At 41.2% G+C, this 70836-nt stretch overlaps 5 protein-coding genes and 1 long non-coding RNA gene across 16 annotated transcripts in view; 3 read left to right on the top strand and 3 right to left on the bottom strand.

The window, feature by feature from the left end:
• The window catches only part of LOC133560677 (ras-related protein Rab-39B), a 14679-nt gene extending 11100 nt beyond the window's left edge, over nucleotides 1-3579 (top strand). For all 3 annotated transcript variants that reach the window (XM_061913463.1, XM_061913464.1, XM_061913462.1), the window contains exon 4: nucleotides 2477-3579. In XM_061913463.1, coding sequence (XP_061769447.1) covers nucleotides 2477-2722 — 246 coding nt within the window. In that variant the 3' untranslated portion in view covers nucleotides 2723-3579. The remainder of the gene's footprint in view (nucleotides 1-2476) is intronic.
• Nucleotides 3580-3687: 108 nt separating this feature from the next.
• vbp1 (von Hippel-Lindau binding protein 1) lies at nucleotides 3688-15888 on the bottom strand. Of its 2 annotated transcripts, none has more exons than XM_061913461.1 (6): nucleotides 15730-15888; nucleotides 8448-8572; nucleotides 8309-8375; nucleotides 4415-4513; nucleotides 4199-4337; nucleotides 3688-4127 (listed from the first exon to the last, which is right to left on the bottom strand). In XM_061913461.1, the coding sequence occupies exons 1-6, from the start codon at nucleotides 15811-15813 to the stop codon at nucleotides 4051-4053; spliced, it is 591 nt and encodes a 196-aa protein (XP_061769445.1). In that variant the 5' UTR covers nucleotides 15814-15888; the 3' UTR covers nucleotides 3688-4050. The 2 variants fall into 2 exon arrangements, with proteins under 2 accessions (XP_061769445.1, XP_061769444.1); XM_061913460.1 differs by lacking the exon at nucleotides 15730-15888 and adding an exon at nucleotides 15621-15643.
• An 8003-nt stretch (nucleotides 15889-23891) lies between these two features.
• Nucleotides 23892-28223, bottom strand: LOC133560671 (zinc finger protein RFP-like). Its single transcript, XM_061913454.1, has 8 exons — nucleotides 28039-28223; nucleotides 27061-27660; nucleotides 25659-25754; nucleotides 25358-25591; nucleotides 25140-25287; nucleotides 25047-25073; nucleotides 24800-24975; nucleotides 23892-24722 (listed from the first exon to the last, which is right to left on the bottom strand). The coding sequence occupies exons 2-8, from the start codon at nucleotides 27655-27657 to the stop codon at nucleotides 24342-24344; spliced, it is 1659 nt and encodes a 552-aa protein (XP_061769438.1). The 5' UTR covers nucleotides 27658-27660; nucleotides 28039-28223; the 3' UTR covers nucleotides 23892-24341.
• Nucleotides 28224-31636: 3413 nt separating this feature from the next.
• si:dkeyp-74b6.2 (cerebellin-1) lies at nucleotides 31637-41347 on the top strand. Of its 2 annotated transcripts, XR_009808503.1 has the most exons (5): nucleotides 31637-31790; nucleotides 32306-32748; nucleotides 32822-32941; nucleotides 34769-40040; nucleotides 40864-41347. XR_009808503.1 is itself a non-coding variant. In XM_061913455.1 (4 exons), the coding sequence occupies exons 2-4, from the start codon at nucleotides 32470-32472 to the stop codon at nucleotides 34964-34966; spliced, it is 597 nt and encodes a 198-aa protein (XP_061769439.1). In that variant the 5' UTR covers nucleotides 31637-31790; nucleotides 32306-32469; the 3' UTR covers nucleotides 34967-40072. The 2 variants fall into 2 exon arrangements, 1 of the variants encoding a protein (XP_061769439.1); XM_061913455.1 differs by lacking the exon at nucleotides 40864-41347 and having other exon boundaries at nucleotides 34769-40072.
• Nucleotides 41348-43329: 1982 nt separating this feature from the next.
• On the top strand, nucleotides 43330-70201 carry khnyn (KH and NYN domain containing). Of its 7 annotated transcripts, none has more exons than XM_061913453.1 (10): nucleotides 43330-43589; nucleotides 46158-46293; nucleotides 47862-48015; nucleotides 61950-62084; nucleotides 62158-63500; nucleotides 63585-63715; nucleotides 63884-63980; nucleotides 64057-64164; nucleotides 65010-65176; nucleotides 69349-69554. In XM_061913453.1, the coding sequence occupies exons 2-10, from the start codon at nucleotides 46223-46225 to the stop codon at nucleotides 69405-69407; spliced, it is 2265 nt and encodes a 754-aa protein (XP_061769437.1). In that variant the 5' UTR covers nucleotides 43330-43589; nucleotides 46158-46222; the 3' UTR covers nucleotides 69408-69554. The 7 variants fall into 7 exon arrangements, with proteins under 7 accessions (XP_061769437.1, XP_061769431.1, XP_061769436.1 ...); XM_061913447.1 differs by having other exon boundaries at nucleotides 43333-43589; nucleotides 65075-65176; nucleotides 69349-70201; XM_061913452.1 differs by lacking the exon at nucleotides 46158-46293 and having other exon boundaries at nucleotides 43334-43589; nucleotides 65075-65176; nucleotides 69349-70201.
• On the bottom strand, nucleotides 58472-59214 carry LOC133560670 (uncharacterized). The gene is made up of 2 exons (XR_009808502.1): nucleotides 58715-59214; nucleotides 58472-58625 (listed from the first exon to the last, which is right to left on the bottom strand). It is a non-coding gene; the product is annotated as an uncharacterized LOC133560670 (long non-coding RNA).
• Nucleotides 70202-70836: the final 635 nt, after the last annotated feature.

The raw sequence follows: 70836 nt of genomic DNA, 5'->3' as shown, positions 1-70836 counted from the left end.
GAAAGCTCAAGAAAACATCTATACGTTTGATGACTTTGTAGATCTTTGCAAAACAGCATCAAGATAGATTGGTTTTCCTTTGTTTTCTCAAAATCAGCTAGAAGTGAGTTACCAGGTTTTGCCTTTGGACGGGAGAATTGATGTGCCTCCACTTCGACTGTGTCTTCTTCCCATGATCCTTATTGTGATTGTTAGCGATTCCATAGCAGGTCCACTGACATATATACGTATATATATATGTATATACAGTGTATATATATATATTTGCCGTATATACATATATATGTTGTATATTTATAACATATATATAAATAATATATATGTATAGGTTCATATGCGCTACTTTATATTAAAAATGGCAACAGCGGAGGATGCATGTACATGTGCAAGCCAGTCTGCCCCACAACAAGAGGCGAGGTGAAAAAGGAGCTTGTTGACTATAACGGTGGACTCATGCAAAGCTCTTTGAGGAAATCTCTAGCACATATGGATATCTGCGGACGTCACTAATGGGAAAAATGTCACAAATTGGGCAAACTCCAAATGGCTCGCTAAGGCAAGATTGTCTTATAAATATTTCTGACATGCCTTCATAGTTAGATTTATAAAGTTTTAGGACTTATGCAGAACACAAATACACAAGAAAAGTACCAATAGGTAAGAAAAATTGTTTTTGTACAATATTTCCCCTTTAAAAGAACCTATCATGACATCCAATCAGGGTTTTATGCTGCCGATTCTAATACCGATCATCCATGAGTGTGATTGGCTGATACCAATACCAACCCCATGTATTCATTGTAACTTTTTAAATGTATTTATGATGAGTGCTATTAACAGTTTACCAATATCAACACAATATTTAAAGTAGTTCCTTATTCTTTTATTACATGCAATTGTTTGAGCAAAACAAAGTATCGTTCATATACTGATACTACTATTGGTATCGACACCACCAAATTATGCACCCTATGTTGATGCACCCTCATAAGTGTTGTGTACAGACTGTGACAATGTTGAGATAACAGTTGTTATATTATCCTGTCTCGAGATTCTTATAAATTTGCGTATACATTTCCTGTTCATATAACCCCTTACTTTCTGGTTCCATCTACATTCTTAAACTTTACTAAGCACCAATTTATTATGTTGTTTCTAGCTAGCTTAGCTATTAGCATGCCTGCCCCTGCTTGCTTTCAATAACAAGTTTTGCCTCATCCTCCAAGGATAATAATACTTTATTACTAAAGATACAAAGATATGCAGTTTATTTTCCGGAAAACACGTGAATATTATTAACTGAGGGGAGTGGCTCCACACTGTGTATCGAGACACATAACTGCTAGCCGCTTATAACTAAGAGGACTAAAAATAAATAGTGTCAACCAGAGGGGATCAACATTTGTGATTGGCATTAAGGTCCATAATTGCCGATGGCATCACGAAACTTGGCCGACACATCTGCACATCCCTAATTTAAAGTCTTTATAAGCCCTGTACAGCACACCAGCTTTCATACACACACATACACTTCCCATGCTCTTAAAACACTTCTTATTCCAAAAAAACAAAGCAATTTTAACATTCAATCTTAAATGGGTGCTATAAAATCCGAAATGCAGTAGACCGAAGTACGTGAATCACAATGTGACAAGGGAACATTGTATATGTTTTAAGTGAATAAAGGTCAAGTGAATTATATTTATATAGCGCTTTTCTCTAGTGACTCAAAGCGCTTAGAATGAGTGAAACCCAATATATAAGTTAAATTTTTTTTAAACCAGTGTTGGAGTCACTGGGAGCAAGTGGATAAAGTGTCTTGCCCAAGGACACAACGGCAGAGACTAGGACGGCAGAAGAGCGAGATTGAACCTGGAACCCTCAAGTTGCTGACCGTGGGGCGGAAACCCAGCTCATTAGCAATAAAGCTATGGATATTAAAACAGCATTTTCCCAGTAGGGCTGACTAAATAGCACTCTTTTGGTGTTTAGTTAAATGCAGCCGATATTTAGATAAGGCTGTTGTTTCTTCAATGGAAAAACGATAAACAAGTAAAAAAAAAAAAAAGTAACTATGATTTAGAATGCATGAGAAAGCGGAAAGTGAAACATAGCTCTCTGACCAGGGTCATTTTATCAAGAAACGTATATTGTAAGAATAAGATACAGCAGCAACATAACCAGTTGTTGTAAGCAGTAAGGAGAAAAAAAACTGTTCAGTCAGCACTGGTGATGACTTCAATGTAAAGAACAATAGAGTGTACTGCCCTTGACTTTCACACCAAATGTAGATACTACCATCTTGTGGAGTTATTCCAATTTACATTAGGAGGTTGCCTACAGCCACAACTCTTATTGCTAGTGTTTTGCCCCAGTGATAATGAGGGTGATGCACTTTCAAAGACCATGGTAGAAGGCTCTGTAATTAACGGGATACTCTTCTGGTCATCTTACATTTCTTCCAACTCTGTTCCAGGTGAGCCGCCAGGAGGCCGAGAAGCTGGCGGGAGCGTACGGCATGCGCTACATCGAGACGTCCGCACGCGACGCCATCAACGTGGAGCGCGCCTTCACAGAGCTGACCAAAGACATCTTCGCCCTCGTGCGGTCCGGCGAAATCACCATCCAGGAGGGCTGGGAGGGCGTCAAGAGTGGCTTTGTCCCCAATGTAGTGCACTCATCCGAGGAGGTGACCAAGAGCGACCGCCGCTGCCTCTGTTGATGTGGGAAGAGTTTGAACAGGGCGGAGTGGCTGACGGACTGTTTCGGCCATCTTTGCTGAAGTGGACCGCTGGAGACTTGTGGTCTTTTTTTTTTTTGGACCGCAATGGTTTTATTTGATGGGAAAAGAACGATCACTTGCTTCTGTGGGTTCAAAGTTTTAATCATTTTCCTTCCCCTCTTCAATCTTCTCCAATATGCAATTCTATCATTACATACAAAAAGTTTATAACCACCTTTGCCCGGCCTTATGGACAAGTCATGAACGTAAAAAAGAAGACAGAATTAGCAAACTGCTGTTATTGCCCATGGATCGTTCTGCTTCAGTATCACATTCTAGCAAAGCAACATTAACTTCTGGAAGGACCCCTTAAAAGCAGGTGGACCCAAAGGGCACTGACTTTTGAAACTCTGGAGCTAAGAGGCAGCATAAGCATCCACAGCCAAAACACCTTGACTTATCCACAATGCACGCTTTGAGACAGAAGTGTACCACTATATAACCAAGCAAAGCAGGTCCAGTTGGCTTGCGGTCAACATTCCGGCAATGGCACGCGAATGTTGGTTACATGTGTGGACTTTTATCTCCTCACGTCACTAACGGACATGAAGACGAGCCACTAACATCAGTAAGACCATATGCCATGGTTGTAACCAAATGTCTATCGCTTGGAAGACTGTCAAAAATCTTATCGCAAGACTATTCGGTTACAGCTGCAATATTTTATTCACTTACCGCAGATAGAATGGGTCTTAACACTTTATTTTCCATGCAGCATATGCACCTGGTAATTAAAAGTGGGATTTGGCATATAATCCTTTAACGTTCTATTTAAATAAAACACTGGACCAAATGCATCAATGAGTTGTATGTTATTCCAAACTGTCTTTGCATGGATTCATAGGATCATCCTTTTGTTGTATTTCTGACAGTGTGCATAAAGAAATCACACAAAAAGAAATCACTTTAGTTGACTGCCTCCCTTTATCTGTTAAAATAACACAGGGTTCTTATCTGATGGCTATTGCTGTTCTTCTTCATTGTTTTAATTCAGAAGCACAGTGACTGACAAATAAATACAGAGAAACAAAAAGGGGAGAGGAAAGAACAAAGAATACAAACAAATTTGTATTTGTTTTTACCTGAAAATAGATTTTTAAAAAGTAAAAAAAATATTGACTGCCGTGGCTACAATAGACTTGATTCCGAATCCAAAACACAGCACCAGTGTCCGGCCCTTGGTACGCCTCATGGTAAGAGTGGGTTTGTTGCACTGACTGAACAGAATACCATTAGCAGGAAATGGGTCAGGAGTGGTCCTATCTGAATTAAGACTTGTCTGTGGACTTTAGGAGGTTCTCCTTGCTCCTCCTCTTCACGTCCCAGTTGTAGACTCGCGCCATGTCTGAGGTGAGCGGCGGGTTAAGGGGCAACAACAAAGCAAACACACAGAGAATCCTCAAGTTGGAAGGATACTGACTTCAGTGGTGGTGAACTGGTCTCGCAGGAAATCTAGGTCATCTTCCAGAGTCTCCAGGTTGCGAGAGGCTGTGCAGAGGTTCTTCTCTAGTAAAGCTTGAGCATCGTCAATGTCGTACTCCAGCATGACGTTGGCCTTTGAGGAGGTGGTCCACAATTTAGAATTAACAAAGTACTATTTACTTCTAGGAATTTTACATTGAGTTGACTTACACCTAACCATAGGCAGACTTTGTCAGTGGGGGGTACTGAGGCTTTGCAGTAAACGTTGTCGGCTAACAGGAAGTGTGTCTCCATAGGATCAGTGGTCTCCTGATGTAAAAGAGGAAATAAAATGAAGTACAAAAGCAGACTGTCACAATGGTGCGTTCCATTTGCACTGAGAAGTCAGAATTTCTGAGTTCCGAGTCGAAATTCCAACTGGAACGCCTCTGGAGGTAGTATTTCTGATCTGGAAAGTCGGAGCTTTCTCATCATCTCCGAGTTTGTTTCAAACATGTCTGCTCTGCATGTAAACAATGATAGCTGCTTCTATAATATCTATTATTAGCACTTCTGATTTTTGTCGCAGTAAAACAGCCATATACAATATACGGTTGTACGTTTTTATATAGTAACGTCACTGTAGTGTAAACTACATTTATTCCATGTGGTATTTACACTCTACACAAGGGGTTTCAAACATGCGGCCCGCGAGACGTTATTTTACGGCCTGCACTTTGATATGACAATTTAATGTATGTGCGGCCCGCGAGTTTAAAATGAACGGAACTTGACAGCGTCGTACTTCCCAACGTTCCCAACTTTTGCGGGAGTCCCCTTAATAACAGGGTATCCATTCTCTGGTAATCCCTGCCGATTTTTATCCAATAAACAATACTCAGGGGGTACCGCAATAGCACTGTTCTTAACACCCTCTGAATCCTGTACAGACAACGTGCAAGCCTATTTGATTGTTACATTTGGCTGAACAGTTCACATGTGAGATGTTGAAAGACATATTTGGTCATCAGCAACACAGGTCACACTGAGGGTGGCCTAAAAAAAAACTTTTGACACTGTTACAAATATGTGCCAGACTGTGAACCCACACCAAACAAGAATGACAAACACATTTCAGGAGAACATCCGTACCGTAATACAACATAAACTCAACAGAACAAATACCCAGAATCCCATGCAGCCCTGACTCTTCCGGGCTACAATACTCACACCCACGCTATCACCAACCCCCTACGCCCCCACCCTCCCTACTTGCGTCGGTTGAGGTTGTTCATATTGTAGCCCGGGACAGTTTGGGCTGCAAGGTGTTCTGGGTATTTGTTCTCTTGCGTTTAAGTTGTGTTAGGGTGCGGATGTTCTCCCAAAATGTGTTTGTCATTCTTGTTTGGTGTGGGTTCAAAGTGTGGCGCATATTTGTAACAGTGTTAAAGTTGTTTATACGGCCACCCTCAGTGGGACCTGTATGGTTGTTGAGTAAGTACGTCTTGCAGCCACTAACGTTCTGCACAAGTCTTGCACAACATGATTTAAAGTTGTCACTTTAGTTGTGTTATGTGCGCAATGACTAGTTGTAAAGCACTAGTTCTCTTATAGATGGTACGCTATGTGAAGGAATGCCAAGGGTTAAGTGAGATTTATCAAAAACATTCTAAAAAATAGCAGTCAGTCATAAATACTTAATAAATATATTTATTGGACAACACTTCAACAAAATATGAATGTAAGTTCACAAACTGTGAAAAGAAATGCAACGATGCAATATTCAGTGTTGACAGCTAGATTTTTTTGTGGACATGTTCCATAAATATTGATTTTAAAGATTTATTTTTTTGTGAAGAAATGTTTAGAATGAAGTTGATGAATCCAGATGGATCTCTATTACAATCCCCTAAGAGGGCACTTAAGTTGATGATTACTTCTATGTGTAGAAATCTTTATTTATAATTGAATCACTTGTTTATTTTTCAACAAGTTTTTTAGTTATTTTTACATCTTTTTTCCAAATAGTTCAAGAAAGACCATTACAAATGATCAATATTTTAAAAAATAAATCAGAAACTGATGACATAGTGCTGTATTTTACTTCTTTATCTCTTTTTTTCCAACCCAAATGCTTTGCTCTGATTCGGGGGTACTTGAATTAAAAAAATGTTCACAAGGGGTATATCACTGAAAAAAGGTTGAGAACCACTGTTGTAGAGGACGTTAAAGGCAGTGCAGTCACGTCAGCCCTTAAAAATGTCGGCCGGGTGAAAATTGGGACAAATTCAGGAAAATGGTTGCACCGGTAGATTGTCGGGAGGTGCCCTGAAATTCAGGAACCTCCCGGAAAAATCGTGAAGGTTTGCTTTCCCGCCCTAGCAGAAAGCCATTCATAAAAGGTGAATTCATTAAAAACTGCATGTTAGATTGTTTAAGAAATCTTTTCTTGCGGCCCAGCCTCACCCAGTTTCTGCATCCAGTGGCCCCCAGGCAAATTGAGTTTGAGACCCCTGCTCTACACCGTGTATGGCGGTTGTAGGAATAGTCTATATTTTCCCATAAGTTGTTTTTATTCAGACAATGCAAGCGCAAAAATAAGCTTGATTTCCAACCTCGTAACAACGCTCACAACTCGGCTAAGACGTCATTCCCAGCCCCGACTTCCGAGGTAAATGAAACGCAACACAAGACAAATACATCCATTTTGTCAATCACAGGGGACACACTGTGGATCCGACATACTGAAAGTACTGAGTTCTGATAGAACATATTTTGAGTGAAAACCTGTCGATTTTTGCTTTTTCTCTCCAAAGATAGGCAATTCTTCATTCACCATAAGTCCAAACCTAAGTATATCATTGTAGGGCTGGGTAATTATATGATCATGATCGTTGATCGCGATGAATTTGAGTTTCATTTACCGTATTTTTCGGACTATAAGTCGCAGTCTTCTCCACAGTCCAGCCGGGGGTGAGACCAAACCAAAAAAATAAAAATAATTATTATAATTATTATTATTTTTTTTTAGTTTGGCAAAGTCTCACCCCCGGCCAAACTACAAAAAACAGCGACTTATAGTCCGAAAAATACGGTAATACAGTGGCACTATAGCATTTCATCTATGGCTTGGTGATGGCCACAAGTAGAGTGTTCCTCTTTCAGAATGACAATATGTGGGGTGCGTGACGTGTGTAAGTGAGAGGGCAAGTTAGGAGATGGAGCACTAGCATGTTTAAGAGTGTTAATTACAGAGTGGATGTCCGCTGGGCTTTGTGGAAAACATAAAAAAAAAGAGTTGTAACAAATCAACGACCTCGTCTTTCCCCGTGCTCCTTGACCACGGTCTGGAGCAGACAAGCAGGAAAGGTGTAACAATGTTTCTTGGTGCCTGGTGAGGCTGGATCTTTGAAAATGAGTGCACCCGGTAGCAAAGGTGTTCTTTTTCTTAGCCCGTTTATGTTGCATGCAAAACATCTTTCGATCGTCCTAAGTGAGCCATTTGCTGAAAAGTGGCTCCTGAAGCCACTTTTCATTGAAGCTTAGCTTCCTGGGTTTATTGCTCGCCATGACTAAAACAATAACACGCGGGAGTCCTAATGCCGGAAATGCAAACGTCAGCTACAAACGGGCGGAAGGCGACGTACACCCTGGACAAGTCACCACCTCATCGCAGGGCCAACACAGATAGACAGACAACATTGTGATTGATACAATTTTAGCGCATCAAAATTTAAGAAAAAGGACCGGAAAGTGCATTACTTTGAAGACGACCAATAACTAATAATTTGACCCAGCAAATATAAACATAACAAAACACTGACGGAAAGCGATAATCGATAAAAAACAAAAAAGCAAGCAAACTGGGCGGTCAAAAAAAAACTGCATCGAGTCGCGCGGATTTACGGAAATTTGCGTCCTTTCTGATATCAATGTGTAAAAAGACACAAAAATTGCGTTGACGCCAACACTGTAGGATGATGAAAACTGGATTTAAACAATCCACTCGACCCCAAGTCTCCAATCAAAAGAACATGCATCCATGCACATAGATGTTCCAATGGAGATTGGAAAAGACGTGCAAACAATTAGACGATAAATGCACACAAAAAAAGCCTAGCAAACCTTTTTCTTTTGCATGTGCCTCAGGATTTCTAGCGTCTGTTTTATTTGCGGGATCTGGCTTTTTAATCTGGAAGCCAACAGAGAAAAACAGGTTTTACTAAAACAATCTCAAAGGGTAACTCTGTGGACTGTGGCCTACCGTAGTTTCTTCTGCGATAGGTTAAGCTCCATGTACTTGTACTTCTGGTATTGCTCATCCAGCTTCCTTAAAGCCGCGTCCGCTGTTTCGTTGCCCGGCTTCTTCATGAAAGAGTCCACATCCTCCTATCCCACAAAAGAGAAAAATGCGCACCGAAACCAGTGAGAGGACAAACGAATCACGTACAAATAATATGTCCTCCTTTTCAATGAATGACTGTTTGGGCAATAATGCAGCCAAATTTAAAACTTTTTTAAGAACATACTGAATAAAATTTAAGGCCCATTTCACATTGATACAGGCAAAAAAGTACAAAAGACGAAGGAAAATTGGAGGCCCGGAATTGAGTCCTGAGGCGTCGCATGCCCCATAAACGGGGACCCCAGGTACCTTGACTGGACCCACTCGCCTTCCCAAAAGTTGTTTGCTTGATTCAGGCCCTTAACTTTGGAGTTGAGGTCTCTCTTGATGTAATCGGCTAATCTAAATTGCGCTTGGTACGCCGTCTTGTCTTTTCCACACTTAAACTTTTACCATCTCTGAATCCAGAAAAATAATCCGGAACCGCACATCAATGTTCTCATTGTCAGTATACGACTGGTGCTTAGTTACTAGGGGTATGGGAAAAAAATCAATTCAAATTTGAATCGCGATTCTCACGTTGTGCGATTCAGAATCGATTCTCTTTTTTTTTTTAAACCGTTTATTTTATTTATTTTAATCAATCCAACAAAACAATACACAGCAATACCATAACAATGCAATCCGATTCCAAAACCAAACCTGAGCCAGCAACACTCAGATCTGCAATAAACAGAGCAATTGAGAGGAGACACAAACACAACACAGAACAAACCAACGTAGTGAAACAAAAATGAATATTATCAACAACAGTATCAATATTAGTTATAATTTCAGCATAGCAGTGATTAAAAATTGACATTACCATTAGACATCTATAAAAAAAAAAGGAACAATAGTGTCACAGTTGCTTACACTTGCATTGCATCTCATAAGCTTGACAACACACTGTGTCCAGTATTTTCACAAAGATAAAATAAGTCGTATTTTTGGTTCGTTTAATAGTAAACAAATTTACATTATTGCAATCAGTTGATAAAGCATTGCCCTTTACAATTATAAAAGCTTTTTACAAAAATCTACCACTCCGCTTGCATGTCAGCAGACTGGGGTAGATCCCGCTGAAATCCTATGTATTGAATGAATAGAGAATCCTTTCAAATCGGGAAAAAAAATCGTTTTGGAATCGAGAATCGTGTTGAATTGAAAAAAAAAAAAAAACGATTTTGAATCGAATCGTGACCCCAAGAATCGATACTGAATCGAATCGCGGGACACCCAAAGATTCGCAGCCCTATTAGTTACCGTATCAAAAGTAAATAGCACCTCCGGTTTTAGTGTCGGCGTAGACCCAAACTCTGTCCGGAGGTCAACTGGAATTCCAGCAAACCAGGTCGCGCTGGACCTCAATGCTCCGGCTCCTGATGTGGAGCAATAGTGGCTGATTGACAATGTTTGCTGCTGGCATTTTATGACCGCCTTGTGCTTTTACGATTTGCAAAGGGATTCCAATGCCTTGGTACCCACCAATGGTCCAAGTTTTTAAGTTTTCTTGCACAAAGTGCGGTAGTATGTCTGTCCTGAAGCCACAAATCCATAAACTTGCACTTCCTCATGCATGCAAGTACTGTAATTCGGTTTTGTTTGAAGTTTTCTCCTCTGGTATGCTAAATAAGCTGTCAACACACAGCTGCGAGCGCACAGCAATAGCTAGTGGTGTTCGATAAATTCTGACCGGGCAGCACAGTTAGTTCCGCTGTGTAGTTACGTTATTGTGTCCTAAAAAATCGAAACATTTCAAAGCGAGACTGTAGTTTAGGCATGTTTTGAATAAAAGTAAGGTCAGTTAGGGCTGGGCGATGTATCGAATTTGTAAGATATATCAATATATTTTTAAACACAATATGAATTAAGAAAATATTGAAATACTTATATAATTTTTTTTCATGTTAAAATAACCAAACACCGCTTATTTGTTGTGTTCATTGTTGTACAACGCAATACTACCCTTCCAAATGGTGCTTGTCCTCTTCCCCCCACTGCACTGACCCACAACAACACACAAGCAAAAATGGAGTCGGACTGTGCCACCGCCAGTTATGTAGCTTAACTACATTTCCCAGTCGATTTGCAGTCGCTTCGCAAATTTTTAAAGTCCCAATGATGGTCACACACATACTAGGTGTGGTGAAATTTGTCTTCTGCATTTGACCCATCCCCATGAGCAGTGAGTAGCAGCGCGCCGCATTTGGGAAAGAAGCGATTTCTGTAGCTTAGCTCATTTTAAACCAATGTAGCGGTTAGCAGCGGACAACATATACGGGAAAAATCAATGATTGGTTGGTTTACGTATAAAAACATCCATGTTTGGGTGATTTACTATGATGAGTCACGATTGGTTAAGTGTAAGGCAAAACATTAGGGACAGGCCAATCAGAGGCAAGATAGGGCGGGTCGTGGAACCAGGAAGAGAAAACACAACAAAAATCCCAAATAACGACAAGAGTCGGAGAAGAGAAAATAGAATATTCACGCGAAATGTATGACGAAATGAGGAGGATCATAGCCGCACAATGAAGTCAAGTCACATACTTTGCGTGGACCACTTCGAGGAGGACAACAGTTCCTCGAGGAGGACAACAGAACCGTACGTCTGTCCATTACATCGTCGACCGGGAATTAAAAAGTGCCTGCCTGCAAATGTATTTTTTATCTGCGTTTGACAAATGTTGTATTATTTGCAGAACTATGTTATTTATTTTACATAGAAATAATACTTTTTTTATTTCATTTATTTTATGTAATTCTGTGCTAATTAAAGTTTATTTTCTGTGCTGTAAATACCCATGTTGACTTAGTGGGTTAATAAAAGTGCCACTGACTGCTTACAGTAGTTGTCATGCACTTTAATTCCAGTGAATATCGCTCAAAAATGAATATCTTTATATGTATACTTTCGCCGAAAAATATATCGAGATATACACTGTATTGCTAAAAGTAATTGGCCAGCCGCCTTGACTCACATATTAACTTGAAGTGCCATCCCATTCCTAACCCATAGGGTTCAATATAATGTTTGCAGCTATTACAACTTCAACACTTCGGGGAAGGCTGCCCACAAGGTTGCAAAGTGTGTTTATTCGATTTTTTGACCATTCTTCCAAAAGCGCATTGGTGAGGTCACACACTGATGTTGGTCGAGAAGGCCTGGCTCTCAGTCTCAGTTCTAATTCATCCCAAAGGTATTCTATCAGGTTACGGTCAGGACTCTGTGCAGGCCAGTCAAGTTCATCCACACCAGACTCCGTCATCCATGTCTTTATAGACCTTGCTTTGTGTACTGGTGCACAGTCATCTTGGAAGAGGAAACTGTTCCCACAAGGTTGGGAGCATGGAATTGTCCAAAATGTTTTGGTATCCTGAAACATTCAAAGTTCCTTTCACTGGAACTAAGGGGCCAAGCCTAACTCCTAAAACACAACCCCGCACCATAATTCCTCCTCCACCAAATTTCACACCCGACACAATGCAGTACGAAATGTACCGTTCTCCTGACAACCTCCAATCCCAGACTCATCCATCAGATTGCCAAATGGAAAAGCGTTTCCACTGCTCTAGAGTCCAGTGGCAACGTGCTTTACCCCACTGCATCCGACGCTTTGCATTGGACTTGATGTATGGCTTAGAAGCAGGTGCGCGGCCATGGAAACCCATTTCATGAAGCTCTCTGCGTACTGTATGTGGGCTAATTGGAAGGTCACATGACGTTTGGAGCCCTGTCGCAATTCCTTGCACTATGCGCTTTTGCAGCTGCTGACCCCCTCTAAAATGTCTAAAATTCTCCTAAAAAGACTTAACCCTTGTGTAATGTTCATATAGTTGTTACTCAGCCAGCATTTGTGGGTCAGATGGGCCCGTTCCATTTTGTGGCTTTTAATGCCTCACAATCAAACACTTATATGTTAAAATACTGAACAGATGTTTATCAGGATAAGGTAAACATCTGTTCAATATTTTCTGATCTCTTTCTTATCATGTTTCCAACTGTGTTATTTTAACTGTCCACTTTACAACTGTAGGCAGTGATCTCATTACAGGGTATCCACGGAGTCTTAAATACGATTATTTGACTTTAAGGCCTTTTTAAAATGTCAAAAATTCTCCTAAAATCTCATTAAAAGTCTTAACCCTTGTGTAATGTTCATAATATTGTTATTTAGCCAGCGGTTGTGGGTCTGATGGACCCTTTGCATTTTGTGGCTTTTAATGCCTCAATATCAAACACTTTTATGTTAAAATACTGAACAGATGTTTACCTTATCCCACTGAAAATGCCACAAAATGCAACGGGTCCATCAGACCCACATAAAGTAACAATAAACCGATTTTTATTTGGCTAAGGTAAACATCTGTCATCGGTCCTTAACCCTTGTGTAATGTTCATATTGTTGTTACTCAGCCAGCATTTGTGAGTCTGATAGGCCCGTTACATTTTGTGGCTTTTAATGCCTCAATATCAAACACTTTTATGTTAAAATACTGAACAGATGTTTATCGGGATAAGGTAAACATCTGTTAAGTATTTTCTGATCTCTTTCTGATCATGTTTCCAACTGTGTTATTTTAACTGTCCACTTTACAACTGTAGGCAGTGATCTCATTACAGCGTATCCACGGGGTCTTAAAAAGTCTTAAATACAATAATTTGACTTGAAGGCCTTTTCAAAATGTCTAAAATTCTCCTAAAATAACATAAAAAGTCTTAACCCATTTGTAATGTTCATATTGTTGTTACTTAGCCAACGTTTGTGGGTCTGATGGACCCGTTCAATTTTGTGGCTTTTAATGCCTCACAATCAAACACTTTTATGTTAAAATACTGAACAGATGTTTGCCTTATCTCACTTAAAATGCCACGTGTCCATTAGACCCACATAAAGTAACAATAAACCGATGTTTATTTGGCTAAGGTAAACATCTGTCATCGGTCCTTAACCCTTGTGTAATGTTCATATTGTTGTTACTCAGCCAGCGTTTGTGGGTCTGAGGGGCCCGTTCCATTTTGTGGCTTTTAATGCCTTACAATTAAAACACTTTTATGTTAAAATACTGAACAGATGTTTATCGGGATAAGGTAAACATCTGTTCGGTATTTTCTGATCTCTTTCTGATCATGTTTCCAACTGAGTTATTTTAACTGTCCACTTTACAACTGTAGGCAGTGATCTAATTACAGGGTATCCACGGGGTCTTAAAAAGTCTTAAATACAATAATCTGACTTTAAGGCCTTTTTAAAATGTCTGATATTCTCTTAAAATTTCATAAAAAGTCTTAACCCTTGTGTAATGTTCGTATTGTTGTTACTCAGTCAGCATTTGTGGGTCTGATGGACCCGTTACATTTTGTGGCTTTAGACGCCTCTCAATCAAACACTTTTAAGTTAAAATACTAGGGGTGTAACGGTACGTGTATTTGTATTGAACCGTTTCAGTACGGTTCAGAGGTGTATCGAATGAGTTTGTAAATTAAAGTCTTAACAAGCTGCTCTGCTTTCTGCCTCTGTCTGAGCACCCGGCATTGTCCCGCCCACACAAAAATCTGATTGGTTACATACAAAGCCAATCAGCAGTGCGTATTCAGAGCGATGTAACAGCCAATCAGCAGTGCGTATTCAGGACGCATGTTGTCAATGCTTCAGCGTCGAGCAGATATGTGTTTAGCAGTGGACATCGTACTTTCCCCAAATTATAAAAAACACTTCCCAGTCACGACTACTACTATCATCACTATGAGCCCATTGACCTTCTAGAAACATAAACTGCAGCTCAGCTCGCTCGCAGTTCTGGCTTGAGGTGAAGGCTAATTAGCTTTTAGCGTGACGTTAGCTCATTTAGCTAAGTGTGTGTGTGTGTGTGTGTGTGTGTGTGTGTGTGTTAGGGGCAGCAAAGCCCTGTCTGTCTGTTATTTCACTTGTTTCAGGGATGAATAGTCTCTCCTAATGCCATCCATCCATTTTCTACCGCTTATTCCCTTTCGGGGTCGCGGGGGGCGCTGGCGCCTATCTCAGCTACAATCGGGCGGAAGGCGGGGTACACCCTGGACAAGTCGCCATCTCATCGCAGGGCCAACACAGATAAACAGACAACATTCACACTCACATTCACACACTAGGGCCAATTTAGTGTTGCCAATCAACCTATCCCCAGGTGCATGTCTTTGGAAGTGGGAGGAAGCCGGAGTACCCGGAGGGAACCCACGCATTCACGGGGAGAACATGCAAACTCCACACAGAAAGAACCCGAGCCTGGATTTGAACCCAGGACTGCAGGAACTTCGTATTGTGAGGCAGACGCACTAACCCCTCTGCCACCGTGAAGCCCTCGTATTGTGAGGCAGACGCACTAACCCCTCTTCCACCGTGAAGATAAGGTAAAATACTGAAAAGATGTTTATTGGGATAAGATAAACATCTGTTCAGTATTTTAACATAAAAGTGTTTGATTGAGAGGCACTAAAAGCCACAAAATGCAATGGGTCTATCAGACCCACAAACGCTGGCTGAGTAACAATATGAACATTACACAAGGGTTAAGGACCGATGACAGATGTTTACCTTAGCCAAATAAACATCGGTTTATTGTCACTTTATGTGGGTCTGATGGACCCGTTGCATTTTGTGGCATTTTTAGTGGGATAAGGTAAACATCTGTTCGGTATTTTATAGGGGTGTAACGGTAAAGATGTTTATTGGGATTAGGTAAACATTTTGAAAAGGCCTTAAAGTCAAATTATTGTATTTAAGACCCCACAGATACCCTGTAATGAGATCACTGCCTACAGTTGCAAAGTGGACAGTTAAAATAAGACAGTTGGAAACATGATCAGAAAGAGAGGGATTCTCCTCCTCATTAAACACCACTGAACCAGACCTAAGTGATATATTAAACTGGGAACAATGACACTTCCTACCTACTCTTATAGGACAAAAAGCCCCAACCTTAGAAGAACCTTAGCGAAGCTCCGAGAAGACAAAAGGTCCACACATGGAAGTGTTCTCGGCTCTCACACTTTTAGTGAGCAAGCTAACTTACTGCTAGCACCCTGCTCACCAACGCTGCCTTGCGAGCACCGAGAGGAGTCACTCCCTGAAGAAATAGTGTCAGGACATGATACACGCACGACGACGACGGGCCCACGTACCACGAACACCGCCTCGGGAATACCGAGATGCTTTTTCTTGGTCGCCTGCACGGCATTGCTGTTGTCTATGGTGGCCGCCATCATGGGGAGAGGCTGCTTCTTTCTTCCTCGCCTTGCTTGTGAGAAGGCAGATTCAAGAGGTGTGGTAAGGAAGGACTCCCTCTAGTGGCTTTAGACTGTAATCACCTATGTGCAGCCATCCATCCATTTCCTACCGCTTGTCCCGTTCTGGGTCGCGGGGGGTCGCTGGAGCCTATCTCAGCTGCATTCGGGCGGAAGGCAGGGTACACCCTGGACAAGTCGCCACCTCATTGCAGGTCCAATACAGATAGACAGACAACATTCACACTCAATTTCACACGCCAGGGGCCATTTAGTGTTGCCAATCAACGTATCCCCAGGTGCATGTCTTTGGAGGTGGGAGGAAGCCGGAGCACTCGGAGGGAACCCACACAGTCACGGGGAGAACATGCAATCTCCACACATAAAGATCCCGAGCCCGGGATTGAACCCAGGACAAGACCTTCATATTGTGAGGCAGATGCACTAACTCCTGTCCACCGTGCTACCCTGAGTGCAGCCTTGTTTTAAAATTGGTTGATTGATTAACTTAAACTTTTATTAGTAGATTGCACAGTACAGTACATATTCCTTACAATAAACCACTAAATGGTAACACCCAAATAAGTTTTTCAACTTGTTTAAGTTAAAAACTATCCAATATTAGATAGATGGATAGATAGATAGATAGATAGATAGATAGATGGATGGATGGATGGATGGATGGATGGATGGATGGATGGATGGATGGATGGATGGATGGATGGATGGATAGATAGATAGATAGATAGATAGATAGATAGATAGATAGATAGATAGATAGATAGATAGATAGATAGATAGATGGATGGATGGATAGATAGATAGATAGATAGATAGATAGATAGATAGATAGATAGACAGTGTTGCGTCTGACCAGTCTTCCTCTCAGGGAATAAAAGTCACTGGTCAATCCCAAATTCTTTCAGATGACATATCTGTTGAGTAAAAAGGACCATCAAGACAGAATAGGAAAATCACAAAGCTTTAGGAGACCACCCTTACAATGTGGTAATACGAGCATCCAGAAGGGGTCTGAAATTCAAACAGGAAGATACAACTTATTGAATACAAAAACAGCTTCCCACCCTGCCCAGAAAGGAATACAGCCTCATTGTTCTAATACTGATAAGGTAATAAGGGAGTATATCATACTCCCACATTCCAACACCTTCAAGGTAAGGCACAGAGTTTCCTTGAGGACATAAGATACAAGCATAAAGAGTACACATGGGAAAATATTAGCTGCTTTAAACATGACTATGAATAAAGAAATAACTCTTAAAAATATATGCTTGCTCCACAATAGATAGATGGATAGATAGATAGATAGATAGATAGATAGATAGATAGATAGATAGACAGACAGACAGACAGACAGACAGACAGACAGACAGACAGACAGACAGACAGACAGACAGACAGACAGACAGACAGACAGATAGATAGATAGATAGATAGATAGATAGATAGATAGATAGATAGATAGATAGATAGATAGATAGATAGATAGATAGATAGATAGTAGGGAGGTGGAATTCAGAATCGATAGATAGATAGATAGATAGTACTTTATTGATTCCTTCAGGAGAGTTCCCTCAGGAAAACTACAATTCCAGCAGCAGTGTAAAGAATTGAGAACAAATTTAAAAATTAAAACATAATGAATTGGGTTATAAATGGAAATAAAAATAGAAAATATAACAATAATATTAAAACAGTAGTGTTAAAACCAAAAATTCAACAACAAACACAACACACTAGACATTTCTAACAGGATTTAAACTTAAGGCCACATCTGGTCCGCTACATCATTGCCTGGAAATAATACATAATAATGTATTCATTATTTTCCATTTTGACAGAAAAGTAAATAAATGTACTGTTTGCATTTACATATCTTTTAAGCTTTAATTATATCTAAAAATACAATACGCTTTAAATTATCATACAGTCTCAAAAACCAGCATAAAAACAGCACGGTGGAAACAGGGGTTAGTGCATGTGCCTCACAATACGAAGGCCCTGGGTTCGATCCCCAGGCTGTGGAGTTTGCATGTTCTCCCAGTGACTGCGTGGGTTCCCTCCGGGTATTCCGGCGTCCTCCCACCTCAGAAGACATGCACCTGGGGAAAGGTTGATTAGCAACACTAAATTGGTCCTCGTATGTGAATGTGAGTGTGAATGTTGTCTGTCTATCTGTGTTGGCCCTGCGATGAGGTGGGAACTTGTCCAGTGTGTGCCTCGCCCTCTGTCGAGTTAGGCTCCAGCACCCCCTTTGTCCAAAAGGTACAAGTGGTAGAAATGGATGGATGGAAAGTCCCATAAAACATTGTGTTCAAATCAAATGAAGTATGTAAATATCTGCTTAAATTATTTTTAGACTTACACTTACACACCCTGTTTCCATATGAGTTGGGAAATTGTGTTAGATGTAAATATAAACAGAATACAATGATTTGCAAATCATTTTCAACCCATATCAGTTGAATATACTACAAAGACAACATATTTGATGTTTTTTTTTTGCAAATGATCATTAACTTTAGAATTTGATGCCAGCAACACGTGACAAAAAAGTTGGGAAAGGTGGCAATAAATACTGATAAAGTTGAGAAATGCTCATCAAACACTTATTTGGAAAATCCCACAGGTGTGCAAGCTAATTGGGAACAGGTGAGTGCCATGATTGGGTATAAAAACAGCTTCCCAAAAAATGGTCAGTCTTTTAAAAGAAGGGATGGGGTGAGGTACACCCCTTTGTCCACAACTACGTGAGCAAATAGTCAAACAGTTTAAGAACAACGTTTCTCAATGTGCAAATGCAAGAAATTTAGGTATTTCAACATCTACTGTTCATAATATCATCAAAAAGTTCAGAGAATCTGGAGAAATCACTCCCCTTAAGCTGCATGGCCAGAAACCAACATTGAATGACCGTGACCTTCGATCCCTCAGACGGCACTGTATCAAAAACCAACATCAATATCTAAAGGATATCACCACATGGGCTCAGGAAAACTTAGGAGAACCACTGTCACTAAATACAGTTTGTCGCTACATCTGTAAGTGCAAGTTAAAGCTTTACTTTGCAAAGCGAAAGCCATTTATCAACAACATCCAGAAACGCTGCCGGCTTCTCTGGGCCCGAGATCATCTAAGATGGACTGATGCAAAGTGGAAAAGTGTTCTGTGGTCTGACGAGTACACATTTCAAATTGTTTTTGGAAATATTCGACATCGTATCATCCGGACCAAAGGGGAAGCGAAACATCCAGACTGTTATCAACGCAAATTCAAAAGCCAGCGTCTGTGATGGTATGAGGGTACATTAGTGCCCAAGGCATGGGTCACTTACACATCTGTGAAGGCACCATTAATGTCACGGCCAGGGCGCATTCCAATGCGCCCTAAACGTTGTGCTCTGCTTCGCGCCTCGGGACACGCCCACGGCCGCGTAAATCCAGGGACGCGCTGTGCGCGTCTCTACCCTGCAGCAGCCACCAGCTGCAATCACTACAAGCATTCAGCACACCTGCCTATATGAAGGAGCTGCCTTTATAAGCCTAGTCAACTTGCCATCAGTGCCATAATAAAGTCTTCCGTACCTTCCCTGTGTTAATCCCCGAGTCACGCTGTGTGTCGAGTGCTCCTGGATCTTCCCTGTCTTCCTCCTGCTTCCTGGTTTTTGACTCTTCGCTCGCCCCTGGACAACGACGACTCGCTTCTGCCTCTCGACCACGCTTCCGCCCCTGGACAACCCTGCCTGCCATTTCCTTGCCTGACTGCACCGCTCCTCGAAACACGCACCTCCAACACTTAAAGGTAACAACACTCCAGTTAAATCCTGCACATTCACACTCTTGGATCTCGTTCAAACTCCATTTCCCTAGTTATATTATTGTTTTATTATATATATATATATACATATATATATATATATATATATATATATATATATATATATATATATATATATATATATATATATATATATATATATATACAAACACCGTTTCCATATGAGTTGGAAAATTGTGTTAGATGTAAATATAAACGGAATACAATCATTTGCAAATCATTTTCAACCCATATTCAGTTGAATATGCTACAAAGACAACATATTTGATGTTCAAACTGTTAAATAAATAAATAAATGGGTTGTACTTGTATAGCGCTTTTCTACCTTCAAGGTACTCAAAGCGCTTTGACACTACTTCCACATTTACCCATTCACACACACATTCACACACTGATGGAGGGACCTGCCATGCAAGGCGCCAACCAGCACCCATCAGGAGCAAGGGCGAAGTGTCTTGCTCAGGACACAACGAAGTTGGTACTAGGTGGGATTTGAACCAGGGACCCTCGGGTTGCGCACGGCCACTCTTCCACTGCGCCACGCCGTCCCTGTTAAACTTTTTTTTTTTTTTTGCAAACAATCATTAACTTTAGAATTTGATGCCAGCAACACGTGACAAAGATGTTGGGAATGGTGGCAATAAATACTGATAAAATTGAGAAATGCTCATCAAACACTTATTTGGAATATCCCAGAGGTGTGTGCAGGCTAATTAAGAACAGGTGGGTGTCAAGATTGGGTATAAAAGCAGCTTCCATGAAATGCTAAGTAATTCACAAACAAGGATGGAGCGAGGGTCACCAATTTCCAAGCAAATTGTCGAACAGTTTTAGAACAACATTTCTCAATGAGCTATTGCAAGGAATTTAGGGATTTTACCATCTACGGTCCGTAAAATCATCAAAAGGTTCAGAGAATCTGGAGAAATCACTGCACGTAAGCGATGATATTACGGACCTTTGATCCCTCAGGCGGTACTGCATCAAAAACAGACATCAGTGTGTAAAGGATATCACCATATGAGCTCAGTAACACTTCATAAAACCACTGTCAGTAACTACAGTTAGTTGCTACATCTGTAATTGCAAGTTAAAACTCTGCTATCCAAAGCAAAACCCATTTATCAACAACACCAAAAAACGCAGCTGGCTTCGCTGGGCCTGAGATCATCTAAGATGGACTGATGCAAAGTGGAAAAGTGTTCTGTGGTCTGACAAGTCCACATTTCAAATTATATTTGGAAACTGTGGACGTGGTGTCCTCCGGAACAAAGAGGAAAATAACCATCCGGATTATTATAGGCGCAAAATTCAAAAGCTAGCATCTGTGATGGTATGGTGGTGTATTAGTGCCCAGGGCATGGGTAACTTACGCATTTGTGAAGGCACCATTAATGCTGAATGGTCCATACAGGTTTTGGAACAACATATGTTGTCATCCAAGCAACATTGTCATGGACGCCCCTGCTTATTTCAGCAAGACAATGCCGAGCCGCGTGTTACAACAGCATGATTTCGTAGTAAAAGGGTGCGGGTACTTTCCTGGCCCACCTTCAGTCCAGACCTGTCTCCCATCGAAAATGTGTGGCGCATTATGAAGCGTAAAATAGGACAACGGAGACCCCGGACTGCTGAACGACTAAAGCTCTACATAAAACAAGAATGAGAAAGAATTCCACTTTCAGAGCTTCAGCAATTAGGTTCCTCAGGTCCCAAACGTTTATTGAGTGTTGTTAAAAGAAAAGGTGATGTAACCAGAGGTGGGTAGAGTAGCCAGAAATTGTACTCAAGTAAGAGTACTGTTACTTTAGAGATGTATTACTCAAGTAAAAGTAAGGAGTAGTCACCCAAATATTTACTTGAGTAAAAGTAAAAAGTATGTTGTGAAAAAACTACACAAGTACTGAGTAACTGATGAGTAACCTGATTACGGCAAAAAATAATGCACAAAAACATAAAAATAGCAACGAGCAAATTCAGAGCCAGGAATATCTCTTAAGCAACTAAAACAATATTATATATTAAATAATAGTACATTAAAATAAAATAAAAAAATGGCACATTGAGCCACAATAACTTAACAGCACCAAAGCCTCAGTAGGCATTAATTGATTTGATTGATTGATTGATTGATTAAAACATGTATTAGTAGATTGTACAGTACAGTATATATTCCGTACAATTGACCACTAAATGGTAACACCCCAATAAGTTTTTCAACGTTTATCAATTACTTAGTAAATGACCAAGTCGAGGTGATCTACCTCATATATACATACACACACAAATCATTTATACACACACATATCATATATATATATATATATATATATATATATATATATACATATATATATATATATATATATATATATATATTTACATATATATCTATATATATATATATATATATATACATACATACATACATTCATATATACAGTATATAATTTATATTTATTTATTTTGCTGTTTTTGTTCACATGTTGAAGGTGTTTTAATGAATATACATGCATGTTTAACACATAGATTCCTATCTTTCATGAAGACAAGAATATAAGTTGGTGTATTACCTGATTCTGATGACTTGCAATGATTGGAATCAGACGTTCACGTTTTCAAATGGAGGAGAAAAAAAGTTCCTCTTTTCTGTCTAATACCACATGAAAGTCGTTGGTTTTTGGCATCTTATTTGTCCAGCTTCCATATTCGTTTTTATACACTTTACAAGAAATACATTGGCGGCAAACTCCGTAGCTTGCTAGCTTGTTTGTGCTGGCTTTCGGAGACTCTTATTTTGTTAGCGCAGGCGCGATGGAGCGGCACTTTTATTGTGAAGACAGGAACTGTTCGATCAGTCTTTAGGTTTTTGACGGGAAGTACGGTTGAAATAAAAAGCGTATTTTTTCCTTTACACTTTTGATTGATTGATTGAAACTTTTATTAGTAGATTGCACAGTACAGTACATATTCCGTACAATTGACCACTAAATGGTAACACCCGAATAAGTTTTTTAACTTGTCATGTGACCGCCTGGCTCTGTTTGATTGGTCCAACGTCACCAGTGACTCCATGTGATTGGTGAAACGACGCAATGCGTAGATTGTACTTTGAAGCTCTGTCATTAACCAAAACAAACATTAATAGATCGATAAAAAAAAAGTAGCGAGTAGCGAGCTGAATGTAGATAAATGGAACGGAGTAAAAGTAGCGTTTCTTCTCTATAAATATACTCAAGTAAAAGTAAAACTATGTGGCATAAAAACTACTCGTAGAAGTACAATTTATCCCAAAAGTTACTCAAGTAAATGTAACGGAGTAAATGTAGCGCGTTACTACCCACCTCTGGATGTAACACAGTGGTGAACATGCCCTTTCCCAACTACTTTGGCTCATGTTGCAGCCATGAAATTCTAAGTTAATTATTATTTGCAAAAAAAAATAAAGTTTGTTAAATTGAACATCAAATATCTTGTCTTTGTAGTGCATTCAACTGGATATGGGTTGAAAAGGATTTGCAAATCATTGTATTCCGTTTATAGTTACATCTAACACAATTTCCCAACTCATATGGAAACGGGTTTTGTAGACTTTCTTTTATTGTCATTCAAATTTGAACTCTATAGTTCAGATATGAACGACATTTTGTTGCATTAGCTCGGAGTGCAGGATAAAATAGCAATAAGGTGCAGATATAAATACATAGCATACTGTACAGATAAATATATTCCACTTATTGCATATGCTTTCACGTTTATGGATGTATGTTATATTATCTTTATATTCCAACGAGTTGATCTGTTTTTGAGGGGAATTGAGGGTATTATTTTGATGCGTTCAAGAGTATTATGGCCTGAGGAAAGAAACTGTTAAAGAGCTACGGAGGCTGCGGAACCTCTTTCTAGAGTCCAGCAGTGAAAACAGTCCTTGGTGAGGGTTATGAATTATGAGTTATGAGCAATGAATTCAAAGCAGGCTATTCATCAAATTGTGGAGGATCTACTGGACAGGAATCAACAGAAGGAGCGATAATGCGCCACGTTGAATGCCAACTTAAACCATGCAGAGGAGGAATTGTTTCTTCACTCTTTTCCTGATAGTATTCAACAATGGAGGTATGTATTTATCAGTTTAGATCCAGTACAGTTTGGAAATATTATACACAGGTATACTGTATGCTTATATTTATCAGTCATTGACCTTTGATTCCTTATACACATTTTTATTGAGTGACAAATCAAAGGAACGTGTTGTGTATTTATGACTTTTTGAGCATCTTTTTCATTTTCAATCAATTTACAATTCACACAGATTTTATACTGGAATGATGGTGTTTGCCATTCATTTAGATTGGCTATTTGCAAAGTATGAAAGAGGGCTAACAATTTTTAAAAACACACTTTAGCACACAACTTTCAGAGTTAAGCTTTGTTTATGTTTCTGTGTAGTCACTATGTCTTGACATTGACGCTTTAATAAGTGTAATGTTCAAAGTCATTACACTTAAGCACATTCTGTACACTTTTGTGTCAAGGCACCATGATTTAGGCAGGGAATTAATTTCTGAATCCAACTAACTTAGTGATGGGTGGATGGTGTGAATCGTGGCTAAAAACATTGTTAGTATACTATATATTGGATCTGTTCCTGGTCAAGGAGCCTCTTTTTGGTGACCCAGCGTTGTGATGATCAGCGGCGCCATGTTCCTCCCATTGTCATAAATTCCTGGGCTAAAAAATGGGAAAACTCTCTCCAAGAACACACACCCAGTAAAGGTGTAAATGTGAGACCGAGTATCCACGTTGAAGAACGACACAGTCCCCTCTTCATAATCGGTGAACACACCGACAGTCTGTGGTTTCGAAGTAAGGGTCAAAAGGACTGATGGTGAATCAAGAGCACGGTACTCGACCCCATCCCTCAGACGCACCGTCCAAAAGCCGGTCTCTGGCTTGGAGGTGATTTGGCCCTTCCTGTTGACCGACTCTTTGACCACGCCCAGGTCCCAAAAGGTCTTGTTTCCCACAGCCACCTAATTGAAAAAGAAGATGTAATAAAGACAAAGAACATGCAGCGTTTGTGTTGATTTGGATCACTAAAGGTTTTGACCTGGAAGTAGAACCTTCCAGACAAGAAGCCTCTTTTGGCCACAACGCAGATAACTGGATCAAAGCGCTGAGGTTTGTCGGGCACGGCGTGCAGCGGATCGGCACGGCCCACCTGCTTCCCATCAGCCGACAGAAAAATGTTGGGATGGGCGGTGTCCGGGTCTAGCTCCACGTTCACTGTTGGAACCAGATGCTTCAATAATCCCAACAACACTCACGCAAGAAGATCACAGTGACAACAGGTTTACCTGCGTAACTCTGCATTCTCTTCATCTCTGTCAGGGCATATAAAAACATTGATGAGCTTTAGAGTTGATGTTAAAAATACAAGGCCAACTCACCATCTGTTTTCACCGTCTGCAGCTCGCTGCTCAATGCGGCTTCTAGCTGCGACAGTGCGATTCTCGCTGTCCCCAAGCAGATCTCAGGGTATACACTAATCTCTGCCAACTCTCTGGTGGGTGGAGGCGATGTCAGCCAGGCAAACCTCTGTCCCACATTAACACACAGAGAGGTCACGTCACACTGTATGTTACAGGCAAAATATTTTGACACCAACCTGGAGGAGATGCAAGTAGTCCGCTGAGTCGATCAGCTTTGCCAGCTCTGCATTCTTCTCTTGGAGCTTAACCATCTCTTGTTGAAGTTCCCCTATGAGAATGTCAGCCCTTTGCTCGTTCACCCTCTGCCTCTCATCAATCTTGGTGGCGACCTCTGCCCGTTTATCTTCGGCCAAGCCAATCAGAAATGCAAAGAGGCGCTCGTTCTTTGTCTTCTCCTCTTCTGCGCTGATCTGGACAGAGATGACATGATGAATCCGCCCCAGGACAGCACATTTTCTTAATAAAATTAGGACCCACTTTGCTCAGTTTGAGATTATTCTGGATTTCCTCCACTTTGTTCTGTCGCTCCTGAGTCATCTGATCAAAATACGCCTCCAACTTCTTAATCTGGACCTAAAACAGCAACAAACCATAACATTTAGTAAAGCTATGTTCACACATTGCCGGTTTAGAGGGGGGTCCATGGTAGTTTTCAAACCACCGTGGACCAGGTCCCAACGATGGTGGAAAGCCTTTAATCGTGGTTTGACTACTTTTTGTTTTGAGCACAGCGCCAATGTAGTTTGCAACGCAGTTTGCATCACAGTTTGCAACACAGTTTTGTGAGGTAATAACACAGATCTCCTCGAAAGGCAGCAGAGTCCATCACAACAAGGTGCATATTTTAGAGACATGGATAATTTTGCTCAAGATATTGCCATGTTCAGCTGTTGCTCGATGCAAGATGCACATTTTTTAGCTCTTTGCAGGTAATGAAGCCCAACTTAAGGATGAAGAAGAGCAAGAACTGCGCCGGAAGAATGGTAATGATAAAATGAAAAAAAGAACTGCTAGGTGAGGTTGTGGTTGCTACAGAGACCTTCGTATGGTCAATATAAACACTTGTTGGCAACACTAAGTAATGAAGATGTGGGTACTTTCAGAAATAGTACTTTTTCCAAGAGCATGTTAAAAATGAGTGATTCATCAACATGCGCTGCCTAGCTGCAGCTTCCTCCATCTACTCCATATCAACCACAGTCCCACCATGTAGCTCCTTGATGAGACCGTGATGCCCTTGTGTTTTACTCCGCCGCTTCCATGAAGTTACCGTGTACACTTCGTGAAAATGTGTCTGACAGTTTATGGCGGTGTTGACACGGATCTTGCTGTGCAAACACGGAGGCTGTTGTTCCTTACACGGTGAAAGGGGTTTTGAACACGGTCCAATTTAAAAAGCAACGAAAACATTGAACATGTTTAATTTTATGGGCGGTTCTTAAGGTTCGTGGCAGATTAGTGACGGACGACCAGGGTTTTGGCGGTCTTTGGTTGATCACTGCAAATTACTTAACCACCATTAATCGCAATCTAAACTGACGATGTGTGAATGGCCCTTTGGTATGTATTATTATATTACATGTATATATATATATACATATATATATATCACAAAGGGACCAAAGCATTGTGTGTTAACATTTAACAGGATTCCTTCAATCAATCAATCAATCAATGTTTATTTATATAGCCCAAAATCACAAATGTCTCAAAGGACTGTACAAACCATTACGACTACGACATCCTCGGAAGAACCCACAAAAGGTCAAGGAAAACTCACACCCTTCAATCTTTGCTTTGTGCACTGGGAACAGAAATGGACCACCATTGTCCAAAATATCTCGACAAACACAAGAATTAAATTTAAAAATGGCTTTACCTTCCTCTTCTCGCCTTCCTCCTCGATCTGAACAACCTGGTGACCTTTGTGCTCAGTCTCAGCGCAGAACTGGCACACACTTTGCTGCTCGTCGCGACAGAACATCTCCAGGAGTTTATTGTGTTTACCGCAAAGAAGATCCTGCAAGTCGGCGGCCGGCGCCATCAGCCTGTGCACACTCAATGTGGCGACCATAAGGTGGGGCTCCAGATGAGCTTGGCAGTACGAAGTGAGACACACCAAGCAGGACTTGATCGCAGGCACCCACAGAGAGGCAACAGCGCACACGTCGCAAGTCACTTGACCGTCTTCAGCGGTGCATGACAGCGAAGATGAAGAGGAGGAGCCGAGGAATATCATTTTCCTGAAGGTGTCGGCCAGCTCCTTAAAGGCGGCATTGATGCTAATTTCAGGTCGGTCGGCAAAGGTCTTGTCACAGGCAGGGCAGCGGCACACGTTGCTGTTGTCCCAAATGCGCTGTAGGCAAGCTTGGCAGAAGTTGTGTCCACAAGGTGTGGTAACCGGGTCAGTGAGCACCTGTTTGCACACGGGACACTCCAACAGCTTTTCGGCCCGTGTGTCACCATGGGAGGTCATTTTCTGCAGTGTAACAAAAAGAAAGAACAACGTTGCCTCTTCTTTTTTAATTAATTTGCCTATCATTTGTACTTGTTTGACACCTTTAACTTTGTACACTTATCTCAATGTGGACTGCACCCTGCACGTTCCTTTTGTTTTCTTAAACACTTGACACACCTGTACTACAGCACACTCCTCACAAACAACTTTATTAGTCATTTTGCCCTCGATAAATATAATCAATACGTGTCTTTATTTACGGCCACACGGCTTGTTGGGAAACGAAACAATGACTTTAGTTTGTAGGTAGTTTTCCCTCATAAGATTTGACAAGTTGTTATAACAACACAGAAAAATCCTCATTAAGTAAAGAGCATGCTTAGGGGATTTGGCACTTACTGCCAGGGTCTTGTGCACGCGTCTGTCCGTTGTGGTGGAGTCAGATTCTGGTGGCACTCTTAGATGTCACTCTTCCTGACCCGTAGGAAATGAGACGTGTCCTCAAGGCTCAAGGGTTGACTCACTTAGGCACTGACGAAAAGGAATGCTGCAGATCTGCAGAGCGCCGTGCATGTACAGCAGCACAATAAAAGGTGTTTCCTCATTGCCGTCATGAGACCTCCTACCCATGTCACATGACTTCACAAGACAAGGAGTTGGTTCCACTTCACAATCATGTAACTTTTTTTGGTGACACTTCTAAAAAATATATTCGTTTGAATGTTCAAGCAAATATTCAAAAGTACATTTGTCTTTATTTAATCAAGTGCACACACACAAACATGCAGCTCCATCTGTGGCCTTCGCTCTGCCTGACTTAGTTTTGGAAACAACAATGCGTGGTTTGGTACGTCTAACGGGTGTATAGGAGGCACACTTGCTAGTCCCCTAAGACAGTGTTTTGCAACCACTGTGCCTCGGCACACTAGTGTGCTGTGAGATACAGTCTGCTGTGCTGTGGAACATTATTTAATTTCACATAATTGGGTTAAAAGTTGGTACATTTTAAGTCTACTTTATACTTCTTTTTGTCCTCTTGTGTGCGCAATCCTTTTCATCCTTATCCTTTCCATCCTTTGTAACTGAGCTACTGTGTGGAAAATGTTCCCTTGTTCGTAAAGTTTGTCTAAGTCTAAGTCTAAAAATGTTTTTTGCAAACCAGTAATTATAATCTGCAAATAATGTGCCGTTGTTGAGTGCTGTGCTGTCAAGTGCTCGGCAGAGTAACCATGTAATACTCTTTCATATCAGTAGGTGGCAGCAGGTACCTAATTGCTCTTAAGATGTCGGGAACAAGGTTTGTCATGATCACAATATGCAGACGACAGTGGGAGGCAGCGTGCAGGTAAAAAGGTATCTAATGCTTAAACCAAAAATAAACGAAAGGCAAGTGCCGCTAAGAAAAGGCATTGAAGATTAGCGATGGCTATGCAAAACGAAGCTAAAACTGAACTGGCTGCAAAGTAAACAAAAACAGAATGCTGGACGACAGCAAAGACTTTGCAGCATGTGGAGCAGCAGACAACGTACACAAAGTACATCCGTACATGACATGGCAAGACAAGAACTAAAACACTACACACAGGACAACACCAAAAAACTTCAAATAACTCACGGCATGATGTGACAGGTCGTGACAGTACACCTACTTTGAGACAAGAGCTATAGTGATGCATGGTTGGTTATGGTTTGAATTCATATCCAATAATTGCAAGAACAACTTTTTATTGTCAATAAAAGCTGCTGAGTTAAATTTTTTAATGTTTTCCGCTGGTGGTGTGCCTTGAGTTTTTTTCAATGAAAAAAATGTGCCTTGGCTCAGAAAAGGTTGAAAAATACTGCACTAAGATGCGTGTCAATATGAGTGACCACCTGATCACTGCACTGTTTGGTTGTCCCCTAGGGAGGGGGGTTGCCCACATATGCGGTCCTCTCCAAGGTTTCTCATAGTCATCATTGTCACTGTCACCGACGTCCCACTGGGGTGAGTTTTTCCTTGCCCTTATGGGAGCTCTACCGAGGATGTCGTTGTGGTTTGTGCAGCCCTTTGAGACACTTGTGATTTAGGGCTATATAAATAAACATTGATTGATTGATTAATTGTGGGTTGCACAACATACTGCGTTGCTGTGGTGCGATTATGGTTGCAGGTTGAGCTGGTAGAAGAAACCTCGTCTTCTACGTTATTATTGCTCTTAATACTGTCTTTTCCATCAGTGTGTGCACAACTACTATTACAGGAGAATAATGATCATTTAATAAAGTGACAATCTTCAACAATAATAATACTACAACACCCCATTTGAGGATAGCCATTGATGCACGTTCAATCGTTTCATTAACAATCAGTGAAAACAATAAAACTGGAACGGTACAGTGTGAGAAGGAGACGGCACAGAGGCAGGGACGTTGTTAGCTTGCAGCGTGTTTATTAGTATAAATAAATGAAGTGTGTGACTAATCTAAATGTATATAGTGTGACTATGTGTAGCGATTATATGTGGAGTGTTACCGGGTGGTGTTGAAAGTGCGTGTTGAGATCGGTGCGGAAGTCCAGAAAGGGCAAGGCAGGCTCGGAAGGTCCGGGGACAGGAAGGTGGTCAGGGGCTGGAGCGAGGCGTTGTTGTCCGGGGGCAGGTGTAAGGCCGAGATCCGAGAAGGCAGCAGGACGTCGAGAGGGGATCCGGGGAATCGAAAACAGAGGATTATGAAGGGCTGTGTACTGGTAAAATCTGCTACGTTCCGACACTGGAAAGTTCCGACACTGACGCGCTGGCTTATGAAGGCAGAGATCTTATCAGCGTCTGGTGTGTTGATTGTAGAGTGAGAACAGCGGAGTCGCGGCTGCTGCAGGAGAGGAACGTGTCCCGAGGCGCGTTCAGCGGAGCCCACAGTAGACTGACAGGCGGCAGGTGTTTGAACCGTAACAAAAACAATATAAAACAAGCTCTGCAGTCAGCAATCTCCTTCCAGTCCACAGATTACCAATGCTGAGCTAATACAGCCAATGAGCACGCACTCTTATTTCCTGAGACATCTCTCAAATGTCTACACCAAATATATGAAAGTTTTTTAAAAAGTAACGCATTAAATACTTTCCCTAGTAATTAAATACATTTATTAAAAAACTATTCAGTTAGTAGTTATATTAATTTTAAAAATTATTTTCTCAACAGTGCTTGTTAATGTTAAAAGGGCTTGTGTATAGCCTATGCTGTTTATTTGGCTTGCAGCGTAGTTTTTACTTACATAAGAAATAGTAAAATATTACGTAAACCTTGCTAGTGGAATACTATAGCTCGACAAAGGGATTTTGGTAAGTATTAGCCAGTTATCTGATTAGCCAGCAAATTCAAGATAGTTAGTTAGCTCAGGGCCAGATAGCTCAAGAGATAAATAGTTTATTAGATGGATGGTGTATAAAATGGGACAGGCCTCACGAGACTCTGGATTGCAATGCATGGATTGTAGATTGTATTGGCCGCACTGAGAGTCCAGTCTTGGCCTTCCATGTAGGGAATGTGGGGACAGGGAGACTGAGCACATTTCCACAAGTGTTATGCCACCATTTATTTTATTTGAAGCCATTGGAATTGCAAGAATGACTTGTGTTTTAATTATAGTTCATGTTTTTTCATCTTGTTTTGATGCACTTTTTGGTGGTATTAACAGTATCATAATAAATGAGGCTGTAATTGAAGGCTGAATCAAAAATGTACAAGTCCCCGTTGATTGAAGAAAAATAACATCAGCACAAAGTGTAAGAAATGATTGTGATAAGAGATGGATAAATGACAACTTGGTCTGTAATAAACCAAATGCATGTGGGCTAACACTGAGTGGGCGGCAGCATGGGATCAGCCATATGGCCATGCACGTTGGACTAAAATAGTACACTTGTTTTAATGACTGCGTATTGAAAATATCCCCTATACCGTGAGCCAGGATGGATCATTTCCTTGCAGCCAATGGAGACGGAGGAGGCTGGTTGGGAAGCAGGTAGGGGGGAGGGAGATGGAGCTACAAAACATACAGTGGATGGGAGAGAATGTGAAAGGGAAATTTGACGGGGAATGAGTAGGAAGAAAGGACCGAGCAGAATCAAAACTGGAGAGGAGAAGTGAGATGTTCCAAGTTGTCTGATGAGTAAGGTAAGTTTCGATTTTCGGGGAATTTTGATGGCAACGTATGATTTCAACATGTCCATTTAAGGAAATATAAAAATGTCCCTTAGGTTAATTTTTTTTCCTTAAATGTCATCCCTTGAATCACACTGTGTGTGTTCTGTAATATAAATTTACCAGCAGGGTTGTTTACCTACAGCTGATCTCCCTTTGGTGGGATTGTGGTAGTTCCCCCCAACACCCCAACCCCCACCTCCCTGAGTGCCAACACCACCACCCTGTCCAGCTGGCACCACTATTCACAGTTTCTTCCAGGGCAACAGCATTACCTCATCTTGTTGTTTTTTTGGAATAGATTATCCTTTTCTACAATTTATTTACCTGGTAGATTTTTTTTCTTAATTTGTAAATGTCATTAACATGTGTTGTAAATTCCTAATTTTTAATGGCTAGGAATTTTTACTTCTGACATACAATTTTAACTTTGGGTAGTTCCACAGCATTAACACAATACATTGCTCTTCATTTTTTTCTAATGTAAGGACCTCCTGTTGGCTGATATGGGAGCGCCACCGAGTCTTGGAAGAGTTGTTCCTTGTGGATCAAGTCCCATCACCTCGTAGTCAAGCTGTAGTTAGTCCATGTCACTGAAGATTACGTGATAAACCTGAATCTGGTCGGAAACACACCAAACTCACTCTTTAGAATGATGTCTTGGTTCTGTCTCGCCTTCTTCGTCAAAATGCTTCTCGTCACTTACTGGGCGCCCCTGGTGGTTCGCTGCCAGAATGACACAGAGCCAATCGTGTTGGAAGGGAAATGTCTGGTGGTGTGCGATTCCACACCCTCTGCCGAGCCATCGGGAAATGCCCTAGGAATGTCTGTGAGGTCGGGAACTGGCCGGGTGGCCTTCTCGGCCATTCGCAACACCAACCACGAACCCTCCGAAATGAGCAACCGCACCATGACCATCTACTTTGACCAGGTAGGTTCGCTTTTGCAGTGGTAGAGAAGAGCGATTCGGGGGAATTGAAATGGGCTCTTCTCTCTTCTCCCAGATATTGGTAAATATCGGCAGCCATTTTGATCCTGCCAGGAGCATATTTGTGGCTCCCAGAAAGGGGGTCTACAGTTTCAGCTTCCATGTGGTCAAAGTTTACAACAGGCAGACTATCCAAGTAAGTTGACTTTTGTCCAGCACACACTCAAAAATGCTGGGTTGCGAGTGTTAGGTTAAATTTTGGAGTTATTTTTATGAAGAGCAATCCATTTTGGGGTTTATAAGGGTATTATTTTAATTTCTGGGTTTTCAAAACTAGGAACCATTATGGGGTTGTTTTTCAATGAGTAACACATTTTTGGGTAAAAGTTTTTTTTTATTAAAGCGGTACTTTTTTCTTAAAGGGGATTTTATTAGGATTAATCTCATTAACATTATTTACAATCACACATCTTATGTACATGAAAATATTTGAGCATACTGTAAAGAACTACTATTGTCATGATCCGCTGCCTGGATCATGTTTGTTTAGTTTTTGACTCCCTCAGTTCCTGTTTTGAGCACCCATGGGTTTGTGTTTTAGTTGCCATGAATGTAAATTGTTTTCACTTGCCTCTGATTAGTGTTCGGGATGCTCACCTGCTCCTGGGCACTAATCAGAGAGCTACTTATTCCCTGCTTTTCGCCACACTCAGTCTGGCTTTCTCCTTTGCTTCCAGGGCTACCAATTTGATTCCTCAGCTAAGCTTTGCCTTTTTGTTTGCCTGTTTGCATGCTAAGCTTTTCTTGTTCGCTATTCCGTTAGCTTCCCGTGCTATTGGCACGCTGGTGCTCTTTTGTTTATATCCCACATGATTTATGGACAATAAATCATTTACTTACCTGCACCTTGCCTCTGGAGTACTGTCTGCATCCTGGGAAAACACTCCATGCAGTAAAATGCGGCCCCGCTGTGACAACTATGACCATACACGGCAATTCTTGTAAAAAATGTCACTCATATCTTGCTTATGAGTATATTTGAATGGAATACAAATAATTTTGATCAGTAGTTGAGAAGGAGTAGAACAAACCAGCAGTAAAATGTATAATTTTTAACCAACATTTGGGTCAAGGAGCGATAAATTTCGCAACCCAATATTTAGTGTTGGAATAACCCAACATTGTAGTGAGCACAACTGAGTTTTTGTGTTTAATAAATTCAAACCAATAGTTGGGTTATGAATCAACCAACATTGAGTTATCAAGACCCAACTTTTGGGTTAAATAACTCAACCCAATAGTTTGGTTGGGAATAACACAAAATTAAATTATCATAACTCAACTTTTTGGTTTTATATTTCAATGCAAATGTTGGGTTGAAAAAATTAACCCAAAATGTTGAGTTAAAATAACTCAAATGAGGGGTTCGTCCTTTTCTGTACCAGCATTTGGGTTAAAATTTCCACCAAATCCTCAGTTTGTTCTAAAGGACAGTTTGGATGGTGTTTCTCAAAACCATTGTGACCTGTGTACTAACAATGGTAGAAGCCTTTCTCCATACATTTTGAACACAGCGCCACGGCAGTTCAACACGATAACACCACAGATCTTCCTCCATCTAGCTCCTCCGTGACACTGTGATGCTTCGTGTTAAACTAAGCCATCTTTGTGCAGTTGACACTATGAAGTTCCGAGAGTAAAATGGGACTGCATGGTGGACCATAGAGTGTTAAAATCGTATTATCACAGGTCTTGCAATCCAAATACGGAGGCTGCCATTCTTTACATGGTGAAAGGTGATTTCTAACTGCCCAGACTGTCATGAAAAATTCAGCATGTTGAATTGTTTTGTAGGCTCCCCACGGTTATTGGGGTTCGCAGCGGATGAGTGACAGATGACCGGGTTTTGTGTTTGGTGATAGCACGGTCTTTGGTGGAGCAAGGCGAAATGTAACCACCATTAACCATCATCGAAACCGCCAATGTGTGAACGCATCGTAAACGCTCCTTCTTCTTGCTCAAGGTGAGTTTGGTTCTCAACGGCTGGCCTGTGATCTCGGCTTTCGCCGGCGACCAGGATGTGACCAGGGAAGCTGCCACCAATGCCGGCCTGGTGATGATGGAGAGGGGTGACAAGACGTACCTCAAACTGGAGAGGGGGAACCTGATGGGAGGGTGGAAATATTCTACGTTCTCTGGCTTTCTGGTGTTCCCTTTGTAAGAGTGCAGAGGTTCGTGGAGAGACCTTGAGTGCTTAGGGCGCTCAGGGGCCAATGGTTCAACTGAACTTGCACCAAATAATGTTGAATTTATTTTCCTTTTTTTTTTGCACTTTCAATGACTAACTTAATGTCCACGCTTGCTCACCCCATTGATATTTTCCTAAATGCATGAGGTACACTATTCTCTCTGTCTTTAGCTAGCTATGGCTAATCTGTCTCTAATGACTTAGCTATAGGTAATCAATAAAACCATTATTATTACTTATCTCTATTTTAAGCTATCTTTGCCACCTAGAAAATTTAAAGGCCTACTGAAACCCACTTCTACCGACCACGCAGTCTGATAGTTTATATATCAATGATGAAATATTAACATTGCAACAAATGCCAATACGGCCGGTTTAGTTTACTAAATTGCAATTTTAAATTTTCCGCGGAGTTTCTTGTTGAAAACGTCGCGGAATGATGACGCGTGCGCATGACGTCACGGACTGTAGAGGACATATTAGCGCAGCACCATTTGCGGCTAAAAGTCATCTCTTTTCATTGCGCAATTAAACAGTATTCTGGACATCTGTGTTGCTGAATCTTTTGCAATTTGTTCAATTAATAATGGAGAAGTCAAAGTAGAAAGATGGAGTTGGGAAGCTTTAGCCTTTAGCCACACAAACACACGGTGATTCCTTGTTTAAAATTCCCAGAGGAGAAGCTTTACTATGGATCAGAGTGGTCAAGCGAACATGGTTCCCGACCACTTGTCAACCGGCAGGTTTCGGTGAGAAAATTGGGGTAAAAAGTCGTCTCTTACCAGAGATCAGCTGAGTTTGCGCCGTCCATGCAGCTGCCGCCAACTTCCCTCAGAGACTGGCCTCAATACACCCGTGGACACACCCGTCCGACTATCAGGTAGTATTTAATCTCACTAAAACACTAGCAACACAATAGATAGATAAGGGATTTCCCAGAATTATCCTAATAAATGTGTCTAAAAACATCCGAATCCGTCCCAATGCAATCGCCTTTTTTTAACTTCATTTTTGTTTTTATTTTATTTTTCTAGTCCTTCGCTATCAATATCATCATCCACGAATCTTTCATCCACGCTCAAATTAATGGGGAAATTGTCGTTTTCTCGGTCAGAATAGCTCTTGCTGCTGGAGGCTCCGATTATAAACAATGTAAGGACGTGAGGAGCCCTCAACCTTGTGACGTCATCATCTGCGACTTCCGGTAAAGGCAAGGCACCAAAAGTTGCAAACATTATCGTCGATGTTCTCTACTAAATCCTTTCAGCAAAAATATGGCAATATCGCAAAATGATCAAGTATAACACATAGAATGGACCTGCTATCCCCGTTTAAATAAGAAAATCTCATTTCAGTAGGCCTTTAAATTACATAGCTATATTAATGTGATGTCTTGTCGTCTGTTACATTGTGTTTCTTGCATATCTCTTGCATTAATACACATTGAATACTGTTTTCCTGTTTGTCTATTTCAATCAATCATACAAAGGTTATTTTTATAGCCCTTAATCACAAGTGTCTCAAAGGGCTGCACAAGCCAAAACGACATCCTTTTGATCTTATGAACATTTAACTATTCAGGTAGATAAAGTTTACCTTCTCTGACAACTTTCCTTGTGCTAATGCTGCTCATGTGTGACCTCCAAACTACCTCAAGCACACCTGCCATTAATCAGTCCATGCAAACAGATGGCTGCACTGAAAATAGGGGGTGCCACAGCTGTCTGTTATAACAAATACATCCTGTGCAAAGGCGAAGATCCATTAAAACTCTCGCTGGCATGCTTCATTGAAAGCTATTGAATGGCAATTACTTTCGACGTACTATTGCTCAAACACGGATGCATACATGCATGAGGTTTTGTCATCCACACGGTAGCTCTCTGCTGAGCATCCGGTGGCAGATGGCGGATCAGCGGTAAAGCAAAGGGTCCGATGCCAAAAACCTGCTGGGTTCACTCCGGAACGTCACAAACGGTTGGTCTCAGCATCCTTGCGCACAGCAGAGGCCTGTGTTAGCACTTTGGAAATGTGTGTCTGGGCTACAAAATAAAACTGATATTTAAAGCAAACACTAACAAAATTGCCAACTATAATATGATCACATCCACATGTTGTATATGTATTTATTTTTGAATAGTGTAAACTTCTTGCATAATGTTGTTGTTGGCCGTGGTACAAAAAATGGGTATGAACTTTGCGCATTATTCTCCCGTTTGTGATAAAGTCTATTTTACACACTTGATTCTAAAACTATGTTGAAACTATCCATCCATCCATCCATTGTTTTTCTTTTTTTTTTCTTGACATCCAGCATCAGACATTTCCATCCACTAAATCATATTCACATACATCACACAGCCGTTGTCTGCCCTAAATGTCAAAAGTATTTTTGTTTGTATAACCATGATACCACCCCCCCCCCCAAAAAAAGAAAAAGAAACAGAGATAAAAAACAAGGTAGTATCTACACATACATCAATTAAATCAGCAAAAAATAGATAATACATTGATAATTATAATAAACAGAAATAAAACAAAATAAATATATACATCCATCCATTTTCTACCGCTTATTCCCTTTGGGTTTGCGGTGGGCACTGGTGCCTATATTAGCTACAATCGGGCGGAAGGCGGTGTACACCCTGGACAAGCCGCCACCTCATCGCAGGGCATGTTGAAACTATGTTCCTCTTATTCGTATGCTTCCATCCAGCCTGCAGAGACACGCCCACACCTTAAGTTAGACAAAATTGCTTCTTAAAGGCCTACTGAAACCCACTACTACCGACCACGCATTCTGATAGTTTATACATCAATGATGAAATATTAACATTGCAACATATGCCAATATGGCCAGTTTAGTTTACTAAATTGCAATTTTAAATTTCCAGCGGAGTTTCCTGTTGAAAACGTCTCAGAATGATGACACACATGCTGATGCGTGTTTGTGACGTTATTGGTTGGAGGGGACGTATTAGCCCAGCACCACTTGCGGCTAAAAGTCGTCTCTTTTCATCACCCAATTACACAGTATTTTGGACATCTGTGTTGCTAAATCTTTTGCAATTTGTTCAATTAATAACGGAGAAGTCAAAGTAGAAAGATGGAGGTCGAAAGCTTTTACCCTTTAGCCACACAAAAACACGGTGTTTCCTTGTTTAAAATTCCCGGAGGTGAAGCTTTACTATGGATCAGAGCGGTCAAGCGAACATGGATCCCGACTACATGTCAACCGGCAGTTTTCGGTGAGAAAATTGTGGTCTTACCGGAGACACCAGCGGGCCTTCGTCCTGCTGCAGCGCGTGACTTCCCTGAGAGACTCTGGCGTCAACACACCCGTGGCCACACCCCTTCCACTTTAGGTACTGTATAATCTCACTAAAACAATAGGCAGATAAAGGATTTTCCAGAATGATCCTAGGAAATGTGTCTAATAACATCTGAATCGATCGCACTGCAATCGCCTTTTTTTTAATTTGTACTTTTTTAACTTTTTTTATTTTCCCCCACAGACCGACTATCGCGAGCGAGCTTATATGTAGATAAGAATACATATTTCAACACTCAAATACAGTATAAATACGTCTGTTAAGAATCCAGAACCATACTGAATGTTTCTTCTGCCAAGAAAGTATATTGTGTGTCTATTTATTCTAAATATTTTTTTTAAATAAAACTTGGTTAAAATATATCAGTGTTTGAAGTACTTTTTGAGCACATTCAACAATGTTGTGATAATAATGGTAAGTGGTGATGATTTTGTTCAAAATAATTGAGACATTTAATTTTCATAACGTTACAGCCCTAGTACAGTAGACCCTAAAGAATGAGTTAGAAATCCATTGAGCTGTGTGAGAAATTACAAGTCAATCGGAATTATGGGCTCAAACATCGCCACCATGTTGTTTATGTTTTATTTGACAGGATGTGTGTCCCCCAAAGTATCCCACAGCAATGAAACTATCTGAATGTCTTGCCAGTTGTTCAGACTTGACCAGTATTATTTTGTTGAACAGTCCAAGGTTGGGTCTTCTGGAAGATTTCACAAGTATTTATTCAAAACAGCTCACAGGTAAATGTTACAGCGTTGGTGTCACTCCATCAAGAGCATTGCTGATTTCGAACATAAACATTAACGAATGGCCTCCTCTCAAGCAAGCGCCTGCAAAAGTGAACCGCGATGAAGAGTTCTTCACTCTCTTTGTAGCAAAACAGCTGATATGTCCAATGGGTCAACAATTCCATGATCAACAAGTGTTCAAGAGTGTTGGGGCCAGCCCAAGGAAAAGAAGTGATAATGAGGGAGATGCTTGAGTGGTTTCATCCATGGGAATTTTTCTTTTTATCAAAAGCATGTGTAGCTAATAAAAAATATTATTATATATTATTAATACGTGATATCTAATATCAAACCTTTGATCAATTCTTTAGTTACTGAAGATAGTTCAAACTTGGGGCTACACATTTGGAGTCATTATTCTTTGATGTGATTTGACGTATCAAAGCACGTGTCAACGTCCCGAAAGCAACATATAGTAGATAGGCAGCCCTGAATGTCGAAGATGCAGCTGCATGTGTGTGTGCTTAATCAGATTAATTTCAAATCAGTTGTGTGCATTTAGGTGTATATTTAGGTGCGACTTATCCATGGTGTAACCTGCCTTCCGCCTGAGTGCAGCTGGGATAGGCTCCAGCTCCCTTGCGACACAGAGAGGGACAAGCGGCACAAAATTGATGGATAGATGGATGGATAGATTTGTTTTAATATCCTAACACTATGAGATGTTTCAAGATGGGGCCGCTTGAGTGGCTGCTTCTTGCAGGATATGCTCTTGTATTCTTAATGTTTCCTTCCTCTTTTTGTGTGTTTTTCCCCGTTTGCATTGGGCTCTTTTGGGACTGCGCAACAAGGGGGTTGCTTTTTTGTAAACTTTGGGATCTGCTTCAGGAAGCCATAGCCATGTCTGCACCGGAGACCAGCTGCTCGCTCTCTGCCACACCATGGAAAGACCTAAGAAGATGCGGAGGAAGAGACCGGGCATCGGTATGAGCACGTATTATCGGACACTCCGGTCTTCCTGGACGTATATATATATATATATATATATATATATATATATATATATATATATATATTTATATATATTGCCATTCAATATATATATATATATTGCCATTCAATATATATATATATATATATATATATTTATATATATTGCCATTCAATATATATATATATATATATATATATATATATATATATATATATGTATATATATATATATATATACAATAGATCATTACAATTTTTTTGTTTTTCGTTGGGTTTTACTTATGTATGTAGAAATATAGCGTATCAAAAGTGGCGGCTTGTTGCATCAGATCTGGGATCCTTTAATGCAGGGGTGTCAAACTCCTTTTAGATCGGGGGCCACATGGAGAAAAATCTACTCCCAAGTGGGCCGGACTGGTAAAATCACGGCACGATGACTTAAAAATAAAGATTACTTGAGATTATTTTCTTTGTTTAAAAATAGAACAAGCACATTCAGAAAATGTACAAATCAGAGTGTTGTTGTTGTTTTTTTTACACTTACACGTTGTGGTTAATAGTATTCTAGATTTGTTGTTATTTATACATTCTGAATAAATGATGTGGTAATATTCATTAATCAACTCATTGGTGTTAATTTTCAATCTATCAAGATAAAAAAATTGTTGTGTACGGCGGGGAAAGGAGACGACACCACGGAAAGAATCGGTTCAACAGGTTTATTGAACCTCTTGATGAATGTGTGGGATGTGTATGCTACTTTAAGTGACAGGTGCAAGACGATGTGTAGAATTAACCATGGAAATGTTACTAGGCTTTGTTGTCTGCGCGTGTTGGATATATCTTCGTCAGACCAAAGAGGCAAGGCGAGAAGGCAGTCCGTGGGCAGGAAAGCGGTCGGGGGCTGGAGAGAAGCATCAATGTCTGTGTCCAAGCAGGGGTGGAGGATCGGGGAAGGCAGTCCGGAATCCAGAGGGAGGTCGAGATACACAACTCGATCAAGAGATACGGGGAATGTACTGCGGGAGACACAATGGACATAAACACAGGAACAGGGAAGGGCAAAGAAAAAGAGAGCAAGTACGAGGAAGGGAAGCCAGAGACAGGGTGCCTACTGCGAGAGTGAACTACGTTCCGGCAGAGGATCTTCAGGTACACTGGTCTTTATGCTACCTTCCCTCATTAGGACCAGGTGAGCTGGTTAGTGATTGCCTGCAGCTTTGCCGGAGCGTGGCTGTGATGCAATCAGAGCAAGCAGGGGTGGGTCCTGGCGTGCTGCCAGCGGAGATTGTGCCCGCACCGTGACAAAAATAATATCAAAATCAAATTACAGGATGTTACTTATTTAGTTAGCTCTTTTGTATAATAAAAATAAATACAAATAAACCATATGTGTTTAGTTTTTTTTTACATATCTAGCATCATCTACAATGATACATCTAACCATCCATTTCTACCGCTTGTCTCGTTCGGGACAAAGATACAAAAAATTGCTATTGTGACATTTACTGGACACATTTAAAACAGCAGTTTCTTTCATTCAAAAATTTCAGCTCAATTTTATAATTAACAAACTCATCCCACAGGCCGGATAAAACCTGTTTAAATGTCTTTTTAATATCCTGTGTTTCGCTCTTCCTTTCATACCAAGATAGCGCTGCGGAATAGCCGCCACAGCTGTGCTCTCCTGGCGTTGTTGCGATTTTCTTTGTGTCTTGCATTGAAGAAAGAGAGCACAGTCTACAAAGTCAAAATCCTTGCGTGTTAAACATACTTGGCCAACAAATCTGGTTCTGAGTTTGATAAGAGGACAACTCATCTGGACTATTCCATCCATCCATCCATCCATTTCCTACCGCTTATTCCCTTCAGGGTCGCATGGGGGCTGGAGCCTATCCCAGCTGCAATCGGGCGGAAGGCGGTGTACACCCTGGACAAATTGCCACCTCATCGCAGGGCCAACACAGATAGACAGACACAATTCGCAGTCACATTCACACACTAGGGCCAAATTTTAGTGTTGCCAATCAACCTATCCCCAGATAGGTTTGGGCGATATATCCATATATGCGATATATCGCGGGTTTGTCTCTGTGCGATATAGAAAATGACTATATCGTAATATTCGAGTATACGTTCTCACGTAGTTGCTTTTAGCTGCTGGCATTCAGGCTCTTCTCACTCTTTCCTGTCTCTCCTCACAGACAAGCAGAGCAGAGAGGTAGCATACTGGGCTATGTTAGCTGCTAATGTAGCCGTACGAGAGAAAGATGGTGCGGATCTGGTAACAAATGAAGGAAGACTTAATTCCCAATAAAAACAGCAGGGTTTCCATTGTCTGGCGGTGGTTTGGCTTCAAGTGGGAATATGTCGAACAGACAACCGTAATTTGTCAAGTGTGGGGGGGAAAAGTGTTGCTATAAAAAGTAGCATTACTGCTAATATGTAGCATCATTTGAAAAGTCACTTGCTAGAGAATGAAGATAATTTCATAACCTTAGTAACATACCACATAGTGAAGAACGAATACTATTTGAATTCCTATTATGCAGCTCATTTTAATTTGACACTTAAAATGTCTCTGACAATCTTGCACTTCATGTTTTGGAAATGACTTGAATGTTTGTGCCATTGCTTAATAACTTTAAAAAATACACTTTTGGTCAATTGACTTAGTTGTGATTTCCCTCTGCATGAAAGTTTAAAAGTAGCCTATATGAATGCAGTATGAAGAAGAATATTTTAATGTATACATAGATAATCATCATACTGCTGTGATTATATGCATCAAGTGTTCATTCAAGGCCAAGGCAAAATATCGTAATATATATTGTATATCGCGATATGGCCTAAAGATATCGGGATATTAAAAAAAGGAAATATCGCGCAGCCCTATCCCCAGGTGCATGTCTTTGGAGTTGGGAGGAAGCTGGAACACCCGGAGGGAACCCACGGATTCACGGGGAGAACATGCAAACTCCACACAGAAAGATCCCGAGCCTGGGATTGAACTCAGGACTACTCAGGATTTTCTTATTGTGGGGCAGACGCACCAACCCTTCGATCACCGTGCTGCCCCAGGATTATTCCAATTTGTTCAATTATGTAGAAGGCATGTGTCCCATCACTTTTGTTTGAGCAGGTGTAGACCACCGCAGTAACAACACATGAACATAAAGAAGAAAATCCCCGGTTCTGTCGTCACTGGAATTCCCCTCAACTTAATACAAGCTTTTTTTCTAGCAATTGAAGAAGTACTGTTGCCATCTGGTGGGGCAAAGCTGTGTAGCACATAACAACACAAGTAGGATTACTGTGCGAACGTATTATTATTTTGATGTTAGTTTTTGGGGTCAAACTTCTCCCCCAGCAGCGTGTTTACTTTCACTTTTAATCAGCCCGCCTCTTTTGTCTTCACTTCCTGGCATATGACTGAAGTCAACTAAATTGGTGCGGAAGTCTTTTTTTCCAACTTCACGCCGATCGTTGTGTTGTTGTCACGTCATTTGCAGAATTCTGGACTTTTACGACCAACTCCGGGTAAGAAAACAACATTTATTGATACCGTAGTCTACAATATGGTGTGTTCTGTGTTTGTCATAAACAGTTGCCTTAAACATACTGTGTTCAACTATAACAAGCTAGTAACAACATTGTCACTAACCAATTTCTATCGGAAGTTTTACTTCATTTGAAAAAATTGAAACTTTTTTAGCCCTCTAAGTTGAATAAGTGCAGCCAGTCTGTAAGAGGTCACTTTTGTCGTTTATGGTTGTGTACTTGACTTGGAGCCGTGATTAGTAATTATTAATAACAATAATTCAACACAAATATTTTAAAGCAGGGGTCTTCAATGTTCTCCAGGCCAATAGGACCTCGATCCAAACTGATGGAAAGACGGAACAAAGACCCCAAATAAATCTTGTATACAATATTGATTATATTTATATTTAAACTGGTCTTCGAGGTACTGATAGGTGCTACTAAAATAACAACAATGTTCGCTAATGGCACGAAATGGTAAATGGGTATAGCGCTTTTCTACCTTCAAGGTACCCATTCACACACACATTCACACACTGATGGCGGGTGATGTGTCTTGCTCAAGGACACAACAGATGTGACGAGGTTGGTAGAAGGTGGGGATTGAACTAGGAACCATTGGTTGCTGACACGGCCACTCTCCCAACCGCGCCACGCCGTCCGATACATTATCAAAGGATATTATTAGCACTGTATTTTCTCGCTGCTGGACACTATAGTGCTAATCGCTAGTGGACACCTTACGCACTAATCACTAGCTGACAACTAATGTGCTAACCGCTACCTAGTAACTAGAGTGCTAATCAATACCTGGTAACTAGTGTGCTAAATGCTAGCAGACAACTGGAGAGCTAATCACTAGATGGCCATTGTTGTGCTAATCCTTAGCTTCTAACAAGTGTGCTAATTGCTAGTGGTCAACGTAATCAGTAATCGTTAGCTGATAACTAATCTGCTAACCTGGTAACTAGAGTGCTAATCAATACCTGGTAACTAGTGTGGTAAATGTTAGCAGACAAATGGAGAACTAATCCCTAGATTCTAACTAATGTGCTAATCGCTACCTGGCAACTGTTGTGCTAATCCCTATCTTCTAACCAATGTGCTAATCGCTAGCTGACAACGAGAGCGCAACAATCACAAGCTAACTGGCACTCTATTCTCTGGCTGTTGAAAACTATAGTGGTAATCGCTAGCAGTCAATGTAAGAAACTAATCCTACATTGACAATGAATGTGATAACTGCGACCTAGTAACTAGAGTGCTAATTAATACCTGGTAACAAGTGGGCTAAATGCTGGCAGACAAATGGAGCGCTAATCCTATTTTATAACTAGTGTGCTAATCGCTAGCTGGCAACTATTGTGCTAACCCCTAGCTTCTAACTAGTGTTCTAATCACTAGCTGACAACTAGAGCGCAACTATCATAAGCTACCTGGCCCTCTATTCTCTTGCTGCTGGAAACTATAGTGCTAATCGCTAACGTTTAACATAATCACTTATTTATTGCTAGCTGATGACTAGTTTGCTAACCGCTACCTAGTAACTAGAGTGCTAATCAATACCTGGTAACCAGTATGCTAAATGCTAGAAGACAAGTGGAGAGATAATCCCTAGTTTCTAACTAATGTGCTAATCGTTAGCTGACAACTACAGCGCAACTAACTATCCGCTAGCTATCTTAAATGCTAACATGATTACGAATTATTAGGTTATAGTTATGTTTTTATTCTAAATCTGCAAGCTACAGTAAGTAGGGTGGCCATGCTACTGCAATTCTTAACTACACTGCAGTGTGTGGGTAATGTGTATTTAAAGACATTTACATTTGGGGGAAAAAATGTGACTGCTTCTGGGAGAAAGTGTATACCTGCTGTAAGACAAAGAGTTACAGTAACAAATATAGTTGGCAGTCAATAATATTTCAATACAAGTCTTTCAATCAAAATGTGGAATTAATGTGGTAGTGTGTAAAAATGCTCACAGTGGTGTTGGTTTTACCCTATTAGAAGATTAGAAGTAAGTTAGATAGCTTGATACTTAGGATTGAATTACAGCACGTACTGAGGCGGCAGCGATTAATCAATTTAATCGATTAAAGGCCTACTGAAACCCACCACTACCGACTACCCAGTCTGATAGTTTATATATCAATGATGAAATATTAACATTGCAACACATGCCAATACGGCCGGTGTAGTTTACTAAATTGCAATTTTAAATTTCCCGCGGAGTTTCTTGTTGAAAACGTCGCGGAATGATGACGCGTGCGCGTGACGTCACAGACTGTAGAGGACATATTAGCGAAGCACCATTTGCGGCTAAAAGTCATCTCTTTTCATCGCGCAATTAAACAGTATTCTGGACATCTGTGTTGCTAAATCTTTTGCAATTTGTTCAATCAATAATGGAGAAGCCCAATTAGAAAGATGGAGTTGAAAAGCTTTAGCCTTTAGCCACACAAACACACGGTGATTCCTTGTTTAAAATTCCTGGAGGTGAAGCTTTACTACGGATCAAAACGGTCAAACGAACATGGTTCCCGACCACTTGTCAACCGGCAGGTTTCGGTGAGAAAATTGTGGTAAAAAGTCGCCTCTTACCGGAGATCAGCTGAGCTTGCGCCGTCATGCAGCTGCCTTCGACCTCCCTCAGAGACTGGCCTCAAGACACCCGTGGACACACCCCTCCAACTATCAGGTACTATTTAATCTCACTAAAACACTAGCAACACAATAGAAAGATAAGGGATTTCCCAGAATTATCCTAGTAAATGTGTCTAAAAACATCTGAATCCGTCCCAATGCAATCTCCTTTTTTTTTTTCTAGTCCTTCGCTATCAATATCATCATCCACAAATGTTTCATCCTCACTCAAAGTAATGGGTAAATTATCGTTCTCTCGGTCAGAATAGCTCTTGCTGCTGCAGGCTCCCATTATAAACAATGTGAGGACGTGAGGAGCCCTCACCCTTGTGACGTCATCGTCTGCGACTTCCGGTAAAGGCAAGGCTTTTTTATCAACACCAAAAGTTGCAAACTTTATCGTCGATGTTCTCTACTAAATCCTTTCAGCAAAAATATGGCAATATCGCGAAATGATCAAGTATGACGCATAGAATGGACCTGCTATCCCCGTTTAAATAAGAAAATCTCATTTCAGTAGGCCTTTGATTTGATTTGAACAAAGTGAAAAATATGCGAACAATAAATTAGAATAGTGTACAAAATAGAGCGCACATGAGAGCAGCGGGATGTGGGGGCCGTGATCCGATAAGTCAATTAATCGAACAAATGAATTAACCGATTACTCGATCACTAAAATGATGTAGCTCTCTGTATTTAGCCTAAGTTTAGTAATCAGGAAAATTGCCCTACAATTTTATATGTATTACAAAACAGACAAGGATCAGGGACTGCTATAAATACCATTGATCTGGGTATAATAAAAGCAGAATAACAAAAGCATTTATCTAGGTAGGAGTGTTACATTACATTACCAAACGTCTTTGATAATCATAACATGACTGTAACAGTCCCCATTTTGTTTAAATTGATAAGCTCAGCTGATATCCAAAAAAAATATTTTTTTTTAGGTATAGCCATGTTCACAAGATGAGGCAGTACGTGCGTACGAACTATGAGCCTTCAGACGTCAATCTAGCGCACTGTCGCACTGTTTTTAATTTTCATTCGTCTACCCCAGTTTGGGAACTTAAGTAGAGCAAACAAACTACCGAGTTTCAGCTGGCAACAAGTTATTCAACCCTAACTTAAACATGTTAAACACATTCAGCGGTTCTGGAAAATATATTTTATGTTTCAGGAGGGTCAAATTATTGGCATGCATGAAGGATAAGAAAACATCTCAGGAGATGACTGAAACTACTAAAGAACTATCCGACACATGATTAAAAAATGGAAAGACAGTGGGGAATCATAACACAGTGGTCTGAATCTATCATCATCAGTACAAAATCTTGGAGAGAAATAGGACAGAAATAAATGTTGAGACATTGCAGAAGCTTGAAGAAATGATGCCACAGTGACTGTAGGCCATAATTTAAGCTAAAGGTGGTCCAACAAAATAGTATGTGAACTTTTTTGTGACCCGCACTATATATTCTGTACTAATCAACAACTACTTGACCGAGGCAACGTGTACCATGGCTCCATTACACTGTGTACCGTGTGTTAAAGTGACTGTGATATTTGCTAAACAGGCATGGAGCATCAAGCCAAGGTGGAGGATGTGTTTTTGTGCCCCAGGACACTGATGGGCGCCGTGGATTATCAGAGGGACACCTTGGAGAGGATATTCCGGGTGTCGTTAGTCATCGACACCCACGACCTGCCGCAATTCTCGCCCGGGTCTATGTTTTTGCAGCTACAGGGGGAGATCGGTGATGTTAACGCTGCAAAGGTCAGGTTTGATTTCTCTCATCTAAGGTGCAAACCGATAAGTAAGCATATTTCTTTGGGATACACAATTTATATGTAACTATAGTTTATGCACACCTTTCTTTGCGCCTGGCTTTGGGGCAGCTTATATAGTGGCTGGCGTTTTAGTTGGCTGATAAGGTTATTGTGACAGTTGCTCGCTGTCGTGCGGGTTCAATGGACCACCAGGGAAGGACATCTTGCTTGTGCAGGTTTGACTCTTATTTATTTTTTCAAATAAAGTAAGTCTTTTGCGCCGCCGTTGCTCCCACTGCTCGCTCCTCCGCCTCGCTCTTTAGTGGGCCGCGTCTTCGTCGTCGCCGTCTTGCTCTCTCTCGCTTCCGCTCTTCATCTGTTGCTGCAGGCTCTCCGAATCCTTCTCCCTCGTTCTCTCCTGCTTCTCTCCTTTTATACATCGTTAGGAAAAATATTAATTGTGTCCCGGTGTGCAAGCCGCGCACCTGATCTCGCTTGCGGCGGCGCTCCCGGCACGCCCCGCCTCGCCGCTCGCTCGTATTCTCCACCTCCTTGCCGCCATCTTGGGCGTACCCTGCTGCTCCGTCGGACCATCGGCTCCGCCTCTCTACAGTCCTCCATCGCCAGACTGAGCCTACACCCCCACCCCTCCTTTTTTTCCCGGGAGCGGGAAGTGAAGGGCCACGACCACCTGTGCCCCCAGTCTTCTCCTTGTCTTCTTTGTCTTTTTCTTTGTCTCTTCCTTTTTCTTTGTCTTCTTTGTCTTTTCCTTCTTCTTTGTCTTTTCCTTTTTCTTTGTCTTCTTTGGCTTTGTCTTCTTTGTCTTTTTCTTTGTCTTTTCCGTCTTTGTCTTTTTCTTCTTTGTATTTCTCCTTGTCTTTGTCTTTTTCCTAGTCTTTTTCTTCTTTGTCCTTTTCTCCGTCCTCTTTTTCCTTTTCTGCAACATTGCTGTGTTCAGCCAGATCCAGCGTTTCTTCTTCTTCACCACCATCTTCAGCTTCTTCCGCTATGTCCTCCTCAGCTTCTTCCTCTTCCTCCATCATGTCTTCTGGTTCTTCCTTCTTATGTACCTTTACTGCTGCTTTTTGTCTTCTGATTCTACTTTAGCTTCTTCCTGCTCCTTCTTGTCTTTTGGTTCTTCCTTCTTGTCTACCTTCTCTGCTGCCTTTTTGTCTTGTGGTTGTACTTTAGCTCCTTCTTGCTCCATCTTGTCTGCGGCATCATCTTCTACCTTCTTGTCTTCGGGTGGCCATTCACCGCTCCCTCCCCTTCTGGTCCGCCAATGCCTGCAGGAGCAGACGTTGCTGTCGGCTGCTTGCTGCGAGGCCGGCCAGCGCGCCAAAGAGATCCCACAAGGCATCGTCCTCCCCCGCCTCCGGTGGTCCAGCCAGGTTGGGTGCCAAATGTGACAGTTGCTCGCTGTCGTGCGGGTTCAATGGACCAACAAGGAAGGACATCTTGCTTGTGCAGGTTTGACTTTTGTTTATTTTAAAAAATAAAAGTAAGTCTTTTGCGCCGTCGTCACTCCCACTGCTCGCTCCTCCGTCTCGCTCTTTAGTTGGCCGCGTCTTCGTCGTTGTCGTCTTGCACTCTCTCGCTTCCGCTCTTCATCCGTTGCTGCAGGCTCTACAACTCCTCCCTCGTTCTCTCCTCCTTCTCCCCTTTTAAACATCATTAGGAGATACAATAATTGTGTCCCGGTGTGCGATCCACGCACCAGATCTCGCTTGCGACGTCGCTCCCAGCACGCCCCGCCTCGCCGCTCGCTCGGATTCTCCGCCTCCTTGCCGCTATCTTGGGCTAGGCTCAAGCGTGCCCTGCCTCTCCACAGTTATGTTGAAGCTCGATGTTTTTTTCACTACTTGTGGAATGTTTGCAGAATACTGTATTTGGTGCACGCGAAATGTCTACCTCTGAAACAGTGAAGAAGTCCAACATTATATCCATCCATCCATCCATTGTCTACCGCGTGTCCTTTTTTTTGGGGTCGCGGGGGGTGTTGGAGCCTATCTCAGCTGCATTCGGGCGAAAGGCGGTGTACACCACGGACAAGTCGACAACTCACCGCAGGGCCAAGATTATATATTAATATATTTTTTTATTAATATATTACAGGGGTCACCGACCTTTTTGAAACCAAGAGCTACTTCTTGGGTACTGATTGGCTACCAACCAGTTTGATACTCACTAAAATAAATTGCCAGAAATAGCCAATTTGCCTTTTATATATATATATATATATATATATATATATATATATATATATATATATATATATATATATATATATATATATATATATTAAAAGTAAATTGAGCAAATTGGCTATTGTGAATACCCATTTATATATAAATACCCATTTATATATAAATTTTATATAATAATATAAATTATTTGATGGCTGCGACACTGCGGTGCTCTTGCTAAAGATGGAACATTTGGCGGAAATGCCGGACAGTTCTGCAGACTTCATGGCTGGCTCGCATCGTGGTCACTCCGTGATCACGTACGACCGCCAGACACTTCTGGATATGGACATATCGGGCCGTTTTGGACTGATAGACGCGGGCGTGCTAAACATGCTAACTAGCATGGGGATACGTCGGCGGCTACATCCAGCGGCCTGTGAAGCAGGGGAGTCTAGTAGCAGCGGGGGCCGTCTACGGAGCAGACGCCAGCGGTGTGATCGGAAACGCGGATGTCGAGCGGGGCTAAAAACAAAGCAGAAGGGTAATCCCCACAGAACACCACTTCCCTCCACCCTGAAGACGGATTTAAATAAAGGATGCGAGACTACTGGTCTGGGTAAGGAGTCAGTTAAATTAGAACAAGTTTTTTCTGCTTCGAGTGTTTCAGAGTTGGACATGTGTTTTACTGAGGTGGCTAACTATGATGCGTGCAGTTTATCAAAGCAACAAACAAACAATCGGAAAATCCCCGTTACTGAGGAGGCTAACCATGATGCGTGCAGTTTATCAAAGCAACAATCAAACAATCGGAACATTCCCGTCGTATCAATTCCTAGATATGGTCGTAATTATACTGAATGCACTGGGCATAATAAACACAACATTATTAATATTGCTACTACGGATAATTTGATCAAAAATTCCCTAAAACAGCCCACTACCTATAATATAGGTTTTTTAAACATAAGATCATTGTCTCCCAAAACGTTGTTAGTTAATGATATCATCAGAGACAACAATCTTAACGTCATCGGTCTCAGTGAAACCTGGCTTAAACCAAACGACTTTTTTGCGCTAAATGAGGCATGTCCTCCTAACTTTACACATGCGCATATTGCCCGTCCGCTTAAAAGGAGTGGGGGGGTCGCACTAATATACAACGAAAACTTTAACCTTAGTCCTAACATAAATAATAAATATAAATCGTTTGAGGTGCTTACTATGAGGTCTGTCACACCGCTGCCTCTACACCTGGCTGTTATCTACCGCCCCCCAGGGCCCTGTTCGGACTTTATCAATGAATTCTCAGAGTTCGTTGCTGATCTAGTGACACACGCCGATAATATAATCATAATGGGGGACTTTAATATCCATATGAATACCCCATCGGACCCACCGTGCGTAGCGCTCCAGACTATAATTGATAGCTGTGGTCTCACACAAATAATAAATGAACCCACGCATCGCAACGGTAATACGATAGACCTAGTGCTTGTCAGGGGTATCACCGCTTCCAAAGTTACGATACTCCCGTATACTAAAGTATTGTCCGATCATTACCTTATAAAATTCGAGGTTCAGACGCATGTTCGTCAAACTAATAATAATAATAACTGCTATAGCAGCCGCAACATTAATACGGCCACAACGACAACTCTTGCTGACCTACTGCCCTCGGTAATGGCACCATTCCCAAAGTATGTGGGCTCTATTGATAACCTCACTAACAACTTTAACGACGCCCTGCGCGAAACCATTGATAACATAGCACCGCTAAAGTTAAAAAAGGCTCCAAAAAAGCGCACCCCGTGGTTTACAGAAGAAACTAGAGCTCAGAAATTATTATGCAGAAAGCTGGAACGCAAATGGCGCACGACTAAACTTGAGGTGCACCATCAAGCATTTAGTGATGGTTTAATAACTTATAAACGCATGCTTACCTTAGCTAAAGCTAATTATTACTCAAATCTCATCCACCGTAATAAAAACGATCCTAAATTTTTGTTTAGTACGGTAGCATCGCTAACCCAACAAGGGACTCCTTCCAGTAGCTCCACCCACTCAGCTGATGACTTTATGCAATTCTTTAGTAAGAAAATTGAAGTCATTAGAAAGGAGATTAAAGACAATGCGTCCCAGCTACAACGGGGTTCTATTAACACTGACACGATTGTATATACGGCGGATACTGCCCTCCAAAATAGTTTCCCTCGTTTTGAGGAAATAACATTAGAGGAATTGTTACAACGTGTAAATGGAATAAAACAAACAACATGTTTACTTGACCCTCTTCCTGGGAAACTGATCAAGGAGCTCTTTGTATTATTAGGTCCATCAGTGCTAAATATTATAAACTTATCACTTTCCTCGGGCACTGTTCCCCTAGCATTCAAAAAAGCGGTTATTCATCCTCTTCTTAAAAGACCTAACCTCGATCCTGACCTCATGGTAAACTACCGACCGGTGTCTCACCTTCCCTTTATTTCAAAAATCCTCGAAAAAATTGTTGCGGAGCAGTTAAATGAACACTTAGCGTCTAACAATCTATGTGAAACCTTTCAATCCGGTTTCAGGGCAAATCACTCGACGGGGACAGCCCTCGCAAAAATGACTAATGATCTATTGCTAACGATGGATTCTGATGCGTCATCTATGTTGCTGCTCCTCGATCTTAGCGCTGCTTTCGATACCGTCGATCATAATATTTTATTAGAACGTATCAAAACACGAATTGGTATGTCAGACTTAGCCCTGTCTTGGTTTAACTCTTATCTTACTGATAGGATGCAGTGTGTCTCCCATAACAATGTGACCTCGGACTACGTTAAGGTAACGTGTGGAGTTCCCCAGGGTTCGGTCCTTGGCCCTGCACTCTTCAGCATCTACATGCTGCCGCTAGGTGACATCATACGCAAATACGGGGTTAGCTTTCACTGTTATGCTGATGACACCCAACTCTACATGCCCCTAAAGCTGACCAACACGCCGGATTGTAGTCAGCTGGAGGCGTGTCTTAATGAAATTAAACAATGGATGTCCGCTAACTTTTTGCAACTCAACGCCAAAAAAACGGAAATGCTGATTATCGGTCCTGCTAGACACCGAACTCTATTTAATAATACAACTCTAACATTTGACAACCAAACAATTAAACAAGGCGACACGGTAAAGAATCTGGGTATTATCTTCGACCCAACTCTCTCCTTTGAGGCACACATTAAAAGCGTTACTAAAATGGCCTTCTTTCATCTCCGTAATATCGCTAAAATTCGCTCCATTCTGTCCACTAAAGACGCTGAGATCATTATCCATGCGTTTGTTACGTCTCGCCTCGACTACTGTAACGTATTATTTTCGGGTCTCCCCATGTCTAGCATTAAAAGATTACAGTTGGTACAAAATACGGCTGCTAGACTTTTGACAAGAACAAGAAAGTTTGATCACATTACGCCTGTACTGGCTCACCTGCACTGGCTTCCTGTGCACTTAAGATGTGACTTTAAGGTTTTACTACTTACGTATAAAATACTACACGGTCTAGCTCCATCCTATCTTGCCGATTGTATTGTACCATATGTCCCGGCAAGAAATCTGCGTTCAAAGGACTCCGGCTTGTTAGTGATTCCCAAAGCCCAAAAAAAGTCTGCGGGCTATAGAGCGTTTTCCGTTCGGGCTCCAGTACTCTGGAATGCCCTCCCGGTAACAGTTCGAGATGCCACCTCAGTAGAAGCATTTAAGTCTCACCTTAAAACTCATTTGTATACTGTAGCCTTTAAATAGACTCCCTTTTTAGACCAGCTGATCTGCTGTTTCTTTTCTTTTTCTTCTTTGTCCCACTCTCCCCTGTGGAGGGGGTCCGGTCCGATCCGGTGGCCATGTACTGCTTGCCTGTGTATCGGCTGGGGACATCTCTGCGCTGCTGATCCGCCTCGACATCTCTGCGCTGCTGATCCGCCTCCGCTTGGGATGGTTTCCTGCTGGCTCCGCTGTGAACGGGACTCTCGCTGCTGAGTTGGACCCGCTTTGGACTGGACTCTCACGACTGTGTTGGATCCATTGTAGATTGAACTTTCACAGTATCATGTTAGACCCGCTCGACATCCATTGCTTTCCTCCTCTCCAAGGTTCTCATAGTCATCATTGTCACCGATGTCCCACTGGGTGTGAGTTTTCCTTGCCCTTATGTGGGCCTACCGAGGATGTCGTGGTGGTTTGTGCAGCCCTTTGAGACACTAGTGATTTAGGGCTATATAAGTAAACATTGATTGATTGATTGATTGATATTTCTGTCTGTCATTCCGTCTTACATTTTGTTTTCCTTTTACGGAAGGTTTTTTGTAGGGAATAAATGATGAAAAAAACACTTAATTGAACGGTTTAAAGAGGAGAAAACAGGAAAAAAATGTAAATTAAATTTTGAAACATAGTTTATCTTCAATTTCGACTCTTTAACATTCAAAATTCAACAGAAAAAATGAAGAGGAAAAACTAAATTTTTTTAGATGTAAATATAAATGGAATACCTTTTCAACCCATATTCAGTTGAATGCAATACAAAGACAAAATATTTGATTTTCAAACTTATAAACTTAATTTTTTTTGCAAATAATTAATTTAGAATTTCATGGCTGCAACACGTGACAAAGTAGTTGGGAAAGGGCATGCTCACCACTGTGTTACATCACCTTTTCTTTTAACAACACTCAAACGTTTGTGAACTGAGGAAACTAATTATTGAAGCTTTGAAAGTGGAATTCTTTCCCATTTCTGTTTTATGTAGCGCTTCAGTCGTTCAACAGTCCGGGTTCTCCGCTGTTGTATTTTACGCTTCATAATCCGCCACACATTTTCGATGGGAGACAGGTCTGGACTGCAGGCGGGCCAGGAAAGTACCTGCACTGTTTTTTTACGAAGCCACGCTGTTGTAACACTTGTTTTGATGAAATAAGCAGGAGCGTCCATGATAACGTTGCTTTGATGACAACATATGTTGCTCCAAAACCTGTATGGACCTTTCAGCATTAATGGTGCCTTCACAGATGTGTATGTTACCCATGCCTTGGGCACTAATACACCCCCATACCATCACAGATGCTGGCTTTTGAACTTTGCGCCTATAACAATCCGAATGGTTATTTTCCTCTTTGTTCTGGAGGACAACACGTCCTATGTTTCCAAATATAATTTGAAATGTGGACTCATCAGACCACAGAACACCTTTCAACTTTGCATCATCCATCTGTCCATCTTAGGTGAACTTGGGCCCAGCCATGCCGGCGGCGTTTCAGGATATTGTTGATCAATGGGTTTGGCTTTGCATAGTAGAGTTTTAACTTACACTTACAGATGTAGCGACCAACTGTAGTTACTGATAGTGGTTTTATGAAGTGTTCCTGAGCCCATGTGATGACATCCTTTACACACTGATGTCAGTTTTTGATGCAGTACCGCCTGAGGGATCAAAAGTCCGTAATATCATTGCTTACATGCAGTGATTTCTCCAGATTCTCTGAAATTTTTGATGACTTTACGGACCGAAGATGGTAAAATCTCTAAATTCCTTGCAATAGCTCGTTGAGAAATGTTGTTCTAAAACTGTTCGACAATTTGCTTACAAAGTTGTGACCCTCGCCCCATCCTTGTTTGTGTATTACTTAGCATTTCATGGAAGTTGCTTTTATTCCCAATCATGGCACCCACCTGTTCCCAATTAGCCTGCACACCTGTGGAATGTTTCATATAAGTGTTTGATGAGCATTCCTCAACTTTATCGGTATTTGTCACCTTTCTCAACTTCTTTGTCACGTGTTGCCGGCATCAAATTCTAAAGTTAATGAGGCTTTCATTGTGCAGGTGTTGCCGTGGGGGTGGCGTCATGGCAACCGTTGCGTCCGCAAACTCCTCACTTCCTGTGCAGTCCGCTGGGAGAGTGCTGCTGTTAGCTTTGTCTTCTTCTTCACTGGTGTCTGACTTCCTCATCAGAGCATCTTCTTCATGGCTGAACCTCATCATCTTCACTTCCACTTTTCAGTTTGCTGGCCAGTTTTCCTCAAGTGAGTGCTCATCTTCAGTAGTGACACACCTTTGATCTCCCTTTTTCGTTCTCCTAGGTTCTTCCTCCTCCTGCTTGAGAGACATGATGACAGCTTCGAAATTGTTTTTGTCTTTTTCCACTTGTCGGCCTGTTTCCGTCTCTTGCTCATGTTCATTTCCTGGAATCTTGGCCTCCAACTTCAATCACTTCCTGCCATTTGCTGATATTCTCCAGACTTTTATTTTTGTCATTCTCAATTTCTTGAGTTTCTTTACCTTCTTTTTCATCTTTAACTTCTTCTTCCTCATTTTCTTTATCATCATCATCATCATCTTCCAGCATTTCTTCGAGTATTTTTCCTTCTTTCTCAATTTCTTGAGTTTCTTTGACTTTTTCCTTGTCTTCATCATTTTTTGAATTCCTTTAAGTATTTCTTGAGTTTCTTTAATTTTTCCAGCTACCCGCTCCACTCTTTGTGGTGTTGGTACTGGGGCCCGGCGCGGTGCAGGCACTGGCACCAGGACCCGACGTGGCGCAGGCACTGGCACCAGGACCCGACGTGGCGCAAGCACTGGGACCCGAAGGGGTGCAGACACCGGGCCCCGACGTGGCGCAGGCACTGGCACCTCTTGTGGAGCGTGTACTTTGGCTTCTTCCTTCTCCTCTTCTGCAGGGTCATCTTCTACCTTCTTGTCTTCAGGTTCTTCCTTTTTTTCTACCTTCTCTGCTGCATTTTTGTCGTCAGCAGAGGGCGCCTCCTCTGCACTGGCGTCTTCACGATCTAACAGGGCGCACTCGTCCTCCCTCCTTTTGGCCGACATCTCGCCCTGGTGGTCTGCAGATGCCACTGCCGCCTGCCCAGCTCCACCTTCCAGGTGGAAGGTCTCCGCCCCGGCTTCACCGGTATCTTCCTCGGCTTCATCTTTGGGGGGGGGCACTCGCCGCCTCTCCCCACCTGGTCCACCAGCTATTGCATACTGACGCGTTTCCTCCGCCAGTTTGCTTAATTTTGAGACTAGTGCCCAGATGAAGTCGTCCTCTTCCGCCTCCGATGGTCCTCCTCCGTTGGGCGCTACTGTGACAGGTTTCCAGCGGCCATCGTGCGGGTTGCATGGACCATCTATACAAGACGCATCGTAGCAGGTTTAACACTCGTTTATTATTTAAATAAACCCTGTTGCGTCACAGTAGGTCGCGCCAATTTCTAGCGCGACCTCCTTTGCTGCTTGGCTCAGCTCGTCTTTCGGTGGCCGGTGACTGCGTCTTCCTCGTGGGCTCATCTCTGATCTGGTCTCTCTTGTCGTCGGTTGCTGTTTCTCCTCCGTTTTCTGCCCTGATCGCTCCTCCTTCTCCCTTTTTGTACTGCAGTAGAAGATGCAGGGATTGAGAGCAGGTGTGTGATTTACGCACCTGACTTGGGTTGTTCAGCGTCGCTCCAAGCGCGCCCCGCCTCTCCGCCATTGTGAGTATGTATATACATACATATATATATACATATACACATACACATACACATACACATACACATACACATACACATACACATACACATATATATATATATATATATATATATTAGCGCCTTGCATAGCAGCTCCCTCCATCAGTGTGTGAATGGGTAAATGTGGAAGTAGTGTCAAAGCGCATTGAGTACCTTGAAGGTAGTCGGCTTTCGGCCCCCTACAAATTTTCAAATTTATTTTGTCAAATGCGACCCACAAGTCAAAAAGTTTTGACACTTCTGCCTGCCCTAAGGAGACCAGCAAGTTCAGTCAAGTCAAATGCAATACATATACACAACAAACATCCTCTGTATTTCAGCCTACATTTCTAAGTAAATGTTCTACTTAATTACATAATAGTAGATAAAAGTCACAACAGTGTCTTGTTGAATAAATATGTATGTCAGACAAATATGTCGAAAATTTATAGAAAACTAAATCAGTATATAAATGTACATTCTTCTACATTAAAAATACATGACAGATGAAAACAGTCAATTCGGAAAATGCATTATACTTGAGAATTTTTGAATTGATACAATTTTGTAAATGTATGATTGACAAGTAGCAACCCAAATTACAATACATTATTTATAGCTATATTAAACTTTAGTATAATGTCTATGTGATGGACCCGAATGGTGGAATATTAAAATCCAATAAAAATTGTTGGTTAAAACCAATATAAATATTACGAACCCAATGTAGTGAGAGCAGCTGTCCCAAAATAAGGAAAGATTATACTGGTTCACAATTTATTAAAATACAATTAAAAACCAGTCACGTTGTCGACACTAAAATACCAAATGGTAGCAAATGTAATGGGCGAGGTTACAGTCACGACAGGCATGTGGGTCCGTATCTTGGCTCCGCCCACTGCCACGGCATCCTCCTGCACACAAACTTAAAAAGGGAGGCAGGCCACCGGGATAAAATCAACTAAAACCACAGTGACGCTTTCAGGGCTGACATCACACTTACATGCAAGGCGGGGTTTCCCCTGCCTTTGCTGTAGTTCTGTATCAACGTATTGGGTACGCCCACTCTCCTCGCCAGTCTCTGGTCACTCGCGGGACCTACGTGGCAGTACCCGTCCCGCTCCGCCTCCTGGTCGCTTCCGGGGGTCGCCGCAGGTCCCTGGGTCCAAATCGCCCCCCTGTCCACAGAACCACACAGCCAGCGTACGACGCACGAGCCCGCAAGCCCACAGCCAAAGGCAGTTGGGTGTCCCCACAGATCCACAACACACGGGACTTACTTGGGAGGCAGAGTTTCCTCTGCCCCTGCGTGTTGTTTGGTTCTTGGGGTTCGCTGCGGGGGGTTCCTTCACAGCCTGCGTGCGTTCTCCCGGTCGCTCTTGGCAAATGCCTGTCGATTCTTCCCCGTCCCGGCCAAAACCTGCCGAATCCTGCCGTCCCCTCTCCTTCTCTAGCCTGTCGATTCCCTCTGTCGACCCTCTCAACCTCTCTCTCTCCTCCTGCCGCTCCTTTTAAATGTGCGCAGTCCTAATGCTCCACAGGTGTGTCCAATTTCCCGTGCCGTTGGATTGGGCAATGTGGTCGTTGGGGGCAACCAGCTACAAGGGGCAATGTCTTAAAATGCCAGCAAAGTCCACAATGAGTAAAAACATGCAATTAAAAAACAATCAAATTCCAAAGTATAAAAACATGCAATTAAAAATACAATCAAATTCTAAAATGTAAAAACATGCAATTAAAAATACAATCAAATTCTAAAATGTAAAAACATGCAATTTGAAATCCACAGCAATAAAACACTGTAAAACTTGCAAGGCAATGAAACATAAAAAAATAGAATACCCTACTTGTGTCCCATCACATCTACATACAAGAAAAATCTTGCTTCTGATAAGTTTAGTATGTTGTGTCCAAGTAAAATTTTCATTAACAATAACTACTAAAAATTTGGTTTGAGGCACCTTGCTAACTTTGATGCCGTCATTGAATTATTTCACACCTTCATTATAGCTTTAGTTTTTTTACTAAAGCGTACAAAGTTGTTTTTAATCTATATGACAATCTGTACATTTTAAACCAGGGGTGTCATTTTAACTCAGGGGCCGCATTGAGAAAAATCTATTCCGACGCAGGCTGGACTGGTAAAATCATGGCATAATAATTTAAAAATAAAGACAACTTCAAAATATATATATATTTTTTTCTTACTTGGGCCAAAAATGGCACAAGCACATTTTGAAAATGTAAAAATTACAAACAATCCTTTTGGCAAAATACTTCCAAGTGAGTTTAAAATTCTGAAGAAAAAATTGGTGCAGTTTCAAAACACTGTGAAGAACACAATGAACTTAGACTTTGTCACGTGTATTTACAAAGCCATTAAACTTAAAGGCCTACTGAAACCCACTACTACCGACCACACAGTCTGATAGTTTATATATCAATGATGAAATATTAACATTGCAACACATGCCAATACGTCCAGTTTAGTTTACTAAATTGCAATTTCAAATTTCCCGCGGAGTTTCTAGTTAACAACGTCACGGAATGATGACGCGTGGGCGTGACGTCAGACTGTCAGGAAATATTAGCACAGCACCATTTGCGGCTGAAAGTCGTCCCTTTTCATCGCGCAATTAAACAGTATTCTGGACATCTTTGTTGCTAAATCTTTTACAATTTGTTCAATTAATAATGGAGAAGTCAAAGTAGAAAGATGGAGTTGGGAAGCTTTAGCCTTTAGCCACACAAACACGCGGTGATTCCTGGTTTAAAATTCCCGGAGGTGAAGCTTTACTATGGATCAAAACGGTCAAGCGAACCTGGTTCCCAACCACTTGTCAACCGGCAGGTTTCGGTGAGAAGATTGTGTTAAAAAGTCGCCTCTTACCGGAGATCTGTGGAGTTTGCGCCGTCCTTGTATCTGCCGTGACTTCCCTCAGACACTGGCCTCAAGACACCCGTGGACACACCCCTCCGACTATCAGGTACTATTTAATCTCACTAAAACACTAGCAACACAATAGAAAGATAAGGGATTTCCCAGAATTATCCTAGTAAATGTGTCTAAAAACATCTAAATCCGTCCCAATGCAATCGCCTTTTTTTTTTTTAACTGTATGTATTTTTTTTATTTTTTTCTAGTCCTTGGCTATCAATATCATCATCCACAAATCTTTCATCCTCGCTCAAATTAATGGGGAAATTGTCGTTTTCTCGGTCCGAATAGCTCTTGCTGCTGGAGGCTCCCATTATAACTAATGTGAGGACGTGAGGAGCCCTCACCCTTGTGATGTCATCGTCTGTGACTTCCGGTAAAGGCAAGGCTTTTTTATCAGCACCAAAAGTTGCGAACTTTATCGTCTATGTTCTTTACTAAATCCTTTCAGCAAAAATATGGCAATATCGCGAAATGATCAAGTATGACACATAGAATGGACCTGCTATCCCTGTTTAAATAAGAAAATCTCATTTCAGTAGGCCTTTAAAGCACTTCCTGCTTAGCATTCTTATGTGGGCAAGTTACCATTAAAAATGTTTGTAAAAGCAACCGGGTGTTTCCTCAAACTGCCGCATTGGTGACACCTGCAACTGCCACAACAAATTAATTTAACATCATTCAAATGTTACAATTATAATGTAATCAAAACAATTGTCAAAATTACACCATAATAGCCAAATTAAAGGTAACACAACTACAAACTTAACCAATGTGAATGTGGTAGAATTAAGCATAAATCAATGGAGTTCAGGGTGCACTTGGTGCCTCAAAAAATTGCGAGCGCTGCACGGAAGTCTAACTACAAAGATGATGGTCATATTGATTTAAGTCTTTGCATTATACGCTTTCGTTTTTTTATCTGTTGACTGGATAATTTTCATTCAAAGAAGGTATCGTGTATCACTACTGCATCAGTCTGCCGCTAGCCACAACAGTAACAGCTCATTGCTTGCACCTGTGCTGATTGTAGTAGCGGCAGCCAATTCAAAGGGCGCTTAAAGGTCAGCTGACACTTCATTTATAAACAGTGTTGTGTGTGACGCGGGTTAAACTGGAATTGGTATTGCGACATCCATTGGACAATTATTATATTTAGCAGACTCATTTTGCGGGCTGTTACAACCCGCGGGCCATACCTTTAACACCCCTGTTTTAAACCATTATTATTTCTCATATTCGTCCCGATTATTATATATTTGATATTTATTGCACACCCTTAATATTTCTGTCCTTTTAGTTATTTTTGAGAGGACTTATCAACCAGGAGGAGCAGCAAGAGTTGTCCTATCCTGTAGTGCTGAACTGCATCTTCTGCGGGGCCAGTGGCCTCTTTTTAGACTGCATCATTAAGAGCACCTCAGCACACATTGTGGTGAGTATTTTTTGCCTGGGACATGATAATGCGTAATCTAAAAAGGTCATTTTGTTGTAATTTGTCAAACCAGGTGGGCTCCCCAGGCTCCCTGCTCATATCCGGTCTTGCTGTTCCTGTGGTCCAAGCGTACTCAGTCATTACAGACTTGATTGAGAGATATAATGGCATGCAGGTCGGACGCTTGGAGACTGAAGACAAGACTTCAGATGAGTTGTGTGTTTCCCGTCATGTCTTTAAGGCTCTGGTGGAAAAATATGAGGACCGACATATCCTAGATCTCCTGGTGCTGCCTGGGTCTGTAAAGGAAGCCCTACTGGACTTAGTGAACGAGACAGGACTTGGGGCAAATAAGATGCTAGATGTTCAAGCTGAATGTTCAGCATTGCATGAGGTCGGCCTTCCTGGGGTGACTTCTTGTGCTCTAAGTGCTTCTAAGAAAAACCAAGTTGAAAGTCCAGAAAAGGTGGAAGAACTCTTGCAGGGGGAACAGATGAAAACATCAGGGAGTGGGGACAAGGAGAGTGTGCAGATGCCACCAGAGGCAAACAAGGATTTCATGCTTATGTTGAAGTTCTTCACAGCCATGGGTTTCAAGGAAGAAATAGTGAAACGAGTCCTGAGCCAAGTAGGGCCCACAGAGGCCGTTGAAATACTGGACCTGGTTCAGCAAGAGCATGATTGTGCTGACTTTGATAGTCAGAGCCAAAATAACTCGCCTTGTGAGACGGAAGATGAGACAGCAGGAGGTGAAGGACGCAGAAATGTGTCAAAAGAAGTCTGTGATCATCAGAAAGATGGGGACTTTGTGTCAGAGGTAGTCAAGAAAGCCGCTGTGAATTGTGGCAACAAGGAGCATGAGGTGACCCAGGTTTACAACGAGTTACCCAACGGATCCACCGACCAGATCCTCCTGAAGCTGCAGAAGGAGGGTGGCAGCAAGAAGAAAACATCCAGGAAGGTAGAAACAGGTCTAGACATCTCAGTAAAGGATGATAATGAGAAAGCTGCAATGACAAAGCGTGATGGGCCCGTGCAAAATGAGGACGAAAATGTTTCACAAAAAGAAAAACTAACCGGATATCCTGATTGGTTCTGTTCTGAGAAAGTCACACCACACCTCGATTCTGTCAAAAGACCGCCTATGCCAATGTATGCCACGTCTTCTGATCTCCCTCTCCAAAATGTCAAAGGACAAAAGTCCCCAAAATGCTTAAAGAAATCATCCCCCGCTGAGCGATGTTTTGAAAGATTAAAGGAACGCCGCGGTTTGGCCTCTGCTTCCACAGTGGTGGTGACAGGGGAGCAGCGTTTCCTTGAGGGTCTGCAGACACCCTTTGGCCTCCAGCTATTTGACAAGCCAGGGAATCCCAAGCTAAGGACTATTGTCATAGATGGGAGTAACGTGGCCATGAGGTAGGAGAACGAACAGCTACGGTAGAGAGAGTAAAATAAAGGTTCCATTTTTCCATCATTTTTGATCTTGATTTGATTTTGCAGTCACGGGCTGGGACAATTCTTCTCATGTCGAGGTATTGCTCTGGCTGTTCAGCACTTTTGGGACCGTGGTCATCGTCACATTAGCGCCTTGGTGCCCCAGTGGAGGCAAAAGAATGACTCTCGCATTACAGGTTTCCACATTTGCGCTTCATTGCAATGTTTCTATAGCAGGAAGAGAAGTTCAGATTGACTCTTTGCTTTTAAAACAAATATCATAAATGTGACAAATCTTGGCTGGCCAGTGTTGCCTTGTGGTGCGACTAAAAACCTGGCACCAATTGTGTTTTCCCTGCCCACAGAGCAGCACTATCTGAGTGAGATGCATAAACTTGGCCTTCTGTCTTACACTCCTTCCAGGGTGTTCAGGGGGAAGAGGATTTGCTCGTATGACGACAGGTTGGAGAGTAAACAGGAAGTTCCCGTATAACTGATTCACTGCTTTCAATAAATTTGCTCTCTGCTTTTGTTGCAGACAAATGCTGCAACTTGCACAAAAGACTGATGGAGTGATCGTGACTAATGACAATCTTAGGGACCTCTTGGATGAGTCGGTTGTGTGGAGGGACATCATCAAAAAGAGGTGCGTTGAACCAATGCACCCTCTTTCTATGTGTGTGTTTTTCTATCTTCGGCACTCTCTCAACCAGTTCTTCTTAAATAGTGGGGAAGGGGACGGACCCCGGGAAAAATACCTTATCAGTAATTTTTATTGTCGTGCTTTAAACCCCGCTTTGAAAAGCTGCGCCCTCCAAAATGTGCTTATTGTAGCCGTTAATACTTACTTTTTTTTTTTTTTTTTAAATATCACAAGTTGTTTTAATAATTTTGGTGTTGATTGTTAAAGTTTGTAATATGTATTGGGTTATTGAGTTAATGTTGATGATTCATTTGAATGTATCATTATTTATTAAGTTTTTTTTTCATTCTTTTTTCAGTATAAAATGGTTCAAGTTGATCCAAAAATATGTATAAATTAAATAAGGATTTTTTTTTTTAAACAACTGGCAAATTGATGCACTTCAAATGTTTTATGTTATAGACTAAAAATAGATGTTGATAAAAGTATTTTTTTGTTACAAGTTTATTTATAGTTTGTATTTTTTTATTTTTAGTTTTTTACAATGATATTAAAGATACAATGTTATGCAGAGATTTACATTTGACAATTTTATAGACAAAGGATACTTTTAATAGTCGCGGCGGAGAATGGGGAAGGAAATGAAATGTGTTCTGCTTCCAAGGAGGACGTAGCAAAAAATAATTGAGAAGCACTGGCCTAATCCCACACACTCGTTCTGTGTACATGCATGTGTGAAGAGTAATCACGTTACAGTTGGATTTGCTCTTGGTATCAAGGCATGACCCTAACCCAAATTGCCACCCCAAAGCTGTGAACCTATGGAAATTGTACTGTATTCACTACAGTAGGAATACTGTGCTGCTGCAAGACCCAAATAGGGTTCTACACACTTCACCTGTATCCCCCTCAGACTGCTCCAGTACACGTTTGTTGGCGATCACTTTATGGTTCCAGATGACCCACTTGGAAAAGGAGGGCCTCATTTGGATGACTTCCTCTCTGCAGAGCACAGGTGGGAAATATTGCACATATTCTCTGGAGAACCAGTGTCCTCTGGTTCTTCTGGTTCTTCCTTATACAAACCCTGTTTACATATGAGTTGGGAAATTGTGTTAGATGTAAATATAAACGGAATGCAATGATTGGCAAATCATTTTCAACCCATATTCAGTTGAATATGCTACAAAGACAACATATTTGGTGTTCAAACTGATAAAAACATTTTTTTTTTTGCAAATAATCATTAACTTTAGAATTTTGGGAAATGTGGCAATAAATACTGATAAACTTGAGAAATACTTATCAAACACTTATTTGGAACATCCCACAGGTGTGCAGGCTAATTGGGAACAGTTGGGTGCCATGATCGGGTATAAAAGCAGCTTCCATGAAATGCTAAGTAATTCACAAACAAGGATGGGGCGAGGGTCACCAATTTGTAAGCAAATTGTGGAACAGTTTTAGAACAACATTTCTCAACGAGCAATTGCAAGGAATTTAAGGATTTCAACATCCACAGTCCGTGAAAGCATCAACAGGTTCAGAGAATCTAGAGAAATCACTGCACGTAAGCAATGATATTACGGAACTTTGATCCCTCAGGCGGTACTTCATCAAAAACCGACATCAGTGTGTAAAGGATATCACCACATGGGCTCAGGAACACTTCATAAAACCACTGTCAGTAGCTACAGTTGGTTGCTACATCTGTAAGTGCAAGTTAAACTCGGCTATGCAAAGCAAAAGCAATTTCTCAACAACACCAATAAACGCCGCTGGCTTCGCTGGGCCCGAGCTCACCTAAGATGGACTGATGCAAAGTGGAAAGGTGTTCTGTGGTCTGACGAGTCCACATTTCAAATTATATTTGGAAACTGTGGACGTGGTGTCCTCCGCAACAAAGAGGAAAATAACCTTCCAGATCGTTGTAGGCTCAAAGTTCAAAAGCCAGCATCTGTGATGGTATGTGGGTGTATTAGTGCCTACGACATGGGTAACTTACACATCTGTGAAGACACCATTAATGCTGAATGGTCCATACAGGTTTTGAAGCAACATATGTTGTCATCCAAGCAACGTTATCATGGGCCCCTGCTTATTTCAGCAAGACAATGCCAAGCCACATGTTACAACAGCGTGGTTTCGTAGTAAAAGAGTGCGTGTACTTTCCTGGCCCACCTGAAGTCCAGACCTGTCTCCCATTGAAAATGTGTGGCGCATTATGAAGCGTAAAATACGACAGTGGAGACCCCGGACTGTTGAACGACTAAAGCTCTACATAAAACAAGAATGAGAAAGAATTCCACTTTCAAAGCTTCAACAATTAGTTTCCTCAGTTCCCAAACGTTTATTGAGTGTTGTTAAAAGAAAAAGTGATGTAACATAGGGGTAAACATGCCCTTTCCAAGCTATTTTGGCACATGTTGCAGCCATGAAATTCTAAGTTAATTTTTATTTGCAAAAAAAAAAAAACTTTATGAGTTTGAACATCAAATATGTTGTCTTTGTACTGCATTCAACTGAATATGGGTTGAAAAGGATTTGCAAATCATTGTATTCCGTTTATATTTACATCTGACACAATTTCCCAACTCATATGGAAACAGGGTTTGTATAATTGAAGTACAGTAGATTCCTGCTATTTGTGGGTGTTACGTTCCAAGACAGCCGCACGATGGCCTGGTGCATGGTTCGCATGTAGGCCACACAGTCAGGAGGTGTGAAAGTGAGTGTGAAAGTTCTTTGGTCTAAATGTACCCTTTCCAGGCTTGGGTGTACCCAGCCTCTCAACTAAAGTCAGCTGGAATAGGATGAAAATGGATGGATGGATGTTCCAAGTCCCCCCTTTGAATGGTAAAAATGTGACTAAAGGAGGCCTCCATATGATCTCTATACTCTACATCAGAGGTGACCAAAGTGCAGCCCGTGGGGCATTTGTAGCCCTCAGCTAGTTTTTTTACGGCCCGCAGCACATTTTAAAAGTACAACAAAACAAAAAAAGGAAAACATAAAAAGTGGGATAAAAGAACAAACAAGTGAAATGTAACAAGGAAATGTTATAATGTTGATTCTAGTAACACAACGCTGCCATGCAGGATGTTTTTTTTTTCTTTAAAGCTGTTATTTCTCCAAAAATAATAATGAATCAAAATCAATTTTTACCTATTCAAGGATCCAATTACTTCACATTAAATATTGCACTTTGAGTTTTGGGGAACAAATTACATATTTGTGTGTTTGCCATATAAAAAACAAAGTTTTATTTGAAAAGAAGCGTATAAAACATCTATCCATCCATTTTCTACCGTTTGTCCCTTTCGGGGTTGCGGGGGGTGCTGGAGCCTATCTCAGCTGCATTCGGGCGGCAGACGGGGTACACCCTGGACAAGTCGCCACCTCATCGCAGGGGCATAAAACAAACAAAAAAAAAACATAAAACATTATAAAAATTTATAATTGACTAAAGTTGATCTAGAGACTGTTTACAATTAAAGTTAAAGTACCAATGATTGTCACACACACACTAGGTGTGGCGAAATTATTCTCTGCCCTTGATCCATCACCTTTGATCACTCCCTGGGAGGTGAGGGGAGCAGTGAGCAGCAGCGGTGGCCGCGCCCGGGAATCATTTTTGTAATTTAATCCCGAATTCCAACCCTTTATGCTGAGTGTTGCTGAGATAGGCTCCAGCAACCCCCGCGACCCTGAAAGGGATAAGCTGTAGGGAATGGATGGATGCTGAGTGCCAAGCAGGGAGGTAATGGATCCCATTTTTATAGTCTTTGGTATGACTCGGCCGGGGTTTGAACTCACAACCTACCGATCTCAGCGCGGAAACTCTAACCAATAGGCTAATAAGACAGGTTATTACTTAAAAGCACGGAAAATATATCCATGAAAATGCAGGGGCATGAATACCAAACTGGAATTCTACAAGGTTCGATTTTAGGACCCAAACTTTTTACTTTATACGTAAATGATATGTGTGAGGTTTCAAAAATTTTACAGTGCGTATTTTTCGCAGACGATACAAATCTATACTGTTCAGGAGATGACTTGAAAATCTTAGCCGATAATATTGAAGATGAAATGGTTAAACTAAAATTGTGGTTTGATATAAATAGATTATCTTTAAATTTGGCAAAGACTAAATATATGGTATTCAGTAATAAAAGAAAGATAGAAGTTAGTTTATCCATCAACAATGTGAAAATTGAGAAGGTGTCTGAAATCAGATTTCTTGGGGTCATCTTAGATGAAAAGTTGACATGGAAAGCTCATATAATGCATGTGAAAAATAAGGTATTTAAAAGCTTATTTATTTTGAACAAGGTTAAATATAGTTTTCCATATAACACAATGAGAATGTTATATTGCTCAATTGTTCTAACTTATTTCAATTATTGTGCAGAAATATGGGGAAATACATATGATAGCAACATAATGCCTTTATTTCTTTCACAGAAAAGAGCAATTCGAATCATTTTTAAAGTAGGATATAGAGACCACACAAATCCACTCTTCATTAGGTCAGGAATACTAAAACTAAAAGATATTGTAGAAGTGAATACTCTATTAATGATGTTCAAAGCGAGAAATGAAGTTCTTCCGAAGGACATAAAAATTTGTGCTCAAATCTGAAGATGAGAACCACAGAAGGCCGTATGACTTTAAACATCCAAGAGTGCGAACACATTTGAAACAAATGTGCTTGTCTGTTGTTGCTGTGAAAGCATGGAATTCTCTAAACAAAGACTTAAAAATCTGTAAGAATATCTTTGTATTTAAAAAGAGTTATATAAAGAGAAAACTGGAATTATTACAAACTGAATTTTGATTTAGATTGGACGTGTCATTGTGAAAATGCTTAAAGGAAAATGGAAAAGTATGTTGGATTTCGGGTGTAGGTGGAGGGAAGTTATAAAGTCATCTAAAATAATTTGTGTTAAAAAGGGGGCCGATAAATATAAGAATATTATTCTTCCATCTGCTCCTTTCTGATCATGGAAATGTATAAGAAACAAAAAAAAAAAAAACAATGAAAGTGTCAATTGTACGTGGCTTGTAAATATGCATTTTCATGAAAGGAATAAAAATAAATGACGATGATGAACTGCAAAATAGGCTGTCATCTATTGTATACAGAAATCCAACCACTTTTTCCACCAATATTTCCTTCTTTAGGACACCCGATGCTGGAAACAACTCATTTGCTGTTGTCGCCACCAATGCCCCCCACTTGAATCCTCCATGCTCACAAACCACAGTCTTTGACATCCGAGACCGAACAGCGGGCAGAATAATGGGTGCAGCTGGTGGAGAGAGCCAGGGCGGGGTGGCATGGGAAGTGGAGCCACACCACAGAACACCAGAGTACACGGCGAGCTTGAGGGAGCAACTCTCTCAAGTCTTTACGGATCAGAGCGACATTGTAACGCTGGTGCTGAATCTTTGCCCAGCAGAGACTGACATTAATGTGCTTTCAGAGTTTCTTTTAGAACTTTAGGAAGACTATCAATGTTTATTTTTTGTGCCTGATTTTATCAGACTTATTTTGAACAAAGCCACATTCCCTATGCAGACCTGCTGTTCACCATGATGTGCACCAAAGCTTGCAACGGGTGTTCATTTATGTCACTCACAAAGAATAACTTCTTTCAAAAGGACAATCCTGTTGTTCCCCTTTGTTCCTGTAAAAAAAAAGAGAGGCGTTTTTTTTTTCATTTCCAGCTATGTAATTAAGCTAATATCAACAATATTTGTCTGACTTATTTTCTAAGACGGACACTTTGTGGAATATCATGGAAAAGGTTCAAAGAAGACGATCAGCAGTGTTAATCACACCATGTTGTACTTTACAGAAAAGCATCAACTTGCTCCATCTGACCGGTTGGGTGACTTTTGTATGGCACTGCAGTTATTTAAAGGACATCCTCTGACAGAATTGTTGATTCTTTTAAATACTAAACTATGCTTCAAGGTCTACTTTTAAATTTGTACAGTTTATTGATTATTAAATATATATGTTTATACAGTATATTGTATAAATTGTCCCTAGTGTGTGAATGTGAGTGTGAATGTTGTCTGTCTATCTGTGTTGGCCCTGTGATGAGGTGGTGACTTGCCCAGGGTTTACCCCGCCTTCCGCCCGATTGTAGCTGAGATAGGCTCCAGCGCCCCCCGCAACCCTGAAGAAATAAGCGGTAGAAATGGATGGGTGGATGTACAAACCCCGTTTCCCTATGAGTTGGGAAATTGTGTTAGATGTAAATATAAACGGAATACAATCATTTGCAAATCATTTTCAACCCATATTCAGTTGAATATGCTACAAAGACAACATATTTGATGTTTAAACTGATAAACTTTTTTTTTTTTGCAAATAATTATTACTTTAGAATTTGATGCCAGCAACACGTGACAAAGAAGTTGGGAAAGGTGGCAATAAATACTGATAAAGTTGAGGAATGCTCATCAGACACTTATATGGAACATCCCACAGGTGTGCAGGCTAATTAGAAACAGGTGGGTGCCATGGTTGGGTATAAAAGCAGCTTCCATAAAATGCTAAGTAATTCACAAACAAGGATGGGGTGAGGGTCACCACTTTGTAAGCAAATTGTCGAACAGTTTTAGAACAACATTTCTCAACGAGCTATTACAAGGAATTTA

The sequence above is a fragment of the Nerophis ophidion genome, linkage group LG10, assembly GCF_033978795.1.
Source record: "Nerophis ophidion isolate RoL-2023_Sa linkage group LG10, RoL_Noph_v1.0, whole genome shotgun sequence".
Lineage (NCBI taxonomy): Eukaryota > Metazoa > Chordata > Actinopteri > Syngnathiformes > Syngnathidae > Nerophis > Nerophis ophidion.
Note: the sequence above shows the minus strand (reverse complement) of the source record. Positions and strands in the feature narration are given on the sequence as shown.

Coding starts and splice junctions, on each gene's coding strand:
- LOC133560671 (XM_061913454.1), bottom strand. CDS start 27,657: ATGACCTCCCATGGTGACACACGGGCCGAAAAGCTGTTGGAGTGTCCC. Junction 25,755..27,060: donor AGGAAGGCGAGAAGAGGAAG/GTAAAGCCATTT, acceptor TTGCTGTTTTAG/GTCCAGATTAAGAAGTTGGA. Junction 24,976..25,046: donor GAGAATGCAGAGTTACGCAG/GTAAACCTGTTG, acceptor TGGTTCCAACAG/TGAACGTGGAGCTAGACCCG.
- vbp1 (XM_061913461.1), bottom strand. CDS start 15,813: ATGATGGCGGCCACCATAGACAACAGCAATGCCGTGCAGGCGACCAAG. Junction 8,573..15,729: donor TTCCCGAGGCGGTGTTCGTG/GTACGTGGGCCC, acceptor TTTGTGGGATAG/GAGGATGTGGACTCTTTCAT. Junction 4,128..4,198: donor GTTCACCACCACTGAAGTCA/GTATCCTTCCAA, acceptor CGCTCACCTCAG/ACATGGCGCGAGTCTACAAC.
- si:dkeyp-74b6.2 (XM_061913455.1), top strand. CDS start 32,470: ATGATGTCTTGGTTCTGTCTCGCCTTCTTCGTCAAAATGCTTCTCGTC. Junction 32,749..32,821: donor TGACCATCTACTTTGACCAG/GTAGGTTCGCTT, acceptor CTCTTCTCCCAG/ATATTGGTAAATATCGGCAG. Junction 32,942..34,768: donor ACAACAGGCAGACTATCCAA/GTAAGTTGACTT, acceptor TTCTTGCTCAAG/GTGAGTTTGGTTCTCAACGG.
- khnyn (XM_061913447.1), top strand. CDS start 46,223: ATGCAGCTGCCTTCGACCTCCCTCAGAGACTGGCCTCAAGACACCCGT. Junction 46,294..47,861: donor CACACCCCTCCAACTATCAG/GTACTATTTAAT, acceptor TTTGTGCCCCAG/GACACTGATGGGCGCCGTGG. Junction 62,085..62,157: donor GCACCTCAGCACACATTGTG/GTGAGTATTTTT, acceptor TTGTCAAACCAG/GTGGGCTCCCCAGGCTCCCT.